This window comes from Citrus clementina, unplaced genomic scaffold (assembly GCF_000493195.1).
Source record: "Citrus clementina cultivar Clemenules unplaced genomic scaffold, Citrus_clementina_v1.0 scaffold_1, whole genome shotgun sequence".
Taxonomy (NCBI): Eukaryota; Viridiplantae; Streptophyta; class Magnoliopsida; order Sapindales; family Rutaceae; genus Citrus; species Citrus x clementina.
In genome coordinates this window covers 27,772,836-27,843,091 of record NW_006263303.1, presented here as the reverse complement: position 1 = coordinate 27,843,091, position 70,256 = coordinate 27,772,836, and the positions used below count along the sequence as shown (strand labels likewise).

The window sequence follows — 70,256 nt, the reverse complement described above, 5'->3', positions numbered from 1 at the left end:
GATTTCTACTAATGCTTTTGATTTTTTTCCCCCTTCTGATTTAATTCAAAGTATGTGCTGTATGGACCACTCGTCGGAAAAGCTTTATACTCATGGGTTTATGAAGATAAACGAATTGAATATTGGTGCCTCCATATTCTGTTCATCTCCGTTCTTAGAGGACTAATTCATATCTTATGGAACTCTTTCAGTAACATGCTTTTCCTTAATCGTACTCGCCAGATTAATCAACGGGGAGTCGATTTCAAGCAGATTGATAATGAATGGAACTGGTACTAATTACTATATCTTTTTTTTTTCTTTTCCTATTGAAAAATCAAAAACATTCATCAGCTTGATCATACTGTATTCTATTTTTGTTTGTTTGTTTGTTTTTTCCCCCTTACAGGGATAATTTCATTCTACTTCAAGCTGCAATTGCATCCATGGGCTATTACATCTTTCCATGCTCTGAAAGCCTTCCTCGATGGAACACAAAAGGATTTATTGCACTACAGATACTTCATGTGGCTGTTTCAGAGCCTTTATATTACGTTTTACACCGACATTTTCACAGAAATAAATACCTTTTCATCCATTACCATTCACTCCACCATTCATCTCCAGTACCACAAATTCCAACAGGTACAATTATATATAATTTTCGTAACTTATTTTGTTTTGAATAAATTAATAGTTTCTGATCAATTGTTTTATATGGATTAATCTGGTGTTATGCAGCTGGGCATGCAACATTATTGGAGCACATTGTATTAAGTGCCATCGTTGCAATTCCAATTCTCGGATCTTCCATCATCGGATATGGATCAATAAGCTTGATTTATGGCTATATATTGATGTTTGATTTTCTAAGATGCTTGGGGCATTGCAATGTTGAAATTATTCCCCATCGGTGGTTTGAAACTTTCCCATTTCTTCGATATCTTCTTTATACGCCCACGTAAGTAATCTCATTCCTTCTCCACACCCCCCCCCCCCCCCCCCCAAAATTGTAGCATGAAAAAACTTCTAAGTTTGATCTTAGGAGAACTGGATCTTATTTTTCTTATAAACGGTAAAAAGGCTTGAACCTAAGTAACAACATGCCTTAAATGTTAATTGATATCATAAATAGTGAAACCTTTACCCAATTGATATCATAATGAGTAAAACCTTACCCAATCATGATATTTATGATCAATCGGTATAAGTAGGTTCTTTTTCCTCCGTGTGAAGTCAATTACTGCAGCTAACCTATTCTTGTTGCTTCTTTGCCCAACTTTTTATGCAGAGTTAAGTGTCATAGACTTTTGGTTACCATTTCTTGATCAACTTAATTAGTTAGTTAGCAAATTGATGGGAAGCTCCAACCAAACAAATTAATTAACCGAAAAATTTATTGTTTATTTTGTTTTGTTGGTGCAATTGATTTACAGGTACCACAGCCTGCACCACACTGAGAAGGACTCCAATTTCTGCCTCTTTATGCCTCTCTTTGATGCCCTGGGAAATACACTTAATAGCAAATCCTGGGAAGATCATAAGAAAATTACTTCAGCTTCTGGTAACTTCGAAAGCATTTAATATCATTCAATAGAACTGTGCACATGTATGTATCGTCCGGCGTACCCATTTATTAATTATATGTATTTTATTTCACATATTAATGCAGGGGAAAATGTGAGGGTCCCGGATTTTGTTTTCCTAGCACATGTGGTCGATGTAACAGCATCAATGCATCCACCGTTTGTTTTCAGATCATTAGCTTCATTGCCATACTCACCAAAGCTCTTTATGCTGCCTTTTTGGCCCCTTGCATTTTCAGCGATGTTCGCTTTATGGGCATGGTCTAAGACTTTTCTAATCAGTTTCTACTGGCTTAGGGGCAGGTTGCACCAGACTTGGGCTGTACCTAGATATGGCTTTCAGGTATATGCCGAAACCCGTCTCTCATTCTCGAATATTACAAAAAGTACGATAAAACATACATGTTTTGTTTTTGCCAACATTCTGCCAGCATTTTATCTCTTTAATTTTTATTTTTTAAAAAAATAAATGTAAATGAAATCTCCTTGTAACTTGAAGTTAACGGAATTTAAATCCTGATATGCAGTACTTCTTGCCATTTGCTCAAACGGGAATCAATAAGCAAATAGAGAATGCCATCCTAAGGGCTGATAGACTTGGGGTTAAGGTCCTTAGCCTTGCTGCATTGAATAAGGTTTGAATTATTTATTCTTGTTTCCCCCCCCCCCCCCACCCTTATCTTGAAAACAGCAAAACAAATTCAGATATTAACAACTAAAATAGATCAATTAAGTTCTGGTAGTTTCTGGCAAAGTAGTTGGAAGAATTAAATTTAGACACCGAAACCATGCTTGCAATGATGTCTCATTATGGGCAGTGGACCTTTCACTTTTAACACATTAATTTCCTTCTGGAATCAATTTGGTCTCTGCCTAAATATTTAGAAATTATAATTTATAATTTCTATCTGTTTCAGTGCTCATTTATATATATTTTAATTAACTTTCCATATCAATATAACATGCATTTTTTATTTTTTTTTGACGTTTAACTAATACGAAAAATTTCTGTTAATCTGTCAAGGTTTTTTCTTATTGTTCATTTTTACTAATTATTAATATTCCTATTATTATTATTCATATTTTATGCAGAACGAATCACTAAATGGCGGTGGCACTCTTTTTGTTGACAATCACCCCAACCTTAAAGTTAGAGTTGTGCATGGAAATACATGTACGGCTGCAGTTATTTTGAATGAGCTTCCAAAGGATGTTAAAGAAGTATTTTTAACGGGAGCTACTTCGAAGCTTGGAAGAGCGATTGCTCTTTATCTCTGCCGAAAAAGAGTTCGAGTACTGGTAATTGCTAACCCCTTGTTTTTGTATTTTCTTTTCAATAAAATTTTCTTAAACTGACGTATGCTTGCAATTAATGATGATCAAGATTTATGTTGATTGTATGGATTGAAAATTACTACTGCAGATGCTGACTCTATCAACAGAAAGATTCCAGAAAATTCAGAAAGAAGCACCTATAGACTGTCAAAACTACCTTGTTCAAGTGACAAAATACCAAGCAGCTCAACATTCCAAGGTACTGCAAATTGGAATTTAATTTTATGAAATTGGATCGCGTATATATAAATTTGGTTAGAAATGTGATTGAATTATTTATTGGTTTCGAAAATAGACATGGATTGTTGGCAAATGGATCACTCCAAGGGAGCAAAATTGGGCGCCACCAGGAACGCATTTTCATCAGTTTGTTGTGCCACCAATATTGCATTTTAGAAGAGATTGCACTTACGGAGACCTTGCCGCCATGAGATTGCCTGACGATGTTGAAGGACTTGGAATTTGTGAGGTAATTAATTATTACCATTAATTAATCCATGATCTTCAATTAGTTTGGTGATTAATTTCTCAAAATTATGGTAATTTGCGCGAGAGTATGTCAAAATAATAACAAAAATAATAGGCAGACGTTAATGTTTTTTACATGCATGTGATTTGTGTGACAAAAGGGTTGTTGGGAGTTTGAGGAAAATGTGCAAAAGGGTAGTTTCATCACACAATATGAAACAAACGAGATTTATGAATTCTAAGAAATTCCACATCTTTACTCACAAATTAATTAAACAATCTTTTATGTGAATTTTACGTATTGACCATTTAGATTTACGGGAAAACCACATTATTGAAAAATTACTTTTAGTATAGTCTGGATTAAAATAAGCTGTTAGCTTTTGCCACTGCCTTATATTATAAGCTGATCATGTAGTATACGTTTTGATGAAACAGTACACCATGGACCGTGGAGTAGTTCATGCATGCCATGCGGGAGGTGTGGTTCATCTTTTGGAAGGATGGACTCACCATGAGGTTGGGGCAATTGATGTTGACAAGATCGATTTAGTGTGGGAAGCTGCACTCAAGCATGGCTTCAAGCCAGTATCAAGCCTCAGGAATCGTCAGATTTCGTCATAAAGTAATTAATGTCTCTGAAATAGAAGAATCAAAACAAAACATCGATCTGGCTACAATTGTAACTAGCCGCTCCTTTTTTTTGTTCTATACCTTGATAACATCAGCAAAAATATATGGTTATTACTTAAGTTGATCATACTCAATCGAATATTAATCGTCTAATTCGTCCTTGCTTCCCTTAATATAGTTTAATGAAACAAGAGTTCCTTCGAAAGAGACAACATTACGATGATAGAGGCAATGTGAATCAAATTATAATGAACGATTGGATTGATTGATAAACAAACTGCTATACTTGAGATATTTTCTTAGTTGCAATGTTCGCCTGTTTATTTTAGATAAAACTTTAAACAATAACATATTTTTTTCTTTTTTTTAATTTCATGAGCCTTACCGATGGTTTAAATGTACATAATTATAGCCTAATCCTAAAATAAACATAATTAGAAAAATTAAAATTAATATATAAGTTCAAATAATGTTGTGCAAGTGCTTGTAGATTTGAAATTATTATACGAAAGAATAAAAATATAGTAAAACTATTTACAAATGCTATATTAGAAGGTAAAATCATGGCAGGTCAGTTGTGCAATTGGAAAGTGCCTGGAACCGACAAGGACCCCCCAACATTAAATTTATTACTTGTACAATTAAAATACTATCACCTTAACATCCGTTGCATTAATCAAACACTTATCACTTTGGACAGTAAAACATTGTTTCTAGTTGGGATACCACCGACCATAACTCTTAACTACCAATAATTAAATCCAGTTGTCACTTGTCACTTGTCAGGTTCTTAAGATCAATTGAAAAAAAAAAAAATAGAACAATTTATTACAAAATCTAGGCAAATAAATTAATAATTCTACGGCCGTTTGGTTCTAGTTCTACCAGCGAACTAAAATGATGAAACATTTTTACAAACACTACCAATATTGTTCATGATTTTAACGAGGCCACTTATAATTTCAACATCACATTAATTATCAATCAGATACAAAGAGTCTGTTTGGAAGTGTGGTGAGGTGGCAGCTCAGCTACTAAAATGTTTGGTAACACTTATAGTTAGATTTTGGCAGCTTAATATATTTTTTTTCCTATCTTCTACTCCATAGTTATATCTTTTACTTTACAGTAGCTACAGCTTAAAAATTACAGCACCTCACTCTTAAATACACTAAAATAAAATTAAAATTGATAAGTAATTGACGCTTGCTCTTCACGAATACAAATTTGTTTCTTTTTTTCTTTTTTTATGCTGTGACTTAAATTTAATCATATTTGCGATTTTATGATCTTATTAGTCCACGTGAACCTTAATGGAAAAAGAATTTATTCGAGTTATTGTAGCTATATGTACGTACAATTATATTCTTATATTATTTCCTTGGTACTAGTGAAATTTTTGCTGATGTGTTTTATCCCATATCGCACAATAATTCAATCTAGACATTGAATGCTATCTAGAATCCAATGGGATTGAAAGAAAACGATGAGACAGATTTTTAAGGAATTTCGCTGAAATATTTTGTCAACAGAAATTAAACACATGAATTAATTATTTTATGTCTATGTGTCACCATGCAACAACAGGAAAAAATTTTGTGGGGCAGGTATACGGCGGTATACCAAATTGGAAACGGATTCGGTGCTCAGCTGAGCTTGTACTGAGCACCAGATCAATAGTCAACAATTTCCTTACGTGGGCTCAAGGCAATTGCTGACCATTGATCTCAGCACAAGTCCTGGTCCTACCAAACTTATCTGTGCCAAAAATCATAAATTTTTTTATTATAGTTCATTAGTTCTATGGACCCTATAGCATTGATTTGATAATTAAATTTATATCGGACAAAATGATAAGGTAATTGTAATTATCTTAATTGAAACAATAACTTTATATCAAATAAGAGTAGCCACTTTAAAAGCTCTTCTCTCCACCTTAGAAAGAATGAATAAACAAAACACGAAAGTATGTTTGCGTACCATCAAATAATGTGTAACTTCTAGACGACCAAAGATCAGGTTCAATTTCTACCTAAATTTAGATTTGTACTCATAAGAAACCGAACGTTAAGAGCTTGTTCGGTATTGTTGCTAAATTTATATTTTTTTAAAATAAAAATGATGTTTTGTAGTTGTTGTATTTCGAATTTAAATATATGCGCATCTGATATAATTTTTTGTATCTTGTATTTTAAAATTAAAAATAGTAATATGTGTTCGGTAGACACAATTAAAAATGATAAAAATAGAGAATATATATTCGGTAGTACCGTTTTCAAAAATATTTTTTAGTAAGCATCGTCATACTTATAGTTAGAAAATAATTGTTTAGCTAATACAAATACATACACAAATATACCATAATAATTTAAACAAAATAATTAAAAAATTACATGATGATAAAGTTTTAATATTAGCATAAATTAAAAAAAAAGTTTTACATTTTATTGCTTTTACACCATAATTAAGACATATTACAATGCATATGATTTAAACAAAATAATTCTAAAAAATTAGATAGTAGACATTATGTAGTGGAGATGAAGTAACAACGGAGATGAAGTACGAACACCCACATGAGCACATTGAGAAAGAGTAGATCGGGAGAGATAAGGACTAAGAGAGCGTTGTCATGAGTAGATCATGAGAGATAAGGAGGGAGAGGGAGAGAGAGAGAGAGCACCGTTGTGAGTAAATCGGGAAAGATAAAGAGGGAGAGAGAGCACTGTTGTGAGCCGTTCGTAAATGATAAAATTGAAGAGATAACTGAAGAGATTTTTTGGATTATTTTTTAACTTGTTTTTGAGTTTGGTTTTGTAAATGTAGAGGACATGTTAAACATGTTTTTACTTTACTAGTTATAAAAAGTGAATTTGAATTTCTTATTTATAATATATTTTTAAATTCATCCCACCAAACATGTATTATATCTTTACCCTGAAAATGAAAATGAAAACAATGGTGCCAAAAACGCTACCGAACGGACCCTAAATCTTCTCCCAGCTTTGTTTTGAAAGTGTGAAGATTAGAGAAACAGAAATGAAATGGGCCAACTTGAACCCAAATGGCCTCAATTGGGTCTGCCAGTAAGCCCAATCCATGCTGAACTTTGAAAGAGCCTTGAAAAACTTTGCAACGGAAGGTCATTCAAATTCGTTCCTTTTTTCAGCTGACTAGGAATGACACGCAACACCTGGTCGTTGTCTTCCCGACACGTGTCATAAACCCAGAATATACCAACCGCCAAACCCCAGCCAAGAACGCCTTTGCGAAGCATTTCCACCGTTTTCTCTGTTTCGAAAAACACAACAAAAACCAAACATGGAAAAAAATCAGAGAGTTCAAAGCATGAAGAAGAAGATCAAACCGCTTAAACCCAGCAAAAGAAACAGGAGGAGATTGCTCAAGAAAGTTGTTGATTATCTCAAATACGATTCTTACATGTTTGCTCCTCTGGTTAATTCTCGTTCTCATCAAAAGATCAAATTTTCGTCTGCTACGGGTACAAGAAAACATTTCTTAAAAGTTACAAGTACTTCCTTTTCATCTTTTTCTTAAATTTTTCCCGCGTTTTTTAAGTTGGATTTTTTTTTTCAGGATTGGAACTAAAAGAACGCATTAAAGCAAATAAAAAGAAATTGCTAGAGGAGATTGTGGATTATATGAAATCAGATTCCTACTTGTATGCATCTATGCTTGATTCTCAGCCAATGGTTTCTTCCTGTAAAGGTAGGCATGGTTATTCTGCAGTAACTATATCTAATATTACAGTGATCTTGATGTTTTGATTGCAAAATATGACCTTATTAGTGGTAACACTAAAATCCATTAGTTTATAAGAAAACCAATTAGTTATAGGCAGTGGGAAATGGATTTGAGATTTGTTAGAAATAGTCCGTGTGTTCATGAATCACAAGCATGTAACTTTTATATGAACATTCAATTGGCTCCTGTAATGTGGTCTATGATTTTCCTTGGGGTGATCTTTATATTTTGGTTATTATTATATTTGAAGATCGAAATGTTTAGTCTTGGTAACTAAATGATTAGGTGTCAGAGATGAGTCTGGTGTAGCTTTAAAGCCAGAAAATAATGGTCTTTACCTTGAGCTGCTACTCTATGATATTACTAAAATTCAGTAGGATTGTCATCTATCGATGTATTTTGGGATGCTGGGCGTAGATATTGATGAAAATGATAAGGCAACTGTGTAAGTGCTTTACAATAAGTGCTATCATGTTGCTTGTGGCATGTTGTTATGTCACCGATATTTTGTAAGATTTATAGGCAATAAGATGGTAGATGCAGATTATACTAAAGGCGTGTATATAATTAATGAGGTTTAAGTTTTTAGCAACCAGCTGTGAGGATTTTACACAGGAAGCGCACAAGTTGAACAAAATTATCAAATCTAGGACTGGCCTAACTAGGAGTATGCATCTGTTCTGATGTTCAGTCAAAATCAATTTGAATATGGCCATCGTGCTTAAAGGCATAAAGAGCATGAAGAGGTGCCGACCAGTTTGACGTAGAAGAAGATTAGATCCTTGCTTACTTGTCTGCGTCTCCTTTTATACTCAAGTTCCCTAGAGTAAATGGAAAATATAAAAGGGAAACATAAAATTACAGAACATGGGGAATATACTAGGTTTTCCAAGAGGAGACAATTTTTCCTAGTTGGAAAATTCCACTTCCTCATTCCATCTCAGAAACTAAGATGTCAAGCACATAGCTGTCCAGCTGTTGAATATTCAAATCTTTCAGTATCATTGCTTGATGCCCTGCCCTCAGAGCTCAGATAACTGCTGATGTCCTGACCTCTTCTGATAACAATCAACTTGAACAAGAAAGCAAGATGGGCTAAGACGACTGAGATATTAAGATAGATTTCTCTCCTGGAATAAGTGAAATGACAATGTATGGATACAATATTGCCGCAAAATATATCTTTTCCTCCTATTTACTGCCATATATCTCGATTCTAACTTGTAAATGGTTCTGTCACAAAATTTGTTGTGGTTGCTTCATCTTTTGTCACCAATTTGCCTGTATTGGTCACTTTAATTTTTGTTTTATTTGCTGTTGTTTCTACTTATTTTCATTTTCTTTTTGCAGGATGTATTCGGTTTGTCAAAAAGGTCAGCATGTAAATCTCAAAAAGAACAGTGACTATGGAGACCAACAAACCGATTATTCAGTCAGCAAATGTGGTGACAGTCTGACAGAGGACAAACTCTTCGATGGCAATATTCCAGGTCCACAAACCTTAGCTCAGAGGGAAATGGTAAAGAATATGATCTATTCAAACTGCCGCTCCTCATCAGTATCAGGTAAGCAATTTCAACTATAAAATGCTAGTTCTGCCCTTTTCTTTCTGATTTCATTACGCGCTTCCTGTTAAATGTCCATAATCTTGGTGAAAACTTGATAACCTCAAGAAGCTTTTTTGAAAGAAATTCTTTTTGTACAGCCTCCATTTTGCTTTAGTGTGATAATATATTTGGATGGAGCATAATGGCATAATAGGTGATCAAGTTTTGTGATAAATTTGATTTCCTTAGGTATGGCAACAACATCTATATACCAAATACAGTGTGTAATGCTTGTTTTCTTCCAATTAAAAGTTTATATTGGAGTATGAATGAAGTTATTTGGTTTCATGCCTTATTTTATGGTGCACATAGAGAATAATGTGCCTGTGTTAAAAGCAACTTTGACTATTAAAGGTTTCTTCTTTTGGAAGAAATATGAGCTAAACCAAATCTTGAGTTTTGGGGTGCTTATTTATTTTTATTTTTTTGGTGGAATAATTATCTTCAAAATTGACCAAGCATCAATGATTTGTTGTGTGACAGGGATGCTCGGCTCACAGCTAGACACTCTCCTTGTGGACTGAAAATCATTGGTGTGTTAAACACACAGACTTATGTGATCGTTAGGAAGTGGGTGTATATATATAAGCAAAGTTTCACCGAACAATTTTCATACTGTAATGAGGAATTTTTAACATTCTTGTTATGGTTTCGAGTTCAAAAGTTTGTTGTGTGTGTAATAATTTTAAATTTCAAACGTCTTTAACTGTAACCATTAAGTTTTGAGTTCTCAATTCTATATAGAATATGAAAACGGGTTTATTGGGAAATCAATTTGTCGTTCAACTTGATATTGAATCCAGACGATGTCCCAACGGGTCGCTCACGGAATTTGCATATTTACAGGCGCGTAATTTGGTTTACTCTGTTCTGACAAGTCAACATTTGCCTGAGGTTGCTTTGATTAGAAGTAAGCGAAGAATGTAAACGGTGGCAGATAATTGAGGTGCTTGTTGATGAATTTTGGGTAATTGGTTCTCATAGTGCTTGGATTATTAAGAGATTCGTTAAGCCCTGTCTAGCAGATTAGCACAGGGTTCATACTATTAATAATGATATGGGAGCTTGTTATAGTATGATCAATATAAGCTTTCGGTTTGATTTTTCTCATGCAAATTTGTAGTTGATCATTGGGCTTAGTCGACTGTTTATGGAAGTGAGCTTTTACCTATTAAAGCTCAAGCGTTTGTGTCACCTAAACGGTTCCGCTAACAAGAGTCAGAACTTTACGAGCTGGTTTTATCCGACGAGTCATATAATATGGTTAACATTATTATTCTTTGCAGCTAACGACCAGGGCGCGATGGGGGGTTGCTATGATTGAAGATACATTTTATGTAACTGAAGATGGGATATATCAAAGGACGTACTGAATAGTTCGACTTTTGTTCCTTTCGTTTTGTGTGGTCTTTTCGAGATTTGACTTCAGTGATGCTCCAATTTCATGTTTCAGTCGTGTTAATCTTTAACACCAAGTTTATAGTGGGGGACACACCATTTAAACTTTCTTTTCCTAATTTTGAAGTTATTCCTTGCAAGTTGTTTCATGTCGTCACGTGGTTCTGATTCACTGGCTCATCTGACTTCACATGGCTTGAGCCCCGATCAGTGAAGTATGTTTCAGAATTTATAGAACATGAAAAATATCGATCATGATTCACCGATGGTAACTATCACGTCAAAGAAAGAACCCATTAGTCTATTTGTTCATTGGTATCCCTACATATCATGTGTTGGTACTGTTAAAAAAAAAAAAAAAAAGTTCTTTCCTTACCTGCTGATACTCGAAAACAGGTTCCGAGTTGGCGAAATTTTGCACTCGTTGGTTTTGATTCGGTTCCGGTATTTAAAATTGAGACCTACGTATATTCTAAAATCAGAAACCTCTCACATCGCAATCAAAGCGTATACGACAGGTATATCACTTATTACACACTAAAATACCTAGTAATTTTTTCCCGTATAAAGGAATTAAGAAACCTCTGTGAAACCTAAAACACCCAGGATCCAGGCATATATGTGTCGTGCAACCATTGGTCCATTCTGACTGATTTAACGACCCTTAATTGTCTTCAAATTAATATCGGAAAATAGTATAACGGCAGCTAAATAGGGGCAGATAACTCAGTCATCGACGCTTTGAGTGCTCGATTATACTGTTCTAACTTATAATATTGCAAAGCATTGTAGACATATACACGAAAATAATGCTTGAGCATTGTGAGAGCCTATGGCGTAGGGTTGGCTCATGGCTAGGGCCTAAAAGGAAGGAAAACAGTGTCCACTAGTTCTGTAGAAAGTTAAAATGAAAAATGCTTTAGCCATACATTTGCACGTGTGTGGCATTAAATTTTGATTTAGACCTTCTTCATGACAGAAAGAGAGAGAGGGGATTTGATAATTCACTCATGTGTCAATCTTTATCGAGGCTAGGCTGTTTTATTGGATTCTTTTGAGCACCATCCATGTTAGAAAAAGACTTCATGTGTCCATATACAACAAACATATACACCGTCGAGCGCTTGGCTATCTTGCTGACAATCGTAATTAATATAAGAGCTACCAGTCAAAGAAGTACGTGCCAAACCGTATATCTCACTAGCTCTTGCAAAACTATCAAATGATTGCATTGGCTAAGAGAATTAATTATTGGGGAGGGCTACCTTACCGCTACCGTAAGGCACAGCCCTCTCATGCGAACAGTATCAGTTGTGGGTCTAAGTATTGTTTATGTGAGAGGCTGTACTTTATTGCAGCTGAGCAGTCTCTTTAATTATTAGATTCGTTCACTTTGAAATAATTTTTAAAATATAAAAATTAATAAATATTTAATTTAAAATATAAAGAGTAAGTAAATATTTACCTCTCTTAATTATTAGTAGACTTTTAATTAATAATATTTTCCAATTATTCTTAGTTATCTTTGTCATATATTTAAAAAAAATTTCTTTTACTGACAACTATCTTTTCCGTAAATTCAAAATGTTTGCTATAATAAAATTTAGTATTATTTCTGCATTGCGTAACATACTCATGAGTAGATTCATATTATCTTTCTAATTAAGGACCAAACAAAAACATAAATTACACTTAATGATTACATAAAGTTTGGACAATCCTCAAATCATTTTACAAAATGAGAAAGTAATGAAGTTAAAAAATAGCATTGATTACGTACTTCAAATAACAATACTTTTAGTTTTTTAGCATGATAATATATTGATGAAGCGCTATATGACAAGCAATTATTATACAACAAATTGACATCCAATATTTGCCAAACGTATCACTGCACAAGATCTATAATTGGATTAGAAAATTTCGTGGTAAGTGTAACATTCTTTATTCAATCTTTTAGTACAAAGCAAGACTTAGTATGTCATGTCGGCAAGGTGACGGTGGAAATAAAATCAGAGATATGAATGAAACCCTAAAGAAACCTCCCTGATCAGTCATCTATCTGAAGCTGTGATTGGATTTTATCCAAAAGAAATTGATTAGGGCATACCCGGCTCTCCTTTTTTGAGGGTGAGAGTGAGACTATGGCTTAAATGGTTTGATCGTGAGAGTTCATAAAAACTAAAAAGTGGTGTGGTCGAATGATTAATTGGTTGATTGATTGATTGATTGTCTGTTTGAACAAAATTTGCCTCTATCTTTATTCGTTTGGTTTACCAATAGATTGAGTTTTCAATGATAAATCCATTTCCACTTTACGCATGCGCGCACACGTGTGGGAACTTTGTGCCTGATTTAATTTGCCTATAAAAAAAATCATCTAGTCTAACCCTTGATCCATGTACCCATCTCTCTGCTTCTCTAATTTGTTGCGTCATTCTGAGAATGTTATCAAGGTTTTCTAAAAGGGGAGCGAGGAATATGAGAAGGAAAAGAAGAGTGAAACTATCTTTAACTGGAAGGAGGCTTAAGCAGCTCAAGAGGATGATTCCTTCAGGTTGCTCAGAAATGAACATGGAGACCTTGTATCAGATGACTGCAAATTACATTTCTTTACTGCAAGCCAAAGTCAGTTTGCTTCAGAGCTTATCCACATTCTATGGAGTCTGATATTCGAGTACCCCAAAAAAAAAAATATCTCAGCAGACTATATTGCAGATTATTTGAGATGTAAAAGTATGTTCTAGTACTAAATGCATGTATGATAAATTTCAATTTGTAAAAAAGTTCTAAAGTTTGTTCGCTTCAAAATTTGCTTTTCGAACTTTGTTTGCTTTGAAGTATTTATGTCAGCCAATTAATGAGCAGATGGGCAACCAACTGATGAGTTTAAGAGTTCATTTTATTATTATTATGATTATTTTTTGTTCTTTTAATTCTTGCAGAACTGTCATGAGTTGTCACTGTAATAGATATATAGTGTGGTTCCTCTAGGTGAAGGACAACAGAACATTAAAACGATTCATGAACAGAAAATAATAATAAGTGCATGCAACAAAAGACTGCTGATTGCGAAATAGGCCTCAATTATTGATTTAAATAGAGAGGACAATGTCTGCCCTTCATTTTGTTATGCGATAAACAACAACTGCTAATCTGTTTTGTGGGATAAGAACCAGCCACCAAACAAATGTAATGAAAAGGAATCGTATTCAACTTCGCTGGCTAGCTAGCTAGGGTTTTCTAAGAGAGGACTGACAATGTTAACAAATTGTAATGAAATTTTTGGTACTTTGAAATGAGTCTATTATTGATCCTTCGATCAGTCTTTCTTTCTTTCCTTTCCTTTTCCTTTTTTTTTTTTTTTTTTTTTTGGCGCCCCCCATTAACGAACATCTACGGTACATTTTATTTAAATATAGCGTCCGCCCAAACGCTCTCATAATACTATGATTTTATAATATGAATGTTTAGATTTATTTCTCAATTGCAAATTTATTCATTTCGTATCAATCATGAAGGAAGCATGATCGGAAGTCAACACTAACATGTTATTGTATTTATGATAATTTTGAATTTAGTAATAAGTATTGGGGGTATATAATTAAACAAAGTTTTGAGGTTATGGTGGCGTTTGCACCGTCAAATAAGTCTTTCTTTTTATGACAAAATATTGTAATAAATATAAATTACATGATTTTATGCCTGCGTACAGATAAATCATTTCATGAAATTAACTCTTGATTTGAAGTCTCTCCTCAAAAGGAAAAATGTGTTCTTTTAAGGATAATTAAAATTTTCAGACTTATGCTCTAGTGGGTTTGTTGCAATGCTACTGCATGCCTCTGGGGATTGCTTTTTCTTCTTCTTCTGCATGGCTATAAAAACTATAAATAAATAAATAAATAAAGCAGAGGAATTTTTTAAAAACCTGATTTTTTTCTTTTTTTCTTTTTTTTGAAGAAAAGAAAATAAACTAGCCTCATTAGCTTAAAAAACGTGATCATTGTCATCATTACTGTTAAGAGGATATTACTGATTTTTTTTTTGGGGGGGAAGGACTGTTGTTATAAACTATTTTGTCGAGACGATATCAGAAACGGGAAAAAAAAATGTTCGATTTTGGGCAGAAGTGACAGCAACATTATCAAAATCCACTATTTTTAGAAAAAAAAATTCTATTATGTAACTAAAAAGATGTGAGAAAATGAAAGCTTTGATTTTCAAAACCACCATTTAAGTCCAAGGAAGTAAACTTCAACTACTGAATTAATTACAAATTGTGGTAGGCCAACTCTAACACATGATATTGTAAAATTTGCTTGCTAGCTAAGCTGCATGATCGATCTATCCATTCTCCAATTATTCAGCATGCAAATGCATAGATTGTACTGAGAATGACAACCCTAAAGTGTTTTTTGGTTTTTTCTATTCAAAGTCAATGACACTTATAGAATATATATTTTTGCATGCTCAATGAACTCCCATGCACATGTCATACACAAGGAATTTTGCAAACATAATCCCAATTAATTATTGAATCGAACCTATGTGACTGGTTTGCTAGTCATGCGTGACCACCACTGCACCACATTAACATCATTTCCTGTAACTAATTAATTTTGAACAGTTTTGAATTATTAAATGTCCAATGTGAAACATTGAAGTGGACAAGCTATGAAACTGTTAATCAGGAATCTACGCATAAATACATCAAAATGAAAAAGGAAAAGAAAGCAGAAACAAAGCAATGCAAAATCCATAAATGCCTTCGTTACTTTTGCTTCTATGGCTTCCTCACATTTTTTTCCCTTTACCTACTCAGTCCTTAAATTTTAAATCCACAAGAAATAGATTTTTATTTTTTATCGAGAGACCTAATATTACAAGCAAACAATCAAATTGAGGTTACTTATATTGATTGAACTACAACTTCTCTCAGTTGTTATTACTATTTTTTTGATGTTACATTCCTAAATCTATTGGTATAACAAATCAAAATCTGTCTAGATCTCTTACATTATATCTGGTATGATATAATGCAACTTGGATAAATATCTGAACTCATAATGGACTAGTCTACTTTTCAATACAAGGAAGACAATTGTCAATGACTAATACATACTAAAGGCTCAATTTTTTTACCATGTACGAGAGAAATGAGATGATTTATCATCTAGCTAGTGGATTCTTGATTGATCTCAAAATTGTTGCATAAATTAGGCTAGGATATATAGTACGCATATGACTAATTGTTTAAGGTTGTTAATTCCTATATCTTAAGTGAGGTTCCGTGACTTTGCTTAAAATATAAGGGGTGCGTGCATGTGTGTTCCCTATAAAGTGTACGACAGAAGCGACCGATCCCCTCACTCAAGGGAATCATATCGCCGAAACAACATTATATTGTTACTTAAGGCCTTATTTAACAGCATGACATTTTATTTTCTAAACCTTTTGCAGGATAAGGTTTATTATATCTGTTCCACGTTGTTATGATTTAGTAATAAATCGCCTCTGTATTCAGGTTTGTTCAAGAAAAAACAAAGTATTGCCTTAATGGACTTCGGGCTGTAAAGTTTACATGATACATAATAAACTAAAATACCTCTTTAAATATTAAATGCCCTAAAACTTGTGACAATCGGCTAATTGATACACATTTATATATAATAATGATTCATTATTTGAATTGATAATTATGGTAATAATTAACGACGTTGGGTTCATTTTCTAAACACATGTATAGCTTATTGACTTTCTAGCTCAAATTTTCGATATGATGTGAGTTGTATGCTAATACTAATTAACAACTATTATTATAATAAAAATCAATGAAGATTATTTAACAAATCTCTAGATAATGCTATTTAAATTAATTTCTTTCTACTAATGAAATATCTCGCTAGGTCGAGGTTCATGAAAAAAAATATATATATCATAAAAAGGACATATAAAAAGGGGGCTCGAAAATATACATAAAATTAACAATGAAAACTAAGAACCCAATCAATTGGTGTACAATAAATTTAATAATAAAAAAATAAAAAAAAGGAATCAGTGGGAAGAATCGGAAGATTTTTATGAATGACAAGAGGCTAGCGGTCTACTTTTGGGGCATATTATATAAATAAAAATAGAAAAATAAGAGAGTGATTTGGTTGGTGATGACCCGCAATCCTCAAATCCCATGATTGAAGGTTGTATGGCTGTAAGGCTTTTATAGGACATTGATGGGTCCCATCCATGTGTGCACATGTGTGTGTTACCGTGTATGCGTGCGTGCACGAGCATGTCCCCCCAGTCTTAATTAATTAATCTCACCGTTGCACTCAATCTCATGAGTCTTCCTATTTCACCTTCCTCTTATGGCGCGTGACTATACGCTCCTCCCAGACACTAAGTTGCCCCATTCCCCTCTTTAAAGCCGAGAATGGGTCCAATTTGATTCTAAATAATCAAAAGAAAATCTTAGACGATGTGAATCATTTTTCACGGGAGAAGGTTTATCGCACTATGTATTATATGCTTTTTTTTTCCTCAATTAATAAATAGTCTTGACTATACAAGTGAATTCATTAAATGAAAGAGTTAATTACAAGAGAGGAAAAACTCGTAGAAAAATATAAAAACATAACTTGAAGAATTTATAACATAATGATGAAACCCTATAACAATCTTTAAGTTATGTATTCTGAGTATTAGTATACATGAAAAAAAAAATTGAACAAAGTAAAGCAAGCAGAAGACAAACACTAATTAGTTAAGAAATCAAAATTCACATCCATCAAATAACTCTATTTAGAAAAAAATATTAAAGTCTCCTTTCACCTGACTATCAATACTTTTTGTAATTGAGCATGTATACTAGTGATTAAACCACGTTCTCAAATTAAATACCTTTTGCTTTAACACAACAAAAAATATTTATTGAACTAGTTGGTAGCTACAATTATTTTAATTTTTTTATATTGTAATATATTGAGTTGAGGAGGCATTAATGGTGCATTTACTTCTCATATTGGAAAATTAGAACACAAATCGGAATCATTAACTGTATTTACTTTGTAAAATGGAGGTAGGAATCAGAATTAGAATCGTAGAGCCCACCTGAATTGGGAATAAGGAATGAGAGATTGATTCCCAAGGGGGTGGTGGGATCAATCTCTCATTCCCAAGATTGATCATTTTGCCCCCAACAAAATAAAAAATACACATTTTCTCCTAGTTAAAAATATTATTATAATTAATTAATGTATTTTGAATTTATTATATTATTATAGTTATTATCATTGTTATTAATGATAAAAATAATAATAATTAATATAGTAATGTTAGTAGTAGTTGTTATTATTATTATTATTATTATTATCATTAATGATAAAAAAATTTACAATTAATTAATATATTATTATTAAAAATTATTATTATTAATAGTATTTGAATAAATAATCACAATAATTAAAATATAAAATAATAACTATGATAATAGTTCATTAAGTACTTTTAAATAATTTGTTACAATTTAATTCATTTCAATTCCAATTCTAAGACAATATAAACACAATAAGAACAATTCAACTCATTTCGATTCTCATTTATATAATTCAAGTAAACAAATTATTATAATTTTTATTCACCATTCCTATTTCAATCTGTTCCCATTCCAATCTTAATTGAGTATGGTAAACATACTGTATCAGTCTTGGTCTCTTTTGCTTGTTAAAATTTATCAAAATATTTGTAGGCGCGTGTAATAAGTATAGATAGCAGCTGGCGCATGGTACGTGGGTGTGATGAAGTGAGCGTAAAGATTACAATCCTACAAGAATTATTTTTAGAAAGAAGAGGGGAAATGTTGATGTTATTCATGTAGAATGTGTATTGTGTAGTCGCAGCTGACAGAGTAGTAGACTGACAAGTGAAGTGAGTCAATTAATTGGATGCAAGGCTAGCCGTAAATCACGGGGGCCAACCCATTGGCTCACTTGTTTTCGCTTTGCTTCGACCCCTCTTTCCCTGTCCTTTTGTGGTTTATCCAATTTCTCTCCCTCCCTCTCTCTCTCTCTCTCTCTCTCTCTCTCTATTACATATATACATATATACTTGATAGTATTTTCCTTTGACACTTCCTATATTTTGATTAGTAACCTTTCTGTCACAGGAAAAATGAGGAATACCTACCTCATGTTATTTAGAGAAATTGTGTAAAATTTTCCTTGTATTTTAAAGTATTTTCAAACCACCTATACTTATAACCGTATTAATGCTTTTTATCATTTTATTATTCTATCTCTGATCTTGATATTAGTCATAAAATTTAGATATTCTAGATAATATGAATTAAGTAAAATAACTTATATACCCTTGATGATTAAATTAATTTAATAATAAATAGTAAGTTTTAGAGAAATATTAATTAATTTGTCAATATAAGTTCTTTTTTATTTTATAATCATTTATAATATTAAAATATGAGCCTATTTATTAAATTTACTAAAACAAATTGGGTTGAGTCTGTTATGTTTTTGACACATGGGTTTATGAGTATTAAAAGTTTGAACCTTTTGTTGTTATTTCTGATTTTTTGTTAATCACATATCTAAAAGGTTGCTAAATAGGATCTGATTTTGTTGGAATAATGATTTTGAACAAAAGAAAATTTTCAAACTTCTGTTCAAGGTTACTTTATTTGAGATATTCTTAAAATAATGATGCTATTGATTCCATTATTCCTATGCTCAGACGCGTAACGAAGATGTTTTTGTTAATTTTTGGTGGGAAGAAAATTGATTTAGGGGCATGGGATGTCGATTGTCTGAGTTTAGTTGGTATTATTTCTCCATAATTTATAATTTATTATTAAATTAATGTAATCATTAAGGGTATATAAGTTATTTTGCTTGATTTATATTTTCAAAATATTTAAATTGTATGACAAATATCAAGACTAAGGTTAGAATAATAAACTAACATATAAAGTTAACACTGTTATAATTACAAAAAGAAAAATTAGACCTATTTTAAAAATGAAGAAAATTTCACTTTTTTTCTCCAAATAATAGGAGGGCAATCCTCTTTTTCCCTACTGTCATAAATATTTAAAAGCTAAGCGTATCTAGTGAAGTGTTTGAAAATTGAAAATCTGTTTTTTTTTTTTTAACAAATTAATCAAACACCAGTCTAGGAATGATGATTTTGAAGAATAAGACTTCACAAGGGAGATAATTATAATAAATCGTCAAGACTCAATGATCATTGAATTATATAAAGTTATTATCGAGTTCGTTACTAACATTTGTACTGAAGAAAATAAAAAATAAAGTAAGGGGCATGAACAGATATAAATGTAAGCCCGGAAAAAATAAATAAAGGGATCCAAATTCAATTGGAATTGACATCATCATAGGGACAACGGTTTCTTACCGTTTATATTTGAGGCCCCATTGTTTCAAATGATAGAACAACAATGCCACTAATTAAGCTAAGCTAGATGCTTAAAAGAATGGTAATAAAAAAAGGAGAGATAGATTTGAAAGGCAAAGTAGGGACTTAAGAAATTAGTTATTAATTAAAGATACATGGTAAAAAGTAAGGAGGCGCATGCCCTCAAGAGTCTCCTGATTTTTCCTCTAATCAAACACCGTAAAAAATGTAACCACTCTAATACTTCCACAATAAAGTTAATTAACTTTTTTATTGAAGTTTTATAAATTTATAATTTTAATCTCTGGTTTTGTTTGCTCACTCGTCCACAGTAAAAGAAATTTAATTTATGTGTTATAAAAGAAAAAAAAAGATTTTATATGGATATTTCTTTTACGTGGGGCGCTATTTGAACCCATCAATTTTCTCTCTAAAGCCTATTTTTAAATTAAATTTTTATTTTTCAAAATAATTTTGAATAAAATTACTTAATTAACCATTCATGTCTTTCTCTCCCAGTTCCTCATTTTCACTATAGATAATTTAAATTTTTTCTTTCAATTTCAAATAAACATTGATGCTTGGTCTTCAACTTCTCAAAATGAGTTTCATAATGGCTATTACAAATTGGAAGATAAAGAATATATATATATATATATATGTGTGTGTGTGTGTGTGTGTGTGTGTGTGTGTGTGTGTGTGTGTGTGTGTGTGTTTGTGTGTGTGTGTGTATGTATGTATCAATGATTTTTTTTAACAGCCATGAAAATCATAAAATTCTAAGATAAACAAAAGGAAAAGAATGGTAATAGCAAAAAAAAAAGAATTTTATTAAAAGCTTGGGTTGTTTAATAGCTTTCATGTTTATTACATTATTAAACCACAATTTTATAGTTTTTTCTGAATTTTAACAAATTAATCCAGGATCTTGGATTGATATATACGGTTCAACAAAAAAATGATCAAAATGACTCTTAATTTTTTTCATTTTATTCTTATTGGTCTAGTAGTCCTAACTCTATACACACACACTCTTATATAAAGTTCGTTTATTTTAGGGATATATAAAAATTATATCATAACCTTGTCCAATGTTAAATTTAAAGAGAGAATTGACAAATCAATCCCACCAAATTATTTAAAATGAGTTATGTATATGTATCTAGTCTTTCCTTCAATCGTTTGAAGTATAATAGTTGGACGACCCCATCCCCCCTTTTTTGGCTCATATTTTGAACCCTCATACAAACTGCAAACAAATAGATTATGCCAAGTTCAAAAGAGAAAGAGTGAATGATGATGTACAAGTATATATGAAAAGTAAAATCTCTATCTAAGCAAAATTGTATTGAACAAAATCTGTACTTTGAGAGAGGCCTCACAAAGGCAAAGTTTTAAAATCCCCATGTGGAGACCATGTGGGGGACTTCTTTTTCTTCCAAAACCCATGCCCTAGAATTTCTCTTCTTGTGGGACCTCTTATTGCCCTCTCGGCATCACCATGTTTTCCGGATCCTGCCAATTCTCTTTTACTCTCTCTCCTCTCAATTTCAACATCTTCAACTTAGCATCACACTCAAAACCCTCGACCCCATTACTAATTTATTTTCTTCACATAAATAACAAAACATGGCTCGAACATCATGATAATAAAAACTTTATTTTGCGTATTATTGGAAGATTGTAACCACTTAATGTTTTACAGATTTCACAGTACTTCATTACCCACTTTGACATCAAGCTTTTGGTAGAAAAACTCGTCTTCATTACGCCTTGAGATATATTTAAATATCATGCATTTATTGAGAAAAAATCCATAAATTAGAAAGACTTGGAGAATAAATTGAACAATAACTGTAGCTAATTTGACTGGCTAGATATTGCTGTTAACTAAAAAAATAGTGTTATGGTATTTATTTTTCTTTCGAATATAAACTGCTGCTATTTCGTTCTCAAGAAAATTGTTCAAACTCTTCAAACGGTCGCCGAAAAGTAAAGTGTTGGTGATTATAAAACGAATGAAATAGTCATAGTTAATTAGTCAATTAATTTTGAGGGTCAATTTATTGTTGTCTCACTTAAAAATAAAGGCCTCAAAAGGCAGCTCATTCTTTAATGCTTTGCCCAAGATTTACGGCTTCTTTCAATCTATATCTTTCCTCCACTCGAGTACCTAGCTCGCTTGTATTTAAATAACCGGAAATACAAGGTGTAATAACAATAGAAATAAATGCCGAAGCTTTATGAAGAGAGAATAAAATTACAAATCGAAAAGGATTCAGGGCCAATTAAGAAAATCAGTACTTAAGCAACTTCCCAACACCCAAGGATGATGCATTTGAAATTGATAGAGCATAATTAAATAATTTTATGCCAATGAAAAAAAAAATACCTAATCAGGGGAGGAGGAATATTAAGAAGAATGTGTTATTGCACATGGAGGATTTGAAAAACTTTTGAAATTTTTATAGAAAATATAAAAAAGTTAGTGTGAAAATTTTAAATTGACCATTGCACACAAACGGGTCCTTAATCTACAGCTTTATATATTAAATGAAAATGTAATTTATTAATTCCCACTAATATCAAAATAATAAAGATAAATTTAAAAAAAAAAAAGCTTGGGAACTTTGTATGGGTGAATGCTCTTTTGCTTTGTAATTATTTTTCTTTATAAATTATAAGTATGGATTTTTTTCTTATATTGTATTGATATTAAATAATAGTCTAGTAACAATTTTTTCGTAAATATTTGTTTGTTAATAATTTATTATTCTTAAGAACTTCAAAATTTGAAGTTTGAATTTGGGCCCGTAGAAATTTTAATTTACTTCGAGCTCCAACCTTAACCTAATTATGATTCTTAAATTTACAAATTTTAAAAAAAAAAAAAAAACAGAAGTCTGTCTCCTCGAATATATTGCTACAGTAGTCTTTAACGTTTTGTAATCAATTTTAAAGTAATTTCTATTTTCTCATGTGTATATACAACTATTTCCGGATACTGCAACACTGCATGCATTGTAGCAAGCAATCTTTCATAACACATATTTGGAAAATGGATACCAAAGTTTCTTCAATCTCTTCCCTTTTGTAAATAATTAAGAAATTTTGATTTGCAGCAATCTTGTGCATTGTCTACTACAGCAACAGTTACGACAGCGCCACATGAACAATATTCATGATTTAAATTAATCGCCATTTACCTGAATTTTGTTTGTATTCACAACAAAGTTACAAATTGTTAGGTTTCCATTACATTACCCCTTAATTCGTTCTATAAATCCCACAACAATAATAATAAAATATAAAATTAAAAAAAAATTATATTCTCTAGGGTTTGTGTAGTGGGCCATAAACACCATGTGCCCGCATGTGCTGTGTCTTTCTCCCACAGGCCCACCATTTTCTCTTCCTTTGAGAACATAAATTGTGTTTCGGCACATTCTTCTTTTTCTCATTCTTGTTTATTTCTTTTCTTCTTCTTTTTTCCTTTTTTTTTTCCCTTCTCTCTTGGATTCTGATCACACTACTTTTCTTGGATCTGCAAATCGCTGCAAACACTCTCTGCAATTTAATTTTGTTTCACACTCTTCTCATGATTTTATCTCTTCTTATTTTAATACACAAGAACAAGGTATGTACGTACATATATTCAATTTATTTACATACGCATCAAAGCAAATCTTATTTTTCACCTTTCAAATAATAATCTTTACTAAAACCCTAGCTCTCAACATTTCGCAACATGGTAGCTGTTTTATTTTCGTGCAACATTTTTAATAGGCACCATATTGAGCCTTGTAAACCCTAATTATTTATTTTCATTCGAATAATTCATAATTTAATTCGCTTGTTTTTTCTTTCTTCAGGATGCGTGCTCCAAGCTCACTGAAGCAAGAATTTCTCAGGAAATGGATATTGGGCTTACAAATATGCAGTTCTTCAGCAAAAAGCATGTCTATTTCAGAGAGAAAGAAGGCGATAAAGCTATCGGCAGACATAGCCATGGCTTCCGCAAGAAATGGTAGAACAAGCTGGAGCCGTGCTCTCATTGCTAGTGCTTCGAAAGATGATAATCATGGCAAACTCTTTGTTCAGCAAATTTTGGGTTCTGACTGTGAGAGGCTTACAAAGATTTCAACGAGCATCAAAAGGCTGAGATGCAAGAAGATATTGAAGAAGAGCTCTGGAACTATTATTAGACGACGAATGAAAAGGATTCCTGACAAAGCTGTGGCAAGTTCTATTGCAAAGCAAATGGTGAATAAAAGAACACAAATATTGAAGAGTCTAGTCCCCGGCGGGGTGTTCATGGATGAAGTGTCTTTGATTGAAGAAACCCTAGATTATATATTGTCTCTTCGAGCTCAAATTGATGTAATGAGGAGTCTTGCTGATGCTACTGAGATGATGATGAGCTGTTAAGAAGATCAATGGTGAACCATTTGTTTTTATTTAATTTTCTGTTACTTTTTATTATTACCTTCCTTTAAATGTCTCCTTTTTGCAAGAATATATATATATATATATATGGGGCGAAAGAAGCTGGTAAGTTACTTAAGCTTAAGGCATATGTACAGAATTATGAACTATATGTAATGTAATAAGTTAATACTATGCTTTTTATTTCACTCTTCTTGTACTTGATGACTTGCGTTAAGCTTGCAAGTACTAATTTTCATTTTTTGGGGAACATTGATTATTCTTCTGTCTGCAATTTCAAGACAAAAATGACAAAGAGATATTGATTTTTTTCCCCAACTAGGATACAATCAAATAATGAAATTCTATTAAGAACATGGAAGCAATTATGGTAAAATAATAATGACAATCCTTATGTGAATATAAAGCTGTTGTTATTGCTTTAGAAATACAAGAGTTTATTTATGATTGAATAGGGCATTGAGGGGAATAATAATGACAATCCTTATGTGAATATAAAGCTGTTGTTATTGCTTTAGAAATACAAGAGTTTATTTATGATTGAATAGGGCATTGAGGGGAATAATAAATCGGTGCTTGTATGAACGCATGCAATTTAATGTTTTAACATTTCAAGTATTGATTTCCCAGCTGTGTTCATTGTTTCTCTCTGCTAATTTTGGTTAAGAAACGATATGAGTTTTCGTATAAAACTGAACTGCATTGGACACCAGTGCACAATCCTCTGAGCAGTGTACTCATTTATATGACGGCGACAAGAGCAAAGTTTGAAGTTTACTTGAATATGGCCTTGTAATAGTCAGCATTTAAATGTATGCTTATAGACAATGGTTTATGTATGTATGTATGTATACAAGCATATATACATACATATATACGTATGTGAAAGAGATCTCTGGGGAGAGTTACATTTCTTTTTTAATGTTTTAATTTAAAAGAAAGTAGAGATGAGCAAATCTAAATTAATTTTCAGTATCTCTCCAAGATTCAAATTAAGTTAATAGCGTGTGTGTGTATATATAACTACTTAGTTAAGTTCGACATTGAATTGTCTTAATCGATGTACTTTTAACTATAGGTATATACATTCTCAGTTCATATTTCAAATCTTCAAAATTCTTTAGCCTTTCATCGTTAAATGGCAAATGATTTGTTTTGTCTTCATTCATTTTTCTTAAATTCTGGTTGTCATCTTAATTTACATCAATTTGTTTGTATTCAACCATTAAAGTGTAAGGTAGTATTTATTTTTTTGTCTAAAATTTAAATGGGTCTGAATTTTTCTAAAGTCTGAATGATTCTGAATACAAATAACTTAATGACATTTTTTTTAATATCTAGATATAAATTGCATCTTGTTTGTTTTCATAAATTAAAAAAAAATCTTAAATATGGTTATTTAACATCCTTATAAATAAATAAAAAATTATAGTTGAAGAAATAAATAATTTTATAGTGATATTTGTAATATAATATTTACTTCTCATTTAAATCTTTTCACATTCTGATAAAAGTTACAAAATTTTATTTTTTTAATTCAGATGTAAATGTTTAAAAATCATACATAAGTAACAAAAAAAGAGAGTAAATTTTAGAAAAAAAAATATAAAACTAATAAAATTTCAGACTTCAAATGATTAACAAACAATCCCTAAATCTATTCCACCATTTTTATTAAAGATGAGTTGGACCAAGTCTATATTAATTTCATTCATTTACTATCTTCCCATAACTAAATTCATGAGCTAAGTCAAAGAAAACTGGTTGAAATCAATCCGGCCCGTAAATTTCAAGAGTCCGTACATTTGCATGAATTTTAAATACTATCGAAATTTAGCATGAAGCGTAACTAGTAGCACAATAGGATTCACAAGGTTTTATTTACCCAGCTGTCGAGTCACTACAATTGCCCAAACACTATTGAGATAAGTTTCAATTTGATTAGATCGAATCAGCGTCATTTTGAATCGATCAAAACAAAACTTTTCTTTCAAAAAATTAAAAAGAATATGTACCAATAATCATTTCGTGAAATGCACTTTCTTATCTTAATAATAATCCAAGCATATGAATACACAAAACCCATCTCATTTTCTCATCACTCGTTGGCTGAGCTTTCACATCACATTATCATAACTACTCTTATCTCTAGTTTCTTGAAACATGATCAACCGAAAATCGGAGTGTTGATGTTTGCCGATTTATACATAAGATGACAGCAAATCCCCTTCGAAAATTTTAGTTGGGTAGTTTTCAACTCTGTTTATTAATTCATATAGACTTTTTAGAACCATAAATATACATGACAAGGAAACAATTAATGTTTCAAAATGAATGATATGAAAAGACACAAGCTGTTATATGGAATTCTTCATAAACTAGTTTCTTCATATAATCTTGAAAACAGTCCAAAATAAGCTGAGGAAAATCATTTTTGTTGTTTTCAATGAAATTTTAACAGGAAACTTATGCAACATTTTTTCTTCTTTTTTATGCAAAATATTAGGGATATACATTACTGTATACAAACTAAAAATGATAAGTACAATTCCAGAATTTTTACATGACACATTTTTTTTTAAATTTTCATAGAAATAATTAATGTCGGAGACACAAAATTTATTTTGTAAAAATTATTTTATACAAATTGATTATGGCATAACAATATATTAATGGATTAAAATGTCAAATGTTATGCATGATTTTTTTTATTTCATTAAACCAATATTATTAAGTCACGTAAGTTATACAGTATAATTTGTGACTTTGACATTACTCTTATGCACACCTCCCCCCATCCTACCCCACAATTAATGTATTTTCTTAGAATCGACACTTTGCCTCTTACTACCACAATAAAATATCAACCAACTGAACTGTTTTTTGAGGATGACATATCATGATTTATACTTATAACAAAGTTTCTCATTAGATTTTTTAGTAAATATCAAAACCACAAGAATATTGAGTACAAGGAAAACTATCTTCTACATGCATACGTAATTGTCCAGACCTCCCAAATTGGGCCTGCATTTCAAATTTAAGTATGCTTGGAGGTAATATATTTTTTGATCTTCAACGGCGTGATAGCGTCTACTTCAGGTTTGAAAAAGAACCATTCTCTTGTAAATATGTGTTAGGCCAGGGAATGTTCGATGAAAATGAGTAGCGTTAAAACGATACAGACAAAAACTTTGCTCAATTAGTCAATTGGGCAGTCTTTTGCCACTGTCAATGGAGTCCAGCGCTAGCCCAAAAGTTGCTATCTTTTTGTTCCGATACCCAAAGGAGACCGACCATGGGCAGAAACTTCAAGGGCACGTTGGGTTTGTATTGGGCCCTGAGAGAGAATGTGAAATTAATGTATATATCGAATAATATAACAAGACACGCCAAAAAAAAAATTTTATTTTACTATTTTTTTCTTATGTGTAATATAAGGCCATGACTATTTTAGAGTTAATCAGCACGAATCACAACAACACACGCAAAGTGAAAAATAATAAAAAAATATATTATAATTTTGATCGTATAATATAATTATGAAAAAGTGCTCCACCGTAAAACGGTTCTAATATAGTTGGACCCATAATATAAATGTGCTGCCAAGCTCCTGAAATATAACACTAAAAGATAGTTGGGTCAACTCCATATGAATTAGGGACCTTTTCATAACAGCTGAAAGTTTATATCCTCGATTGAAAAACCGTTTAAAATTAAAGAAGGTAGATGTTATTATCCTAAGAGTGGAAGTGTGGAACTACTAGCAACCCTTTAAAGAACTATTAGAACCCCTTTTCTCATTTCACCACTTTATAATATTAAAAAGAAACTGAACAATATCATAACACCCCATTTATTCCCAAATAACCCTAATTAGTTAAAAAAAGAAAAAAGAAAAAAGAAGCTATTGTTAAACCGTAGTAATGGTGGTGAAATTCTCACACTGCTGGTGCTCATTCTTCTTAGATACCAAAATTTGATATATTTTTTCAACCTCTAATTAAGAAAATCAAGAAGCCTATGTAGTTACAATTTTTTTGGTAATCTGGTATGTAATGTGGGTGCTTTTCCATATTTCTGTAATAATACTCTCTATAAATTGTAGAACCAGAGGTTTTATATTTATAATTAGCCTCCTAACCCATGTTCAGTCAAGTATCAAGCTTTAAAGAGTTTTATGCCCTACCCTAAAGGCTCAGTGACTGTGGGTTCAGGCTCATGATCATGAAATCTGACTTTATTATTATAAAATTTAATTGTGGAAGCTTTCAAGCGGAATTACTCGTAATGAAGGCAGACATTAATGTTACTATTTGAAATTGTATCTTATTCCTTAACGTGGTTGTAAGCAGTTTTTAATAAAAGTCGTAAAGGGTTGTGTTTTGGATTTGAGTTCGAAGAACAAGTTTCTTTCAATGCATGAAGTGAATTCTGAACAGAAATAACAGTTAGTTTTCAGGAAAATGTCCACAAAATTCTTGCAAAATCTTAAAGAGAGCTGTATTGAGGTTGTGAGACTGACTACAGCTACACATGAATTGACGAGTTGTGAAACACAAAGCAAGGTTTGACGGTGAGATTCAGAAACATCTCAGGTCTCGCAAGTACATCTCAGGAAAATGTCTTTTCAGGTAATTTTAATTGTGGGACACAATGTGGATGTGCAAGAGGAGGTTTTTAATAGACTTTTGACTAGATGCTAATAGTCCGACTCTTATCCTAAATGAAAAGAACTTGCCAGCGACGCCTAAGGCCCAACTACAGCAAGGTGGCCAAACTTTTGTACTAAATGGTTGGGCCTCGTCTCGTGTTAAGTTGCAAGTCGGCAAGTCACCAAATCAGTTGCTGCTGAAACCTTCCCATTTTACAAAATTTGAACTTGATAAAGAGAGGTGATATACGAACCCCTCTATTTACCTTTTAATTTACTTCATCAATTTCTAAAAAAACCCTCTTTAAAATTTAAAAAATTAATTAATTTTCAACTTTTTCTTTTTCTCTTTCATCTGCATTATTTCTTCCTTTTTCGACAATCACAGTTGTTCCCATTTTCATCACCAATAAATCAATCACTAAATATTGAATAACATTTATGAGAGTATGAATTTGAATGAAGCCTTTATGCAACCAAATTCAAGATTAAAACTCAGTGCTGAATCCCAATCTCCTTGTATGCCAGCTAAAATCCTTGTTTTATATTTGGATCGTGAATGGAAGAAGCGAAAGTTTTACACATGTTCTTGCTATAAGCATAACTATAGTTTAAAGGTGACTGATGAATCAAACTTTACTTTGTCCTAAACGCGACTAAAAAATGAACCATAAGGTGTCATTATGTTCCTCTGATAGTTGGAAACAATTAGACCGTAGTTGATGGTAGAGGCTTTGCTAAAGGGATGGTAACTTTTATGATTGAGGAAAAATAATTTCAATGCATGATTAAAATAATCACAATAGCGATTTACTTGGGTTCTCTTTGTTTTTCATTAGGCATAGTCGATTTGAGGATTTGCTCTTCTTTTTTTTTTTAATTCATTAAACCATTTGTTCCCTATTTTTTACAAAGAAAAATATTCAAAATAACTAACAATAAGTGTTGCTCAATATTGATAATGACTTTGGTCGTATTGAAGGTGGGTATGGCGGTGATTTATGAAAGAGAGTTCATAAGATAGAGAAAAGAAAAAGTTTTAAAAAATTACATCTTTTATTTTTAATGAGGGTAATTTTAAAAATAGATGAAATGATTTCAAAAATAAGGACTGCTGAAATAAATAGTTTAAATAGAGGGATCAAATATCACCATTCACTAATAAATAATTACGTTATCATAAATAAATTGTACTAATCAATAAATTAAATATTACTTGTAATGAGAATTATAGAAGTATGCCACAAATCTAGTTGTTTACCATAAAATGAGTGAAGTTAACATAACACTGAATGATTTATGCTTTTTGAAACTTAATTAAAGCAAGTTCATTTCCCTGAGACTCATATTCGATAGTTCGGTCGATCACAATCACCATTAAAGAAAGTATAAGCATCTATGGTCACATGATTCTAATGATGAGCTCACCTTCAATTAAATTTCCAAAGCTCAGAAATTCTCAAATTAATCTGACCCCATAAGGCCATCTAGAAAGATTACAACTAAGTTAATTAGATTTTGATCATAAAAGCTACTCAACCAACTTCCATTTGCTCAATTTAATACAAAAAGTTAAGCTTTAGCATGATCATCAAAAGGGTTTGTTCATAACACAAATTTTTTATTCTAATTAAAGAATGTTTAGCTTCAATGATACATGCCTGCTTCCTTTTTCTAAATGTTAGCCCCAACTGCAAGCTTTGGCTATAATGCTGCAGCACATAGAGGGGGCTAATGTGGTGGCCCTTGACAGCTCTAGAAAATAAATCTCTCTCTTATTCATCTAAAATTTTCCATACTTAGCTTCAAGTTATGGTTTTGATTTAAAGATACAAAAGGAAATTTGGACCTTTTCATTGCCTTTATTATCATTTTATCCTACAACTCTTAATGCTTCTATAATGGTTAGCACGTGTTATCTCTCATTGCAATCTTGAGGGGCTCCCTCCAATCAAAATCTGTCTATCTACGGACACTTATATTTCCCAGTAGGTCCATTTTTGTTCAATTGTTTTGTGCAGCTCCACTTTATATATATATTAAACTCCCTCTTGATTGGTAAAATTAATCATTTCTCTTCTCATATTTTACAACTCATTACGACTCTCTTAACGTTAATAATATTCGTTAATTATTAAATTTTTTACTTCAATTTTAGTGCAAAGTCCATCCATTTTTCATTGTCTGATTTGTTTATTTCAAAAAGATCAAATTATCCTCCAAAAAGTATATCCCACTGTTTAATATTACAATATTGTCACTATGCCAGTGACAGTTTTGGTGGATTTTAAACCATGGGTGCAAAAATGATTAATTGTCAAATAAGAAGGAAGTTTTGGTTATTTTTCCATTTATAAACATTTGATTTCATTTTCCAACTGTAACATCTCATCTGTCTAATTTCTCTGTGGAGAAAAACTTTATGTATATGCCTGGAAGGACATACACAACCTGTAACTTAAATTTGTAATCACTTATTTGATTGCAATCTCTTATCTTGATCAAACCCAACTAACGGTAATGATGCAAAGAGGGACATAAAGCTCTATGCTGAACTTTTTTAATGGACCATATTTAAAGTTGCAACATTATAACATTGACATGATGGTGATTTAGAATGTTTACTCAAGTGTACATGCATGTTTAGAGTTATATATATGTCAAACTAGGTACAATTTTCTCACTCTGTTTTTGACTTTATATCACATAGTTCAAGCTAGCTCTCTCAATACATGGATACCAATTTCAACCCGACGCCTTCCGAGGCACATCCTGAGACAATGGATTTTCTTTCGCGTGCATGGTGCAACTTTGCAGTTCAAGCTCTGCAACCTGCAGAGCTTCAAGACAGATCAATTGTTCCACTTGATAACTCGATTAAGAAGTTTGATCAGGCTGACACCAAGGTGCCATTTACGGTAAGTTCAATTGCTAAGCATATAGATATACTTAATTTATTGAATGAACAAGAGAAATTTAATAAGATTTTGTAACATGTAGAAGATGGACAATAGCGTAAAAATGGATGATACAGATTTCAAGTCTCTACCGCCATGGAAATCCAATGATGTGAAGGTAACGGCAAATCATTTCAAGCTGCATAGCTAATATGATCATTGTTTTCGTGTTTTGGTTGAACAGAAGACTTATTCATGAATAATATTTCCTTGATTGTTTTCAGTCCTGGATATGGATGCAACAAGCTATGCATCCTGAGTTGAACTACGGCAGCTGTCTCCGAAAGAAATGGGTATGGAATCCACATATGCTACCTATATTTTACAACCATAAGAAAAGTCCATATGAATGCTGATAATTTTTGCTCATGCTTCAAACTAGAAGTCTGATCACTATTCTTAATGCAGCTACCATGGAAGATAAAGCCGTTTAAGATTGTTTCAATCAAGAAATGGTTGAGAGAGTTCAAGCAAAAGCGAAAAGAAGAAGACAGGTTACAAAGAGCTGAAGTGCATGCAGCAATATCAGTGGCAGGGATAGCAACTGCACTAGCTGCAATTGCAGCGGAAAATGCAAGAAGGGACGATTCTAGCACATCCAAGGAGGCTGCAGTGGCCTCTGCAGCTGCTTTGGTTGCGGCACAATGTGCAAAAGTTGCTGAAGGAATGGGTGCTAAGAAAGAGCAGCTTAGTAGTGTCATAAGCTCAGCCATGAGTGGTACAAGTGCAAGTGACATCTTAACATTCACGGCTGCAGCTACAACATGTAAATCATCATTCTGCACTTACACACATGAACTAATAATGCATGTTACTTCTCGTACAAATAATTGATGTTTTTGCTTTTTTTTTTTAATTTTTTCAGCACTGAAAGGAGCCGAAACACTTAAGGCAAGATCAAGATGCAAGAACATATTAAATGGTAGCACTCCCGTGCTGCCTATTGAAGACAACGTTAATGATCTTGATTTCGACTTTGAGAAGTGTAGATTATTACTTGCCAAAGGCATTGAGCTTGGCATTGAAACATCAGATGGTAGATGGATTCGTAATCTTCATTCAAGTTCTATGTATCACTCACTTGGCAACTACACATTTTCTGGACTCTCGTAGTTTGTTTCATGATTCTCATCTCCATTAGACTGTGTCTCAAATTTTCTTTTTCTGTTTTTGAATTTTACGCAAACAGGGGATTACATTATGAGATCAGTGTCCATCATCTTAAACAGCAACTCTAAGGTCTGAGTTATCTAACAATAAGTTTTCCTATCTATTTACAATTTTCCTAGCAACCAAACAGAGTGTAAATTGAACCTTAGAGATAAAATGTTAAGGGAAAATAGAAAAGGCAGATGATTCCTATGTGAACTTTTGCTGCAGCTTTAGCCTAATCTATGATTATAATTCCAACTTTACAGGTTGTGCTGATACTAAAGAAGCTTAATCTGTTGAAAAGCAAGAAAGAAAGTATGTTTCACTCTTCTTCTTTTCCCCTTTTCCCTCTATTTAATGCTAATCTTGTACAAATAAGTGTATTAAGACTCCAGTAATCATGTCTATTGTTTTAAGAAAAGTATGTCCATGTGCAAATGAGAATTAACTATATTAACAAGTCTTGATTCAAATGTTAGGTGTCATACTAGATTTGCACGCTGAGTTGTACAAAGATTCAGATGCTGATGTTCGAGAGACTGATACATGCTATCTTCTCGTGTTGACTACAAACCTGGGGACGATTAAGCTGGACATGGGAGATGATTATCAGCGGTACAAGATGTGGGCAACAACCATTAATCACATGCTTATGCTTTCTGCTTCTTTCACAAAATATGAGCTTCACTACTACAAAAAGTGAAGTAATGTTGTGCTTTTATGAGCAATAGTAATTTGCGTATCTGTACTTCATATATTGTGTAATTATGATCAAACTATAGTATTACAACTATGAGCTTGATTATAACTGCTTTCTCTTCAATTTCACTCTTCTATTTCAGTATGTCACAAAATGTGAATTCGTAGCTAAAGATGTGTGCATACACAAGAAGAGATCAAATACATTGGCGACAAAATGCTTAATCAAAACAACAGAAGGATGAAATGATAGAAAAGATATATGATATCGACTCATTGAGCAGTCAAATCAGAATTATGAACCATAGTTATTAAATTATTGTTTGTCTAAAACACAAAGTAGATGCACAATACACATAGGAAACTTAATCTTACAAGTGAATGAAACTTACATTTGATACAACATTTGAGTTGCTCTGAATAACCCTTTCATATTATATCCCAAAGTAATTTGAGAGGCTTTTGAGAACAGAAACTTGTAACTGTAGTTTTAACATTTGCTCAATAGACTTCAGAATCAAGGTATCAACATCAGCCCGATCACAGCCAGGAATGATCCTTCGCAGAGTAGAAAGATTTCTTTGAACTGAAAAGTTGACAAGCTTCACCTTCTTTCTCACTCCCAAACTGCCCATCTTCGTCTTTTTGTTTCTTCTATTCATGATCAACAAGCTAGCTCTTCTCATGTAGCCCCAATCCCAAAATTCAATGAAATTTTAAGGCTTCAAGTTTCAAGTCAGCCAAGGTGTTTTTATATGTAATGGGTTACAACAAGTGGAGACACTATTGGAATTTAAAGCAAAAGATGGGGTAGATATGGAGCAATATGGCTGTGGTAGTCATTTTCAGCTGTCATTATGTTCTTGTTGTCATGCACATCAGCTAAATGATAAGCTCTAGCCTTTGCTTTTCAGAAAACTATGACATAACACTTGTAATTAAATGGATAAAATAAGATACAGCTTCCTGAAGACCCAATTTTATTATGGAACTAAAGTGCTTACAAAACAAAGGGATTCATTTAGTAGAAATATTCTGCTTAACAATAGAATCATCTCAGTAAGCTGTTATTTTTATATCGGTTACTGGTTGATGCCTGGGGGAAGTATTGTGTGGAGAGATAGATAGCAAAGCAGTGGAAAGTTGATAATGCAAGCTTTTCAGAAGCATGGATGGTGACAGCGGGTTGAGTTGGTGGGGCTCTTTCTTCTAGTTCTTTGTCTCCTGATCATGTCATTTCTCATTCTGTAGTGTTCTTCGTTTTTCCTTTCTCAGAAAAAGACTGGCTTAGCCCATTTCTGATATTGATCAATCAACCAACCTACTGATAATCAAGCTTTTGTTCTACTTCTATGGACTCATCTATCCATGCGCAAGCAAGAAGCCTGAATCTTGACATGTCAAGTCTCTTTCTTATGTGACAAATGTCAGCCTCACTCTGAAAAGAAAATGAACGAGTGTCAACCTAGTAAGTTAGTCTTTGAACCGATCACAAACGCCCGGCCCAAAACATACCCTAGAATGTCAACAGATTAACTTGTCCACACACATCTTTTTTTTTTTCCAACTTTTTTTCTCCCCTTAGATACCTAATTAATTTGGCTTTGGCTGCATGTGGGTCTTACTTATCCCGGGAAACAAGTGTAGATATTAGGCTGCGTTATTGGACAATAGTTTTCCAGGATGAAAGGATAAGCCATGAGTCCTTTCATTATGGGCAAGGCAAAGTGTAACTGAACTTTATGTCAATAGGGCCAGAATTCAAAGAATGTGGCTACCGACCCAAAGTACGCCAACTTGCAAGAGCAACTGCAGGTACTTCATGCACTGCATCTAGGATGAAAGTTGAAATACTACTACTCGGCCAGTACCACATCGTAGCCAGTATGAAATACAAATATTGAGCCAGCATGCAAAGTAGCCAGTACTATTAGCCAAAATCCCTGACAGAATGCTCAGTCTTAAGGAATATGCATTTTCTATGATATTTATTGCATGTAATAATTCCTTCTTAAATAAGGAGCTTGAATAAATACGGAAAGTCCAGTTTATATACCATTAGTAGCCTCTGTAATGCCCTAGTAATCCTGCTCTCACTTCATATTTTACGTCAGAGTTTATACACATTGTTGATGACTTGGTCTAGGCAACAATATTTCTAACAGAATGCTCAGCTACTTTTCCTTATGTTATTGTAACTTTAAAACTACAGCTGTTATGAAAAAAAATAAATAAATAAAGTTATGGAATAAAAGTTGATAATGTATAGTAAATATAACATTTAAATAATGATTTTGATAAAATTAAAAGTAATAAAAATATTATAAATTTTTCATCATAAAAACATGGTTCAAATCATCTTGACTTCCAAACCACAACAGCAAGTGTCCACCAAACATTTTTAAAAAGAAAATACCATAAAATGGGACCTAAGTCTTATAAATTAACAGCATATTTCTGGATATATGCCATTAATCACATTTTAGAATGGCAGAGTAAGAACAATATCATCCTTTCTATAATGCTCATTGAGTTCAAAATGGAAGAGAAAAGAGAACATAGGCTTATTAGTACTTCTACTCTGGACAAATTTAGAAAAGAAAATATTTTTAACATTGAAATTAATTATCATCTTATTACATTCAACCAGTAGAATATTCTCTAAGGCTTTCACATGTTATACTATCGCGTGCATAGTCAAAGACATCCATTTAGTTCAAGTTACAGCAAATTAGCTGGTGACAGGGACATTCATAATTTCATCTCGGATGACACTCGAATTGTGTTTTCATAAACAAATGGCTAACTCTTCATGAGGGCAGAATACAGAAGAGTTTAAGAAAGCGAGGGAAAGATTAGATTACAAAAACAGGTTTGCAAATAGCAGAACTGTCACTTGCTAGTCAAAGCATATACAACAACTGATGCTTGAAGATCACGGTCCACCTTGAAGTGAGCATGGAAAAACCTACGTATCTGGCATGATGATGAGATTTCATTCAGAAAGTAGAATGAGCTACAGTTGAAAATGAAATAAACAAAATAAAGTATAATGAAACTATTCTTAGAAGGTAAGTTTTAGCACGTACCTCTCTGAAGGAATATGATTTAAGTAAGTCCCTCAATAATATTTCCTCTGAACCAAATAATACAACATGACTAGGTAGAGAACCATTTTTTGTAATTTCTGATGTAAATGCAACAGGGTCCTTCATGAAACGGTCTGACTCATCTAGGATTCCTTTCTCTTCTCTGGTGAGCAAAAACCAGAACAAAAATATTAAGAGGGTAATTGCATATCAAGCGGCATTTAAAGATTAACCCAACTGAAAACCCAAAGATCAGACCTAGGTGAGCAGTCCAGAAAACGCATGGGCAGATTGCGATGCAGAGCGGAGTAGTAAGGTGTGGAATGACAGGGCATCAAGAAAAGGATACTTTTCACTTTCTCATTCAGGGCTTCTTTAGATAGATAGTTCATTACATCTTCAGTTCCTCTCTGTCAAGCAGGATTGAAGGTAAGTAGTAGCCAAAAGAGAATTAGAACACATCACAATAACCTTTACTTAACTACAGTTATACAAAACAAAGAAAATGAGAAGAATAATAGAGAAATTTTATTTTAATCACTTTTGAAAAGGAACTGAAACATCATGCGCGCGAGTAATAGAGCTTGTTAGTTGTTACGCAGTTGTGTCTATTGAGGAAATGTAAGAAGTAGCTTCTAGACAAGGAAGTTAATTTACCTGATGAACCAAACTCATGTATAATGCCATTGGAATGTTGGTAACAAGCAAGAAGAAGATGGCAAATCGAGTTTTAGAAAGCCATTTGGAACGAGTGTTTAAAGAACCTTTCCTTTTATTTTCTAAATAATCAGCTTTTTCCATCACCGCTAATGAATATCCAGAGAACATCAAAGCTATCGGAAGCACAGGAAGGACAAACCTGTAGGTGATGGAATAATTAAAGGGCAGCCTTTATGAACTAAGACCAAAGGTCCAAAATTGAATTTTCTATTGCAAATCCTCACAAAATGATTCCAATAGAGATTGAGTTTACCTGAATTCCTTATGGCCTAATACACTGTAAAGTCCTAAAACCCATGCAATTAGACCACTGAGCTTCCAATGTTTAGACTTGATGATGCCAGCTATTGAAAATGGCAAGAAAGTGAAGACCATGACTGTGAATCCCTGAGTGAAGTACCAGTGCCACTTGTGAGTTCCATAATAATCTCCACCAGAAGAAAGAAAATTGAACTTCAGAAAATTAAGAGGTACTAAAACCCACGAGCCATACATCAAACGATCCAACAAACACGTAAGTCCAAGCACCAGGACCCTGATACCATAAGTAAAAGTGTAAGGAATCAAGAAGAGATAAACGCCTAAAATTATTTTAGCATGCTCGCATACGTTTGGTCTGTTAAATGGTTTCTGCAGTTAACCCAGCAGTACAGGTGGCAAATGCAATGACATAAATAACTGGTGTGGCTGTCTAAAACTCCATTTTCAAGGAATGATCACTTTTCACAGAAGGACAATGCCCGAAACCATGTGAATATCTGACAGGCCAAGGCCATATAATTTAGCAAGAGTGTACATTGTGTGTGTTAGTTGCAATTTGAGTTAGTTTCAATGTGACTATGAGTTGTTTAAGCGATCTGTGAAAAATTACAAAGATGAATGAGATTGTTTCAACCTTACTTTTCTAAAGAATTGAAATCCAGAAATTATCACAGACTACAATCCCCTCAGATCGCCTATAATCCCCATCATTAAGAAGAATAAAAGAACAAACATGTATAGAAAGAAAACGGATTTGCATCATTTTCTAAATAGATCAGTAAGGAAGAACATTCAGCATATAAGGATCATTAGAAATGTTGACACAATGGATTTAAAGATGCCACTGTGCATAATAGTCGTCCTTTTAAAATACCAATATCTCCAGATTGTCTTTTAGCACATGAATATCAAAATATCCGGCTTGAATACATTTTTATCAAATTCACCAGGCTGTTAATGATTCCATTTATATACAGGAGAATGAGGTATGGATAAGAAAATCAATGAATTGAAAACCATTAATAAGCAAAGGAACAAAAAAGGCAGATACATGCATTACTACCTACCCAACAGGGGCTGCCTCTAGAAATATAAATTGCAATCTATCACGTGCAAAAATTAGCTCAAGAAGGCCAACATACAACCACGTAATAGCACTTGTTGGTCGAATAGCACAAGCTAATGCTGCCAAAGCCAAACCCAATTTCCTTGAAACAGAGGGAAATTTGCTCGAAGAAACTCTCAAAGTAGGCCAATAGTATAGACCCACAAGGGTAAGAACAGTCTCCAAACTATTTGAAAATGTACGATTGAAACAGAAAAACATGAACCAATTTGCCAATTGAGAAAACAACTGCAGTACAGTTAAGGACATCAACTATCATCAATGTCAGGATGAAAATTACAGTGTCTTGCATTTCAATAAAAAGAAATGATAATCTCTGATATGAAGTGGAAAAATAGCAGTAAAATCGATAAATAATATTAGAATAATCCGGTAAAAACTCGTAACAGAAGGATACTGCCCACTTTGCGACATGATCACCAAAGAGGACACGAGAAAACTTGTACAAGTATAAATCACCAACCGCAGAAAATAAGGACTGCAGCAGCCGTGGAGCCTTTATCTATGAAGCATAAAATAGGGTATATAAGTGCGTCTTAAAATAAACAAAAAAGACAAGCTATATAATCCCTCTATCAGTATTTAATTGTTACTAATTCTATATACATCTAACCCAAACCCAAACACACATTACTATATTTACCATGAAAAAGGGAGTATCAAGATGCAAAAAAACAAGAATTTTGTAAAGGAGAGCAAACAGCATTGGATGCAAGTAGCTTCGGATTCCCTTCTTCCATTCCCATGTCAAATGACCATACCTACCAATTTGATAAATAAAAAAAAAGTATGATTAGCACAACTCAACCATGCACCATTAACTCACATTAAAAAAACTTCCACCGCTTTCAAAATCAGAAACCGCCATGACTTTAATTCCCATTTACGTTAACCGATACCTCACACCCATTACCCCAAGGAACAAGTGCTTCAGCACAGCTAAATGAAATAAAACAAAAGAGAGATAAAAACACACTTACAAAGCAATTCAGTGCTTCCAAAAATCAAACTTTTCCACCATTTTTGTCAAACGAGAGATGATTAACAAGAAACAGAAATGACAAACACTCATTATATCCACTTTTACAAAAATCCAAATAAGCAATTCGGAAACGCTAAGCTACATAAAACACAGACACAGTTGCAGTTTCCTATTGACAATGAATGTGGAAGCACTTTCAGTGTTTCCTAAACCAAACAAGCCTCTACTTTGCTCAAAATAAATAATAAAAACCCATATGTGTGTGTGTGTGTGTGTGTCGGCATAATGGGTGTTTGTTATTACCCAAAAACGATGCGATGGGCAACTTCAAGGGTTTGCCAGTGCTCATCTGGGTTGAAATAAGTTTGTATAAGCAAAGCATTGACGATTCTTATAGCCAAACAAATCCCAAAGATTCTTTTTTCCGACGAGAAAAAAAGAGATTTCGAGTGTTTGTTTTGTTCTTCCTCAGATATGTTACTGTTTGTGTTAACAGCTCTGTGTCTTTGTCTCATTGTGTTGTGTCTTCTGTGTCCGTGGATACTAAAGTCTGAACTGAACAACCGAACGTCAGTTCAGTTTATTGAAATTGTCAAAAACATCTCACTGACCATTTCCTCAAAACAAAGTCCTAAGCTCTATACTTTCTTGTGATTCGCTCAGGATCCATATATGTGATTAGTCTAATAAAAATTAATACGAATAACTGGCCCAAAGATGAAATGATTAACAAAAAGCAAGCCCAGTGGACCTAGACGATGGAGAAGCCCTCGGGCCCAAATGAAGAAATCTTCTACTCTTGTTTTGCATTGTTGTACCCCTAATTTGTACTTAATCCTCGGACCTCAAACAAAAACATTTTCGCCAAAATCATTCTTAATGATCGTGTTTTCACTGGTTGTTTTTCGGAATTCGTTGTACGGCAGCACAATACAAACGTTCACTTTTATATAGCAACTAATTTTATTGATCATGTACCCATTTCTATTTAACATACAATAGTTGTTATTAGAAGCCAATAAAAGAATTTTACTATTATTCTTTGAGGTTAGCTACATAATCAAACTACATCCGAAAAGGTCATGAAAGTATCGCTATTGGTAATTAACATTAATGAGATTATATAAATTTTTTAAAAAAAAAATCAAACTCCTTTCCGAATTTTAATGTGAGCATGATTTGAACTCCAAGTATTTTTAACTAGGCAAAAAAGAATATTATCAATTAAATCAATTAATAGTTCAAGTAGGGACAATCACATGACAAAGGATGGATGGTCGTTGGGTGTCTGAAATAACACCAGAAAACGGCACCTCAACCATTCCCTTGGCCCTTATTAACATCTACCATTAATGTTTAGCATCCCTCAAAAATCAAACGTCTTCTGTAGTTCACTTAAAAGTTTGCCTATATTTATTGCAACAGCCTGTGACCATACTGACCTCAATTGGCAGCTTCTGCTAAAATTGAAATGATAATTAATGTGCACTTGTCAGCATTTCAAATTCCCAATTCAATTTGGATTCCCCTTTCCGTTTCCCTTTTCTATTATTTTTTTAATGAGATTATTGTTCAAAATATTTACAACCATATAATTATTGAGAGCAAAATTTTAATCATCGAAAACTGTATTTACTCAAGCTTTATAAATAAATTTAAATAAAACTCCTACAATGTATCTATATGGGCTTGAACCACTTCCCTCACTTGTGAGAGAGTGGCTCTAACTACTGGACCAAATCTTAATGGTTCTTTTCTCTATTACTCAAATGTATTATTCAACTTGCTATGGGAAATTCAACCACTAGGGCCAAGCTCAGTGGCTAGAGTCATTCCCTACTTGTGAGGAAAGTGGTTTGAATCCCTCTAGATGCATTGTGAGGGTTTAATTTAAATTTTTTTTCTCAAAACTTAAATGAAGACAGTTTTATCTCATAAGTGAAGTAAAGTCTTATTCCAGAAGTAGAGTTGATTTGATTGTAAATATCATGAGCAATAGTCTCATAAAAAAAAAAACACTCACTATAGAAAATTCAATCATTTGTTTATAATTATATATGGTTATTTAAATTCATTCACTTTCTCTCACACTCGAATTGGTTCAGTAATTTGTATGATTGTAAATATCACGAGCAATAGTCTCATAAAAAAATAAAAAACTCGCTATGGGGAATTCGATCATTTGTTTATAATTATATATGGTTATTTGAATTCATTTACTTTTTCTCACAGATCATACTACAGTTTATAGAAGAGAAATGGAAAGAATCATTATCATCTTCTTGTAGTTGTTAGATGATTTTACTTTAAAATAGTGAAAGAAAAATGCAGCAAAATTAGATTAAAAATGAAGGAAGTAAAGTTATTGAAATAAATCATTGAGATGATAAAAGCAAGTAGTTGAAAGAATTTGCCACACAATGTATTTGGGAGTTGGGACCTCCATACAGGGACTCAAGTCTCCATCTCACACTAATGGTTTCAATCTACTTGTTACCTAACAACAGCATATTGTCATATCCATGATTATGAAAGCATAAACTAGAAATTCTTACAAATAAATTAAAAATTCTTTCAGATCAATAGTCACATTTAACATAAAAAGCCAATGAACCAAGAAAATGAAATGTGTAGACCTAACTTATTTTGACATTGAATTTGAAGACACTAATAAGAAAGATCAATAACTATGCCTGATTTCAAATGTTGAAACTGCTCCTAGCTAGCAAAGTCCAAGAATGTAAAAATAAGATAGACAAAACAAACCTATACAATTAAAAAAAAAAAAAAAGCAAGATAGACATAACAAATTATAGAGCAATCTTGAACACCTAATAGGCTGTGAAAATATGAGCATTTTTATATGGAGAATGCAACAATTCTGTATTTAGCTTTCCCTTTCGTTTTCCTGCTACATATCATCCAAATCTTTCTTCCATAATGGAGACATTATAAGAAAACATTCCTGGAGAAGAATCCAAGGTAAAAAAAAATATTCTAGACATTGGGTGTAAAGGACGAATGAACAACCTTGTTCTGTCTCCCCATAAGCCAATGGAGAGTCCTCCTCGCAAAGGATGGTGTCTTTGTTTGTAAATCCGATCTGCTACAGCTTTGGTTTTCTTCATCACAACCCAATTCACTCCTTCCATATTCCCACCTGCTAATGCCAATCTCTGATATAGTCCTCCTAGTACCAACATTGCCATTCTTCGATTTCAAATCCCGGTCATCGCCAACCGCAGCAGCATTTCTATTGACTGGAAATCGGAAGGAAAAAGCTCTCCTCGATGGATCTTCCGGCAAATTATGCTTCTCCTTCTTACCTTGAAGCCAAATTTTTGATATGGAGAAGCTATCTGTTTTGCTTCTACCAATATCATTGCCCTTGCCCGCACTAATATTAGAACCAAAACTACTTCCAATACCTTTAATTGTGTCAAAGCCATTGAATTCTCTTCTTGATTCACAATCACATTCAGACATTGCTAGCCTGTGACCAGGAGTCAATGGCAAAGAGGGCTTCTTGCTGGACTGTTTCTTCACTGGTGTTCTAATTGTTACTTGCAACAAAGAATTTTCATCCATTACATACTCAAAAGACCCCATAGAGAAACATCTCCTAGCATCAATATTGTTGTTACTGCTACTTTCACCTCCATCCACAGTTCTATACTTGCCTAGCTTAACAGGCACAACTTTTTCCCCTGAATCTAACACTGCTGTCGGTGAGGTAACTGCATCTTCTTTTGGTAGAATCTCACAAGACTTGTGTGTATAATCAATGTGGGATGAACCAAATTCACTGCTTCCACGACACCCAAGATGGGTACTTGTTCTCAGAACTGAATTGGTTCTGCCTAGATTGTCTCTATCCCCACCAATCTCCCTTGAGCTCTCACTCCCAGATTCAAGGACTAGAACAACGGGTGAGCAGCTATTGCTTGAAGAGAAATCAGGAAGCAAGCTAGCTCTACATAAAGGGCAAGTAGAGTGAGACAAGAGCCATGTGTCTATACACTCCATGTGAAACGCATGGCTACATTTCGGTAACAATCTGAGCTCATCCTCAGGCTCAAACTCACACAAACAAACAGCACAATCAAAAGGGTTCTTGAGTCCTATAATGGCTTTGTAGTAGAACACAGGTAAAGTGTCAATAAATGATTGGTCAACACCAGCATCATGAAGATGGAAGAGTTGCTGCAACTGCCCTTGAAGTGCAGTCACATTATCTAAATCTTCTGGGTCTCTATTTGTTGGCCTCAAAAGAAACCTTACTAAAAGATGAAGCAAACCGGAAACAAAGAAAATGATAGCAAGAATTATAATGATAAGAAGTATACTAGGGCTGACCTTATTGTCCAAATTAAACCCATCATTAACGTTTTGTGGAGATGGAGGCGGCTGTGGGAGAAAATTTGGCTGTGATGAAGGAGAAACGATGGTACTTTCCTTAATTTCAAGGAAAAACCAAGCCATTTGTTTTTTCCCTTTTCTTTTGCCAAAGAAGATTTAAGAAAAACTCACCAAGATTGCAACTTTATCACGCATCCCATTTGATATGCAACAAGCAAAAACAAAGATACCCAGAAGCTGTTTCAAGATTTAATATCATGTGAATGGGATAAAAATTGAATTTTTATCACTGCAATAGGAAACTGCAAGTCAAATGACCAAAGAAAGAGAGAGAGAATTGAATGCGAATTTAAGGAGTTCGATATAAATGGTGACAGAAGTTGAGCTTTCAAAAAAAACAAAATTGATGACTACCAGCAACCAATAAATAAATCTACCAACAATACAGAAAAATAAATGTGTTTTTAAAATGATCACAACAATCTCATTTGCTGTAAAAACCTTCGCAGAATCACAGTCAAATTCTCATTTATATACACACCGGTTAAAACTAGAAAGATGACTTGTTTTGCTTCATTTTCCATCAAACACAAGGCTCTTTCTCATTTGGGTTGACTTTAAAGAAACCATTAGCTGATCTACATCAACCCCAATGCCCATTTAATTCCCCAGACTAAACTATTCAGTGCAAATAAAAAGATTATAAAAAAAAGATAATAAAATCTTCAAATGGGGTTTTTCGTTTTGTTTATTTTTACTGATTTTTCTGTTTCTGTTTTCTTATTTACTACTTTTGCATTTGTTCTGATCACTTTCTTTTTCATGTTTAATAGTTCTGTTACACTTGTAACATTGTAGACAAGGTACCAGAGATCGCTCTTTCTTGTGGTGAGCAAGGACAGGAGAAGACACACAGCACTAGTGAAAGTTACAAAGTCTACGGAGAGAGATATAAGAGTATTTGGAAAGGAATTTTGAGAAAGCATCGGATACGGAGCTTTCTCTGGCGATTCAAAAGACAATCAGTTTTTCCTCGTTTTTTTCTCTTTTTCTTTTTCTTTTTCTTTTTCTTTGACGCCCCCATCTCTTGGCCAACTTTGTCATAGACTTTGGTATTCGAGCAAATAACATTTGCGCGTCCCTATTTTGTGAGTTTCAAAAAACAATGCATAGTTTTTTTATTTGTATCAAAGAGGTCCCGAACCCCGTTGAAATGAGTCTTTTGAGCTCGGTATGTCTGAGTAGTAAATAACATTTGGATCCCTGGATTCTTATGTTTTCTCATATAAAGGTACAGTTTACCCATAATGTCAAATAGGTCCTCAACCCGGCAACCCCTAGGGAAATTACCAAATACCATTGTACAATGATTTTGACCATCAAAATGTGGAAGTATGTAACTTCACACTTAAGGGTATTTCAATCATCTTACGGGAGCTTTTGATAACTTTTCCTTTTTGAGCCAGCTTTTTCATAGATTTTGGGATTTTCTTTTCGGAAGTTTGAACTTTGATGGAACCAAACACCTAAATGGGGACAAAACTACGTTACAGACTCTGTATGTAACAGCTCAATAGAAATTAGTCTTGTATCAGCTAAGTTCCAACAACTTTTCCTCTCTCCTGCAACGCGTGGATGCTCCTCATTTGCTGCGTTACATACAGAATCTGTAACGTAGCAAGGTCCCCTAAATGGAAGAAGCACTTTTCTTGATATTCCCTGCTTTATGTCTCCTCGGGATGGATTGAGAATTTAGATTCGAGTGCTTTTCGAAAAAGGTGAATTTTAAGCATGTGTGCAAGATTTTGAAAGTGCTTGGCACTCAAAATTGCTTCTTCCTTCTTTTGCCCTTCCCTTTCTAGGGAAAACCAGTAATTTTTTTATAAGAGTGATATGGGATGAGTCTGTTCTAAATAACTGGCTCTAATTTAAGGAAGATTTAACCGTAAGTGACTTGCCATAGCTTTTGGGAACTGGAAAGTAATTGATTCAAAGATAAGAAATATAACTTAAAATGCAAATAAGAGGCAAAAATTGTGGAATTTACACTAGAAGAAATTGCAAAAGACTCAATGTTAGAAAAATTTATTGAAGGGTTTATTTGTTCATTGTGCCAATAAAATTAAATTAAGAACAACGAGCACGCCATCCCAGTCATAATGTCTGAATATTTGTCACTTCTTTTTGTGTGTGTGTGTGTGTGTGTGTGTGGCACGCATGCATTGAGTAACACAATCAACTGAAGCAATTTCTTCAACTTAAAAAAATGAACAACAACCTTTCATAAAAAAAAAATTAAAAAAAAAAGGAACAGCAAAAAAGATGGTGACAACAGCATCAAAGCTTGTAAAGATGTGAGCTGAAATATTGCCACCAATCTTCAAAACTAAGGAGATATTTTTCTCGCTATGGTCACCAAGAAATTGTGAGTCTCTTTTATCAAGGATAATGCCATGTTAGTATTAGTCCAAAATGGTGGAGATTAATTAGTGGATTAATTAGAACTTGATTATCAACATTTAAGCATCGCAACTTAATTTAAAAGTAAGGATTATTTAATATACTCAAATGTATAATATCTCACAAATAGAATTGAACCATTGATTAATTGAGCGATGTTGCTCATCATGACAAGAACAATGTCACTTATTAGGTCAAAATTAGAAGAATTAATTTTGAAAAGATTAAATTTAATAGATTAAAAAAAAAAGGAAAAACTCTATGATCTTGTATGGAAATTAGGGATGGCAATGGGGAGGGGAGGGGAGGGGACCGATCTCCCCGTACTCATCCCCGATATTTTGCGTATGTCTCCGTCCCCTCCCCGAATAATAACATGGGATCCCCGAGAGTTCCCGATTCCCGAATAACTAATACATTTTTTTTTTCGATTTTGAGTTAATTATATTAAAATAAAAAATTCAAATAAAAGTAAAGTTCGAAATATATCTTACATTAATATTTATTACAAAAGTCACATACATTAAATTAGTAAGTAACGCAACATACAAGGGATACAAACTTCTTTTACAAACTATCATGAACAAATTAATAGTCTAATACAAAATTGTTACAAATAAAATCGAATTTAGATTCAAAATTAACTTTTTCAATGGTGGCGTGGGCACTTTATAAATGTGGATTATTCCTTTTACAACACAATAGTTAAATCGAAGCAAATCAAAAGCAAATATTAGATTAGATTAGATTAGATATTAAAATTGTGATTCATTGTGGGCAATTATAACATCTAAAAATAAATAAAAATAGATTTAAGTTTAAAATATTTAAAGAATATTAAAATTAAAAAAAATGTTTGGCTATTAAAATCTACTCGGTCTTTTTAATGTCCTAAATAAAAATTTAGGACTTCAATTAGTTAATTAGGCCTAAAAGTTTAATAATATAAATATTTTGATATTTTTTATTTTTACCAATATTTATAATTTTATAATTTAAATTTTATTATTTATTTACTAGTAATTTTAAAAAATTAAAATGGGAAAATGGGTAGGGGATGGGGATTCCACCTCATCCCCGTCCTCCCCCACCCCGAATAAAAAATTGGGTAAAAAAATTTCTCCGTTCTCTCCCCGAATAAGAAATTGGGTATGAAATTATTCCTATACCCTCTCCGAATGGGAAAAATCCCTGAGGGTACCCGTCCCCGTGGAGATTTTTACCATCCCTAATGGAAATGCATTAGTCAACGGTGTAATTTTTTCCCACACTGGATCGATCCGGGATACCTGCAAGTAGCCGTTTCTTTGTCTCCTAAAAAGTCAAAACTCTATAGCTACTCCATAGATTTTACTAAAAATTGATTCTTCGTCAAAACGGAAAAGCATTCAAGGAAATGGATACCTACGACCTATATAAAACTTACGTTATTGAAATAAGAGACGGCCCCAAATTTGCAATTGTTAGAATTTGGTGTCAGGAACAATTTTCTATTTCAGAGAAAGCAGCAAGAGCTTATAAGGTTTTTGTTATTTCTACCCAATCACACCCACTGTTGACTTGGTGTGTTTGGCTAGTTTTTCCCGAGAAAAAACGTGAACGTCTTACACGCAGAGGACTGTGTTTAGCCCTTTAGACAATTTCTGCAACCTAGGATTCTAGAAAATCAACAAAACAGTTGCATGCATGAATGCTCGTACAAAAATATGATATATGAAATGTTGGTGTATGCGTCACCCAAGTCTCAAAAAATAGAAAAATGTTGTCTTTGAATAGGTTGATGTCACTCCCCATGTGTGCTTAAATAAATTCCAGCCGTGCATACCATGATCTGGACTTTACCGATGTAGTTTCAGATAATATAACTCTTTAATGGATGATCTGCAAAAAAATGTTTGAGCAAAACTGTTATTACAAGTTATCTCAACCAAGCTTTAACTTATTAGAGTCTAATTCCATCACGCAATATGACTATGATCAATATTAATGTATCCATGTTGTATTAGAAAATTCAAAGGAAGCGTATCTAATTAAAAGATGAAAATGATAGCTGGGTTTTATTATATTTATTCCATCTTAAACGGCAGAATAATTGCAAATCCGGCACAATGAAAACAAAAAAAACATCTCAACCTACCCCAAAAAAGTAAATTAGAGTTAGGTGTAACCGTGTAAATTGAAGGGCAATAATTCGTTGCATGGCCTTAATTTGTAAATAGAGAGGACAATCATGCTTGCATGGCCTTAGTTGATTTTATCAGCTATTACTACTACTTTTTATTTATTTATTTATTTTTTTTAGAGGAATTAATTAACAAGGTGAACCAAAAAAAATCTTTAGAGATAGATCCCTAGACTCCATAGATTGTGACTGTTCATAGCAAATAGCAACTTTGTATGATTCTAAGGGAGGAAAAAGAAGGGTGATAAAATTATCCGAGTCAATAAATCTGTGTGAATGATAAATATCCAAACCAAAATAGTAATATGAAAGAACTTACTCACTTTTATTTCATTTTATTCATTCGTTTATTTATTTTACTTAAAACATCATCATTAAAATGTCAAAATTAGTTTTGGATTAGGTAAAAGATAAAGGGAGAGAGAGATTTAATTTTTTTTTTTATAATTTTTCCTTGTTCTAGGCGTTGAAAATAGAAGATTATGCATAACTAATCCAATCTATTTGCCTCATGATCGTGTAGTCCTTTTTGTCTTAAGTGGTTTTATGTCAAACGTTAGCGCTTTCGTCTTATAACATATTCAGTATGAAAATTAAAATGTCAAAGATTTGAGAAAGAAATTGTCGCAGCCATGGGGTTTCGTATCAATTTGTTATTATCTCTTTTTTTTTTTCTTTTTATTTAACAAAAAAAACTTTGACCCGAATTTATATATAAAAAGTATTGAGAGATCCCAATTTCAAACCAAAAAGACTATGATTAGGTTCTTGAAATTAATCATCATGCACATGGGGTTTCTCAATCCCTCTCCCATATATATATATATATATATATATATACACTCACACGCACGATTCCAAGAAGTGACAAGCAAAATCTTTTAGAATAAAAAAAAAATTAAGACCATTTCAAAAGTTTCCACATTCGTAGGATCTCAACAGTAATTTTTATTATTATTTTCTGTTTAAACAGCCTTAGAATTATCTGATTCTCAACTCTCGACCCACATGACTTTACACCGTGCGTGCGTGTATACCTTTTGATGAATTCAACAGTGTGCTACAGTTCCTTGTTATTGGTTATAATTTAATGATGACTTAAACTTTATTAAATTACCCGAAACCGGTTTGATGGATTTCATCAATATAAAAAGTTTTACTTTTTCTAAAATTAATGAGTCCAAGGACCAAATGGGATGGGCCCAGCCCGAGGTTTTACAACCCAATGGCCACTACTTTTGGTTGAGCTTTTAGCACCCCTCAATTTTCCTGATAAAAGCCCTCTCCCAAAGATAGCCTATAAAAGAAATTTAAAAAAAATTTCCTCATAAAAGCCTTATATTACTTGCTTTCCCTTCTTGCGTAAGAAATTGAAATAAAAATGAAGAGCAGAGTATTCGTCAATTACTCAATTATTTGCACAATTGGTAGACAGCATGGCATAGCATAGCATAGCGTCGTCGTCGTGTAAAGAAGATATGGTTTGTGAAAAAGTTTCATAATTAACAAGAAATTATGCCTTTGCCTTTGTCTTTTATTGTAATTTCCATTCAGGTTAAAATTGTAAACTCTGAAGAGGGCTTTTGTGGTGTGTGAGAACCCAAATGTTGTACTTCTCATTTTTTGGGTAGCTTCCAGGCTGGGCTACGCTCTTGGGTTACTCTTATGAACCCAAATTTGTCTCGCTGTATATGTATTTCTAAGTGGACCGCTGCACACCCATTTCTCAGCTACATTATGATTTAGGAAAGTGTAATAATAATAATAATAATAATAATAATAATAATAAGAAGTCAATAAATTGGTATTTACGATCATAAATATGCCAAGATCTTATATATCTTCCTGCATGCGGTTGTGGGAGTGGATTTTTCATTAACTTAAAAAAAAAAAAAAAAGCACACTCCCCTGAGAGTCTGTATGTCAAGTGGGTATTTTATTGATTTTCGTTTTTCCAGAAAATTTTTAAAAAGTGTAAAAAAGGTGGGGATTATTGAAGTGGTCAAATGCTCATATGCAGGGGTGAGTAAATGACCTGAACCGAATTGATCTGAAAAATTTGAGTTCGGATTGGATTTTGATAAATGATATAATCCGATTGGGTTGGATTTTGGCCAACCCGATCAGATCGAATCATGATCGGATCGAACTTGACCCAATTCGATCCGAAAATCCAAAAAAAAATTTAAGCTAAAACAAACACAAATCTTCAATTCGATCCGAATATGTTCGGATCAGATCTCATGTTTGGAATTAAGTTGGGATTATATTTTTTCCAATTCAATTGACCCAAAATGCGATTGAGTTTATCCGAATCTGATTCAAACCCGAATTACCCACCCCTAATTAAATGGGCTCGGTTACGTCACATAAAATTTGGGTGTTTCAACTGTACATGGTTTAAATTTGATGTGCAAATCCACTGACAGCTCCACACAAAATCTATTTATTTCTAGAGAGCAAGTACCAATTATATTTTATGGTCTTTGCTGGCCAAGTCTCGAACTCCAATTAATACACTAACAAAATATAATGAAGAAATAATTCAACCAAGGACAACTCTTATTTATTATTTTATACTTCAATTATTATTATTATTATTATTATTATTATTATTATTATTATTATTATTATTATTATTATTATTCGCTGTGAAATCGTATAGATTGAAGCAAGCATTGATAATTTGTATAATTTATACAAGAGAAGAATAATTCAACTATTTATAAACGAATCACGAATGCACCGATTTTATTATCTTCTGCTGGTTTGTCGAGTAAAATAAGTTGTATAAAGACGTAGGCTCAATTAAATTATTTAGTTTTCATTTTTTAAAAGTACATTTAATAAATGATTTTGAGTTCAGGATTTAAAATTGTTATAATATACAATAATTTTAGAGATCACAATAATTGAGTCTGAATTATTACGTGTCATTCATTTATTTTACAGTGAATTTTATTATTAGTAAAATCAGTATTCTGTCATCTACAATTTTAAGATCGTATAATTAAGATTTAAGTGCATGTTTGGTTGGAAGAAATGGAAGGAAAGAGAGGAAAAAAAATAGAGGTCAATCTCAATTTCATTGTTTAGTTTGATATAAAATCATCTTTTCTTTCTTTATTTAATTCTTGTTTATTTCTTGTCCTTTCCTTTCATTTATTTAAACCCAACATTACTCAATTATTGAGACCCACTTAATAGTATGATATAGGAGCGAGTTTAGACATCAAATAAGTACATCTTAAAAAGAATTTATAAGCTCTGTATCTTGAAAGAATCTATAAACACGATTGAGTAGTATAAATAAGTTATAAGTCACAATCAACATTAGACTAAAAAAGTGCTTCCAATTGAAACAAATCAGAAACATGTAATTAACTTTCTTGGAATAGTGTTAAAAGTAGTTAGCAGACTTTAACCAATCTTTAGTGCTTAGTACAACATTACATGAAATAAATACACAGTATATAAAAAGTAAAAGAAAGAATACATAGAAATGGAATTAGATTCCAAGAGGCCCACTTACAGAACCAAACAACACATCTTGTAAGCTAATTATTCTACATTAACATGCAGTATTAATAACATAATTCAGCAGGCATGATTCCTACTTTAATCGTGGGCGGCCATTTATTTGCTTATTTTTAATTATATATGCTTTGTTGTTGGTGTTACGTATTGCCAACACAAATGCACTCTTCTTGACTTTTCTCTATTATTACAAATGCACTCAGGTGGTTTGGAAAATGCATTACCAAACGAAGGTAGAAAAATATTAATTTAACTTCTTTTACTATTAAGAAAAAAAAATGCATCAACATGTCCTATTTATGAAAAAAAAAATAAATTGAAATTTTTATAATTTTTAAAAAATAAATTAAAAATTATCATTCTATCTTGAGGATTAATTAAAATTTATCCCCATACAAAATATATCTGTGAGTTATACAAAATATATAAAAGAACAAAAGTCTTTCAATCTCATAATTTACAACCAGTGAGAACACACATTACGAACATTGCAACAAGGGCTGACTATTAGTTATGATTACCAGTGTGAGGCTTATTATGATTTATGATTGATGAATTTCCATCTTAAGAGGGACAGAGACACAAAGGCAACTAGCAAGAAGTTGACTAGACAAAATGCTAAATGCTCACAGAAATAATAATGTCCAACGATGAAGACGCAAGCTTTATTTGTTGGTTGAGGTTTTACAGGAAAAGACTAAAAGGTCGCTGTCTTAAATTAATTAGTCACTTTCCACTTTTTACCTTCTCTTATATTTTATTTATTTGTTTGTTTACTTTTTCATTTCACCTTATCTTTCTCGTTTATATTTGGCAAATTTCAGTTACACGATACTTCTATTTTTAGCCAGTGCTAATATATTGTGTCGTGCATTATTTTGTCATTTTTTTCTTGGTCAATATCTTTGTGAAAATCCTGATCGAAGGTTTCAATCATGGAGATAGTTGACCCATATCCTATTGAACTTACCGCCGTCTGAGGTATGTATTAATTTGGCCATTGCAAGATTAGAATTTTTCTTTTTTTGATGTGGGTAGTGGAGTTTTTTATTCTTGAAATGTTATTTTGCAGTTGGGGATCGATCAGTTTGATTCTTCAATGAAAGATATGAACAGGGTGTTGGTGTTTTGAGAGTTTTTGATTTGATGAAAACTTGTGATTGGTTGGTGAAAGAACTGAATTTGATCTTTTATGGAGAGAGATTTTGAGTTGTTTTTTAATTCGTGTGTTTGTTGAGCTTCCTCGAAGTTCACGAGATTTTGAAGTAATCTGTATAAGTGTCACATCAAGGTCAAATTGTTAATGCATAGTTAAAGAGGGAGTGGTTCATTTTCTTGTTTATTCGTGAGTGAGCCTCTCCCTCTTTTGATTTCAATAAGCAACAAAGCAAGTGAGAGATTTCATCAATTGCAAGTTTGGTGGATATGAGGAGCTTTATGTACCAAAAAAGTTTACTTTTTGGATTGTTTCAAGATTGAGGATCAAAAGTCCTTTGAACTGCTCAAACTATTAGTAATTCAGAGGATTTTCCGAAACCAGAAAATGAAATTTCTGAGCATTGTGGGTAATTCTTTTGGTTGTTCGGCTTCTGGGGAGCGATTAGTTTCAGCTGCAAGAGATGGTGATCTTCAAGAGGCCAGGGCTTTATTGGAATACAACCCAAGACTGGTGAGATATTCTACTTTTGGTGTTCGAAATTCACCTCTTCATTATTCTGCTGCTCAGGGCCACCATGAGGTATTCTATACAATTTTCAATTTGAGCTGAAAAATGTTGTATTAAATGATTAATTGCATTTTCTGAATTATCACTTTTATAACTATTGATTTACTTTTCTTTCTTGTTTTTAGATAGTTTCTCTCTTGATCGAGTCTGGTGTTGATATTAATCTCAGGAATTATCGTGGTCAGGTACAATTTAATTTATGTCTCATTGAAATTTTGGTTTATTTTGATCAAATTTTGGTTGTGATGCTACTATTTTAAACCTTGTTTTACTTAGAATCTTGAAATCAATATATCATTTCTATGATAGTTGAAAACTTTGTTTATCTTATTGGTGAACAGACTGCGTTGATGCAAGCTTGTCAGCATGGTCACTGGGAGGTTGTTCTAACCTTAATTCTTTATAAAGCCAATGTAAGGCATTTACTATGACCTAGTTACTTTAGATCATTAACCATCAGTGTTACAAAGACTAGTAGCTAACATTGTATGACGAGCGTCTGGGAATTTTTATTTTTTCTTAGATTCACAGAGCAGATTATCTGAACGGGGGTACTGCACTCCACTTGGCTGCTTTAAATGGCCATTCTCGATGTATCAGGTTACTTCTTGCAGATTATATTCCTAGTGTGCCCAACGCGTGGAACAGGTTAAGGAAAAAGTCAAATAAAACTGGGTCGATCTTAGAATTTGATGAAAGGTATTTTCATCTTGAAGTCCTCTTACACTTAAGTGAGCTTGAGTTTTTTCGTTCTGATTTACTTTTTCTGCCATTTTGCATGCACCAGTACTCTTCGTGAGGTAATTAACAGACCGGCTGATGGAGGAGTTACTGCTTTACATATGGCAGCACTAAACGGACATGTTGAAAGCGTGCAATTACTCCTGGACTTAGGAGCTTCTGTTTCTGAGGTCACCATAGAAGATGGAACAACAATTGATCTAATAGGTTATCCCTTATGCTTGTGCTTTTTATGAGTGATGATATTTGTCCTATAATCTGTTAGCAAAGGCTCTACATTTATTTGTCAGTGTTAGAATTTGCCCTAATCTTGATATTTTGTTCTGAATCTGTTCTTGATCCTCCTGCCCTCTCCTCTCTCTTCCCTTCATTTCACTTTGATAAATAAAGATTCAATTTCTGAACTCTTATCATTGCTCATTCTTCTCTTCAATTTTTCTGTATCGTGTCTTTTCTATACAATAAGCAGATACGTTACACAGATATACTTCTTTTAGATGATACCCATTTTAATGAAGGCCCAAGCAAATAAAAAAAAGAAAAAGAAGCAACTCTATTTGGTGCTCTTGCACATTTTTACCTTTTCTGCTTTTTTTTTTTTTAATACTGATTAATCATCAGATTACTGCATTACACAGATATTTACAACAACTGCTTATTGTAGTAGAGATATTACACTGATATTTACAATCAGATATACATGACTGGGACTTACATTATTACAATGAATTCTATGAAGTACATGCCCAGACAAATAACCCCTCACAGGAGAGGGATGTCCATTCTCCACTTGCATTTCGCAAGGGAGAAGGATTTTTAAATATAAAGAACATTTAGCCCCCACAATGCTTTTGTGGGGGCTAGAACCGCTGCCCTCACAATGCTTGTGAGGGCAGCAGCCCACCACTTCGGCCAAGGCCGAAGTGGCACCTTTTCTGCTTCTTCTGCCATATTAGCATGAATTTGATTCTGTACAAGTAATTTCACTGTTCACTGTTAATTCTTTATTAATTGATCACGGATATCATATCAGTTAGGTTTATTTCAGCTGGAAATGCATGAATTTGGCAGCATATAATTGAAGGATAGTATGATTATGAACATTTGATGGGTTCACCAGACCGATATTCCATTCATGGAAACTTTTCAGTTTAAGCCTTTTTGCGATTCAGAAACAATAGCACATTTATGGTTGGTGTGATTTCATCTTTTAAGTCAATTGACCTCATTTTAACTAGAAAACGAGATACCCACTTGTTCTAAAAGATATGTTCAGATGATCAATACTTTCTAAACCTTTTCAATTGTCGGAATGTTTTATTTGCTTCTGTGTTCCATTCTCTGTAATAGTACTTGTCTGTTTCAGGCGCTGGAAGCACATCCCTTCATTATGCTGCATGTGGTGGAAATGCGCAATGTTGTCAAGTATGTTTATTTGACTAATATCTGCATTTTGATTTTGTTGTATCTATGCTGAAGTTTACAATTTCTAAATGAACTGTGGTCCAGATTTTGATTGCCATGGGTGCTAGTCTGACTGCTGAAAATGCAAATGGGTATGACTTTTATGTATCCTCTGTTCTTGTAATATTCAAAATTTATATTGTTGTAGATTTTCACTTGGGTGTGTTATGTTTTCCATTTAACTGTGACTTTTATTTGTTTCATATTCAAGTAAGCTTCGGGAAATGTTATCATTTGATGCTGTTGCACCACTTGGTTTCTGTTCTTATTGTTTCTTTTTCTTAGTTTTATGTGTTTGTGTGAATATGTCAGGAAAAGGGGGAAGAGGTGAGGTTTCTAACTTCTAGAAACTATTGACCAGTTGAGGATTGACTGCTTCAGTAGTCTACACAGTAGAAGGAAGCCCTCTATCCCTTCCCTACTCCCCCTTGGAACTACAGAGCTCTAACAGTAAAAACTGTATTAGTGATCCAATTAAAGTGGACAAAATAGGAGGCACAATGAAGCTTTTTCAAGGTGCAGTGAGCTAGACAGCTAGTCCTTGATATGATCGCTGAGTCAAAAAATGTATGAAATCAACTGTGAACTTGATCAAGTGAGAACCAAGGTTCTTCAATTCCTTATGTGAAAACAAAAGGATTGAGGTTCTGAGGTATTAATTATATATGATATTCTAAATGGGGAATAATACAATGATCACATAGTCCTTTGTCTTACACTGGGGCCTTAGATTGACACTAATCTTATGAAATGGAAACAGAGAAGCTGGTGATGCTTCGTGAATTTCCAAACCTCTAATTTCATTGAGAGGATGGTCCCTGATTTGAGTACTTTTAACTCCTTGAAAGATCAATTTGATGCTCTGATTTCAGCCATTTAATCTATAGGATTTTAACCCGCTGTTTGGATGGTTACACAAGTATTTGCTCTTAGCTTTTCTTTCCAAGAACTCATGGAGCTTGCTGCGTAGTGGGTTCTGGATGCTTTGTGATTTTGATAATGTTTCAATATATCCCTGAGGCATATGGAGGAATGGGATTTAAGAGGCAGAGGATCTGCATTCTTAAGTCTGATATTGCATGTGCATAGAGTCTCTTAAGAAGTTTTTCCTAAGATGTCAATAGTTCCCAAAGTTTTTCATTCTAGTTAGTCTACTTTTCTGAAAAAATTCTTATTTGAAAAATTGGAACTATGCTTTCCTACAGATGATATAGATTACAGATGCAAGACATTGTTGGGTCAAGATCTATTAGTTTTATGATCTTCAGGGAGACTCTTTGGAGATATGCCTTTCTTTTTCTCTTAGAAAGCTAAAGGCGTTGACTCCTTGTAATGTTTCAATTTGCTGCAGATGGACTCCTTTGATGGTTGCTCGTTCATGGCATAGAACAGGTCTTGAGGACATTCTTAGCACGCAGCCAGAAGGCCGACTTGAGGTTCTTCCTTCACCGTATCTTGCTCTCCCCCTCATGAGCATTGTCAAAATTGCTAGGTGATTAAATTTTGCCTTACTCCATATTACTGCACTAGCATATGTTGTTCTCATGGCAGTAACTTTGAATTATAATTTTGTTCTGATCAAACTACAGTATGTATTTTCAGTTGCCCAATGAATGTTACACTCTCAACAAAAGGTTTTTCATATGTCTAAGATACTTTTTATCATCTGAATGGAATATCTGTGAGAAATGACTAAACATGGAAGATCCACTTCGTGTCATTCAAGAGTTTTTTTCATTCATTTCCAAATAATCTCATATGATTGGTAACTACTAGAGGGTGGTCTTAGGTATCTCAGCTTGAAATTTTGAACAACTGATATTGGATGTACTATGGTATTCATGTTAACAACTTTTGGGTAGTCTAGGTTTTGCTTCTGGTGGATTTCTGGTCGTCTGTTTTGTAGTGGTGTTAAATCCTTCTATGTCTCTCTTTCTCACATAAAGGCATAGGGCCATCACATGTTAGATAAATCTAGTTGTTTACCTTTTTTTTTGTCTTCTGCAGAGAATGTGGATGGCGGAATAGTGATTCTTTATCCACATGCCCTGATCCTTGTGTTGTTTGTTTGGAAAGAAAGTGCACAGTGGCTGCAAAAGGTAATTACGATTGACCTATAATCATTATAAGCAGTTCTCTATCTCTCTTTATAAAGTTAAGATCCATTACAACTAAACTGGAAAGAGGAGTTGGTGATGCAAAGAGATTCTCTTTGACATCTTGGATCCTTTTTGTTGCTGTAATGTTTCTATTACAATTTTCATCTATATTATAGTGGAAATTTTAGTGCAGTGTAATAGAAATTTACAGGATCCTCCTCAAAAAATGGGTAAAGGACTGATGTGCATTCATCCATACATACAAATATGTGTATGTTTATTGAGGCAGTACTTTATTTACATTTATCTCATTACCAAGCTGAATTTTGTGTTAAAAACTCTATGAACTGGAGGTGACACTGACCTGGATTTTTCATTTTTTAAGTTTGAACAATCTAGTTTTAGGCTTGATTGGTAGTTTGCATCTCTATTGTGTTTAATTTACTCTTTATGTCACCATCAATTGTTCTAATGTAGGTATAATAGCCATCGCTTTACAAATCCTTGCATGGCCAAGACAATGATCCATAATATCTTGTGGTGCAGGCTGTGATCACGAGTTCTGTACACAATGTGCCTTATACCTCTGCTCTACAAACAGTTCCTGTGCTGTTGCCAAAGGGCCTATTGGCTCAATTCCTTGTCCACTCTGCCGTCATGGCATAGTCTCATTCGATAAACTACCAGGGACGAGACCTATCAAGGAAATTACAAGAACAAGTAGTTTGTCCCTGACATTTTGCACCTGTTCTGTTGATCATCAAGTACAAGAGTCCACTTCACTAACAACAGGACTTTGCAAGCCTGGTTTCCATTGCACCCGAATTTCCCCACTGGGATCTTCTTTCCGTAGCTTAAGCTGCCAGAAGTTCCCATCAATAAAACTCAACTCCAGCTTCTGCTTGGGAGATCCAGAAACTAGCTCTTCTTTAGTTCCATGCAACCGGAATCTCCGAGACAAGCTCGTTGGATGTTCAAGAATGAACTTTAGACGGTCGGTTTCCAACACTGACCGTAGAAGGTCGTGGTTCTCAGCACTCAATCAATATGTAACTACGGGCAGTGGGTGCTAACAGTTTTGGTTTTCTTTTCCTTATTCATATATCAAAATACATATTTTTTCCCACCTCCTTTTTGGTTCATGTAATATTATTCATAGAGAATTCTATTGTTCATGACTCTGATCAATGATCCTATTTGGGTTTGTAAATATTAATTATTTATGCTGTTGCCAGGAATGAATCCATTGGGTTTCAGCCTCCCCAACATCTGTATGTAATGAACTGGACATTGAATTGTATCAGATTATACTGTCGTTTTTTCAAGTTCACCCATAATTTCTTTCGGCATAAATTGTCCAAATGCTTTTGGAGGAAGCACTTTCATTAAAGATACGTTTATACAGAAAAATTGTGTATACCTTAATCAATTGAATGATCAATATTCAAACGGATCTGCATGGCAATTGTGGATCTAGTATCACCGTACCATTTTCAGAGAAAATGATTTTATGACCCCTCATGTTTCCAGTTATTGTTTTATGACCCTTAAAGTTTGACGTTTCTATAATATGGCCCAGCGAACCAAAAGCCTAAATCTACCGCTACTCACCCACACATTCACAGTTGAAACACCAAAATGGGCAATAATTCATTGATTCCTTAATGTCTCAATAGGCCAGCGCCAGTGCGAACTTAAGCTTAAATCAAGAAGAAGAAAAAGATAGCATTAATTAGCAAGATGGGGTAATTAGCTGTCCCTCAGGCTCAGAAATTAATTGTCATGATGTATCATGGATGTAGAGCTGTAGTGGCATGCACGTTCATATTTTAGTCTTTTGTAGCAATTTTATTACAATAAAAAAGAAAGAAAGAGAGAGAGACTTTGGTTAACGATGTATAGTCACATCATCACAAAGCTTGAGTGTTATGGAGATTGTAAGTAGAACTGGAATTAGTTGCCCCATTTTTCATCTCTCTGTGCCAAAAAAGAAAAAAGAAAAAATCAAACAAGGAAAAACCCTAGCTCGTAGCTGCTGCTCTCAGCACAATAGAAAAGAGGATAAAATCTTAAATTTGTCAAATATATGAGACATGTTTCTGGTACATCATTTCTTGTTAAATTCATTCGTTGAACGACAGTCAATTATCATGAAAAATTTGTGGGAGAAGAATAGGATTGTATAAATATTCAATTTCATACTTCTCCAAGACATTAATTGTACGATGAATTGTCAGTCAAGGCATGCAAAAGCTTTTCATTCAAGCACAATTATAGATCTGAAAGCCATCACTTCATTGTCAATGGAATCTTGCTTTGCCAATTTGAGGGAGCTTTCCCCAATTCTAATCAGAGCCTAAAAGACATTCAAATGCTAGGAGAAGAAAACGATTTATTATCAGAATGGAAAATACAATGTTGCTACAGCACAACAATTTAGAATTCAATTACGTCAACAGAGATTCTTTATCATGGTTCATTGAGAATCGGTGCAGTTGGTACTTTGCTATACAAAATTCTGTCTTGTAATTCAACCTCTACTCCGTGTGTTTCCTTGCACTGATAGTAAAAAACTGTGTATGCCATCCACCAAAACATTTTAACCAGGCAGATAGAATTTACAACAAGCAATCCAATGACTATAGGAAGCACCATAGATTGTTTAATAGTCATCAACCTCAAAGCCTGGAATAAAATGGAACTTGATACTGTAAACACGATATTCAGCCCAAAACCAAGAAGCTGCATGCCCTTAACAATTTGTGCTGCCTTCCCAAGAGCCTCAATTCCACATTTTTCTTCCAGAACTGAAATTACAAATGCCAAAGCCCATATAACAGCCAAGTAATTGTAGAGAATAGAAGCTAAGATTCCAATTGTGATCAATAACGCTTTCAAGGCGATTGGTTGTTGAATGATGAGCATCATAGGAAGTAAATTTTCCAAGACAAGGAAACTATAACCCAAAACCAGCAGGGTTATGTAAAACCAAGTAAAGAATGGCCTTTTTAATGATTTAAGAGTTGACAGCAAGAGCTCCTTGAAGAACAAGCTTTCTCCACCATGCATTGCAGCTGATGCAATTATCGTAGCTGTTGAAAGGAATAAGGAGGTAGCAGTGATGACGATAGCATATGTCCATTCCAATCCAATAAAGACTCGAAGATCTTGCATCAAACCGATGAGAAGATAGGCGAATTCTGTGCTTTTGGGGTCTGTGACAGGAATAAGAAATGCCTTGGTAACCAAGTCAGGGATGAACGGTTTGGTGGAGAAGACATTGGACAAGAAGAGTAAGGAGAAAAGCAAGAGGTTTAGCAAGGTGAGAGAGGCCATAAGCCGCACATTTTTGCTGAAGATTTTGGGGGTTTCTCTTAGAATCCCCACAAAACCTAACATCATATCAGATTCCATAAGCATAAACATGATGTGTTGATATGCTGCACATGAATTATTAAAAATGAAATTAAATGCATGTATAAATCATCAAAATTAACTAGGATTGCTCCATTAAACTTAATAAATACATCAAAGATTCACTTTACTACAAAGAAAATAATGCACTTGCAGCAACAAAACCGTGATGAGACATCACCCTGTCATAAACAAACAAAAAGCACTCATGGAATTTAATCATTGAAAATAGAGGTTTCAAGTTTGTAAGCTCTTCTTTTCTTTTTCTTTTTAACAATTTGAAGTTTGTAAATTCAAGGCTAATTGATAATCGTACTTAATTTTAACGTAACATTTAAGGAACTCTAAGCTACCTTTTTCTTCTCTACAAATTAAGTAATATCAAGACATACTTTGCAACAATAATATAACCAGCAAACCCAACAATGAAACTGGTAAGCTAATAGTGTGTGCAGCGATGATTGGTACTACTTTTCAATTTGGTAACTAGTAGTTTATTTTCAACAAGGAAATTCTAATGTGTTACCTATTACGAAGCAAGTAAAGTAGTAACCTAGTGAGGGTTATTCACCCAGCTAAACAAACAGAATTTTTTTGACAAGCTATGCACAGATGCACCAGAACAAACAGAATTTTGCACACCATTTATTATAATAATTGAGCAGCTTATTTTGCTTTATTATTATTATTTTTTCATAGAGCCGAACACTTCTCAATCAAATTCATACCCTTTTAGTCAATGAGAATACAAGTAAGAGAACTAAACAAAGTTGTCTGCAATTCATATAGGAAATAAGAATTAGGATCCATAGACTCTTGAGTCAAAAAAATAAAAAACGCTAAGAAAAAAAGTTATTTCCTCTGTCGCACAATTCCCATTAAAGGCTTTCCTATCAAATTTCAATTTGAACTACTTTTATGGAGCCACCAAGCACAGAATTTTGTAACTCATTCGACAAGTATCCAAATTTCTTTCCTTGTCATATTTCTCATAGGGGCATCTAAATAGATATGTATTTCTTTTCTCACAAATCGGGCCAATAGCAAATCATTCCTTTCTCTAACAGTCCTCAATAAGATACAAATGCAGAGCTCAAGAAACAACCATCCTATTTGTCTAACATGATTTGGATCTAAAATAAACTAAAAGAACCACACTCACAATTTACTCAAATCGAAAAATTGAAGACTAGTACCAGCGAGCAGAGATGGTAGCAGAGACGAAGCAAAGAGCAGCAGGAGCAGTAGCCAGATTGAGCAGAGACGGAGCAACAGTAGTAACGGAGATGGAGCAGCAGTCAATGTTGGGCACGGAGAGCGAGAGTGGTGACAGTGGATTGCTGTTGACGAACGAGTAACAACCACCGAGAGGGAGAGAGCTATGAAGTAGACCTGGATAAAGAGGAAGAAGAGAGAGAGATATGTGCAAAGTTCAGGTGGGTTGTGGTTGAAGGAGAAGTATTAACCACGAAGAAGGGAGAGCTGTGAAGAGATAACGAGAGGGAGGGGATAAGATTTTGGGGGGAGAAAGATAACGTTTAGATTTTGTTTTGAGGTTTATTATTGGAAAATACGAATTCTTTGTTTTATAATTTATTTTTGGGTTCATCTCACCGAACATGTATTATGTTTGTACTCTTAAAACAAAAATGAAAACAAAGCCTTAAAAACGACGGTACCGAACAGGCCCGAAGGGTTTTCTGTTTCTTCGTAAACCAAAAGAGGCAGCAAATTAATACATGATATTAATTTTGGGGTGTGTGTACTCACTATCTTAATTCTCTCTCGTGAATTATGAGATACGTGTGTGGATTAATTGATCATTATAATTGCGTTTTGCATGTAATTAGAACACAATTGTACTATCATAGCTTATAGTGAAACCCGGAAAAAGGATACCTCACTCCCCTAAGTCTAGCACGATGTAGTTAATCATCTCTAATGTTTTTAATTAAGAATGGCCATACCTCATTTTGTTAGTATTTTTCATTTATTTAGAATATTGAACGTATTATATTTTGGTACTTTTTCCCCCCAAGATCTACATTGTGTGATCAATTTTATGAGAAGATACAATACAAGAATCTGTTTCTATTTCTAAAATGTCGGCGCTTCATATTCATGGTAAAACAAATACATCAAGTGTGGGTGTCCTTTTTCTATTTTATAAGTAATGGAAAAATTTATCTCAATAGGATTTAGACGGAGTAGTGCTTATATGAATATTTTTTAATAAAAATTATAAGTAGGATAATAGAGATTTTTTTTTAACAAAGACGTTTTTATTTTAGTAAGGTACAAATATTGTTAACAAATAAAAAAAAACACAAATTTTAATATATTAATAAATAAAAAAAATTAATGCATCAAAAAATTTAAGGATCCATTTGGTAACATTTTTCATTCCGTGTTTTTTATTTTTCAAAAACAAAAATTAAGAAAATATGCTTGGCAACCCTTATTCATGCGCTATTACAATTTTTGATGAGAACGAGATGTTCTCATTCTTCACTTTTTGTGAAGAAAAGCAGAAAGTGACTTTATAATATTTTTCAGGATCTCCTTAAGTTATATTTTATATACCTTACACCCACTCACATGAATAATATATTTTAAAATAACTTAATTTTATATAATTAATATAACTTTTATTTTGTGTTTTAAAATAAATTAATGATTTTAATTTTTTGATGGCAAGTTATGATTAAGAATTATCATGAGATGATAAAACTCTTTTATCTTACACTCTTTTGTATAAATAGATATACATAGGTAGATATATATATTTGTATGTTTATAAGACAATAATATCGTATTTTTATATGTTTTTTTTTTAAATATCAACATGAACAACAGAAATATATATATGACGGATCGCAAATTTTGATAATTGTAGCATAAACTCACTAAATATAATGTTATTATTCAAAAAACCTTAATTAATAAAATATTTCTTTAAACATCATTTTTTTAAAAATAGTTTAAAAACACTAGTTGAAAAACAACACTAAACGCACTTTTAATTTTTTAATATTTTAATAACATTTTCGCTCGAACAAAGTGAAAATTTATTAATTAAAGATGAGTAAGTCAACGAATTAAAGCCTTCTACTAGCAAGGAAATTGAGAAGAAGACAAAGCCAGACTGCATGTTACCATTTTCTTCATTTGTATTCATTGCAGCCCATGCTACTCTTGGATTGAAGTCGGCCCTCTCTTTCTAAAGCACTTGAAAAATCCATGTCGCCATGCTTAGTTACAATGCTTCCATATTTACGTAAATGAGGGGGTAAAAGATGTGAGACAGACGATAGAGACCCAGCAATGACACTTTGCTTTCGGGATTGACCCTCATGTCAATTGTTGTACTCTCTCGCCCTATCTCCTCTAAAACCCTACACTCATTGTATAGTGGCAGGCGGAGTCTACACTTCTTATTCCCTCGATATTTTCAAGGCTTTTTTTTTTTTTTTGGGTCCACAAATCTCATACATTTATTTAGTTCTTCTCTGTAACCAAGCATATTTTGGAAAGTGCTGACTTTCTGTATCTCATTTACTGTCCTTTCTTTAATTTGATGTAGAAGAGTCGTATGTATCTTTAAATTTTTCCAATATTCATAATTATAATCAAATGTGTTCTTCTCAACTTCTCGGAGAAATTCTATTACGTAGCATGTACCAGAGCCATTTTTAATGATTTTTGTTAGACAATTTTTATATCACCCCTCACATAAACAGTATATGTGTAGGATCTACATATTATTCATGTGAGAGATGTCTCTTACATTATATATAAGATATAAGATTTTTTTGTTATCCTAACCTCCAAATTATATCTCTCTTGTATATTATTCCCTATGGCTCATGCAGTTATCCAGTACTTATCTACACGTAACATATTCCTGTTCCAAGAAACACGATCAATTACAGAATGCGAAAATAACAGGAGCTCCACAGGTGACAGACGGGCCTGCATTTCAAATTATGCGTGTTGAAAAAAATTCAGTTTGTTTGTTTTGTATGCCTGTCCTCTTCTACAATCAATAAATATGAACAGTTCGATCTTCATCTCCCAACTGAAAAACCATTAAATAATTCTGCAGCCATCCATTTTACACAGAAGCTGGACCAGCAGCTTGCAGCTAGCTCGGTATCCTGATATCATGGTACACACCCATGGCTTGTAGCGGCATGTTCACAATCTTAGTCTTACGTAGGCAAATTTTCAACTTTAAAGAAGAAAGAGGGGTGATAGATAGCAATAGCATTATTTTAGCAGCTAGCTAGCTAGACTAGTAGACTTGACCATGTATTGTCAAATCACTCAGCCATGTGATTGATGATTACCAAGATTAAAAGCTCTTGCCAGCAGTAAAAGATCCTAACTTTGTTGCCTTGCCCACTCTCAATTCTTACCATTTCTCACCACTCTCTATAATATCTGAAGTGATTGTTCATTTTTTTAGTGCACTTTCTTCCGTCGAGAGTGAAACCAAATGTTTCCCCACTTATAGTGATTTCTGTCAAAATGGAATGATTGCTTTTTCTTATCTCCTTGCCTCAAAAAAGTTGTAAGCAACAGGCCAACCCTAGCCACTACTCTAGGGGAAGTGTTTTCTCACAAAGCTGTTTAGTGTTTTTCTCAGTTCTCAAAAGAAAATGCATCAATGGATTTTCTTTGGCAGTATATATCTAACTTTGGTCTTTGTGTGCTCAGTTGTCATTCCTAAGCTGATGTTTGAGAAATTCAATTACTTGTTGTCTGGTCATGCACGCATTCCGGATACATGCACGAGCCCTTATTCACTCAGCTTTTTGTATGTAGAATAATCACATCCCAAATCATTTAGGGTTATTTTTCGCCAACCCCATAAGAATCGATAAATTTTATTGTGCACCTACTTCTTTCAACAACTATCCCTGCACACCCCTTTCGTTAAACAGTGCCGTTAACTTAATAGTTGCAAGGGTAGAATAATAAATATAATTTATGGATGATTAAAAGTGGTATAAGTTTTTTTTCTTCTCATTTTCCTTTTCATTTATAGATAATAAAAAATGGTATTTTTTTTCTCATTTTCCTTCCTTCAACCTCATTTTCTTCATTCTCCATTCATGCCCTCTCCATTCCCAACAGAAGAATCATAAAGCCAGTGGCCCAGTTCCCACAAACAAAAACACCGAGAATTCAATTTTGCACTGCAACAAGAAGCACAAGCAAGACACTGGTTTGGGCTGTTGCCGGCAGGCGCGGCGTCTGAGATTGGCAGCAGTAAAATCAAAGTCCTAATATTTTTGGTTTTGCATATTATTCTTTATTGTGTTTTTGGGTTCAGGAGATTTATTTGAAATAATTTTTTTTTTTTGTGCATAAAATTGAAGCTCTTGTTGTTGTTATTGTTGTGCTTTCTGATCAAATTTTCTTTTGTTCTGTTGCTATGGTGGATACCGGGAAATGAGATTTGATGCTCTCGTGTGTTTTTTTTTTCCTTTTATTTTATTTTACTTTTCTGAAGAAGAAGATGAAGTTCTGGGTTTACTTTATTATTTGATTTTTGTTGTTATTGTCCTATTATACAAACTTATTCATTTCATTATATTAATAAATTTTGCATGAAAATAAAATAAATCCTATTTATTAAAAGGATATATTTCATTTATTATAATAAACTTTCATTTTTTAAGTTCGTTTGAGTTATGATGGGTAATTTAGTACTTAAAGCAAATTTAATTTAAACGATAACTGAAATTGTTAAAGTTAACCAAGATTTTAATGGAATGGATGTAAGCATACTTAAGTATGATTTTCAAATAGAAACATATCATGCACAAAAAAATTAAAAGCGGAAGTTTAGAATCAAATCTCCAGTCATTGAAGTGTTTTATAGTTAATTTTAATATTTTTGAAGTCTTTATAATCAATAGTAATGGTGTAGCATAAATATTTTTTTGGGCCAAAATCATTTCCACTATCTCTTTTTGACATGTCATCTTTCCGTAAAAAATGAAGTGTTGAAACAAAGTTTGTTTTGAAGCCATCATTACAACTATTAGATAGCATTTATTTCTTTAAACGTGACAAATTAAATTGAATGAAATGTCGGTTCACATACTGAAAATTACCCTTATCTTCTATATTAATCATTAATTGTTTATCATACATACATAGGACACCTAGAATGAACTGGATCATCATGGTGTTAACCAGTCAAAATGAATAACTTGTATCCATTATTATTGCTTAATGCTTAAATGCCTATTTCACAAAATGCGAAAGAAAATTTCACATTTCACAAGATCACACTGTTTACACACACACATGTTCTCTATTATGACCTTATACATTTATCTCACATATGTAGATTTACGTATTTGAACCTTTTATCACATATGTGGAAATAAATATAAGTTTTAATCTCACTAATTAGTGGTTCCTATAAAATATATTGTTAATTAAAGAAGTAATGGTAAAACTCTATAAATATCCAATAAGAATTAGCAAAGTGAAAAACTTTTGTTCATACTTCATAGCGTCATAGTTATAACTGTGTAATGGTTATGAAGATTTTATATAAGACAAATGTTGTAAGTCAAAGAAGAAGGTAGTCTTGCACAAAACAGGAAACTGAGAGAAAAACATACAGTGTCAGACTCTGCAATGTTACTATTTAAATTCAAAAGTATTCATTACAACGTGCTACTAATTAATTAAACTGTTGAATATTTTGAATCCCCTTCATTTTCTCTCTCGTTAGAGTCCCCATGCATCTTATTCTTCCGAATTTACGTAACTGAGAAGGCAAAAGATGTGAGACAGATGAGAGATATGTTTTGATAATGATGACGGCTACAGTAAATATGATCAGTGATTCAGTACTAATTGTTACGTCGAATTACTTGCTCTCTTATCTCTATATATGCTGCTATTCTTGTACTCATTTGCTGATTAATAATCCTAGACTTAATTAATATTTTCAGAATTGTTTTTCATTTCTTGTCATCGGGGCCACAATTCTGATGCTTTCTTTAACTCTTTTCTGAAACTAAACATACTTTTGGAATGTCAGCATTCTCTCCTTCTCATTAATTTCCCTTCCTTCTTTCACTATATAAACCCCATCAGCAGTCTCCTTATAACGCAAAGCATCTCTAGTTTCCTCTTTGGATAACTCCTCACACACAGCTATCAAAAACCCTAATGCAACAAAACGAAAATGCCCTCATCAGCTCGCTCCATGCCTCCCTTTCTTCCTATTGCTTTTGGTTATGCTGGTTCAAAAGAAATCTGCTTATCCTTGCCGAGGGAAAATGTGAATCTTGGGATCCATGACGAATGGAGAAAGATCAAAACGTGTAGCCTTTGAAGATGGTGTTATCCTGACTGAGCTTTGTTTGTTTTATTTTTTTTTCTTTTTTCTCTTTCAGTTCGCATATCCATTTCATTTTCCTCTCCTCTTTTTTTTTTTTTAATTTTTTTCTTGACCTTGCAAGACTTTTTATGTTTGCCATTGTTTTTGTGGCCGTCCTCTACTCCGTATTAGTTAATAATTATTCTCTTTGTTTTGATCAACTCTCCCATCGTGACTTTCCTCTTTGATTTCCCCTCCCTTACTCTTTCCTTCTTCTTATTCTTCGTCTATTCCTCCTGAGCTTTATGTAATGACACCAAATATTGTATTTGGTGTACTGAAGATGAATATGTAATGTGATGCCCTGAAATGCTATATGATCTTTCGATATTATTGTTGTGTAGTTTGTGCGTCTTTCTTTCTGTTAACTGCGAATTTAAAGACTCATAGTTTCTGCTTCCTTCGGTTTGATTCGTTTAGTGCCGTGTGCAACATATATCACGGTGATCTGTCACCCAAAATAATAATAATAATAATAATAATAATAAATAAATTAGTTTTTTTTTTTTCCCACTTTTTCAAATATTGGCTTGTGTTGTCTTTTCTGGGAATATATTGTAATCGAGAAATTACTTCATAA

General features: G+C 33.1%; 9 protein-coding genes across 12 annotated transcripts in view; 5 read left to right on the top strand and 4 right to left on the bottom strand.

Annotated features, from left to right (window-relative positions):
* The window catches only part of LOC18055362 (protein ECERIFERUM 3), a 4,988-nt gene extending 714 nt beyond the window's left edge, over positions 1–4,274 (top strand). The window contains exons 2-11 of one of the 2 annotated variants that reach the window (XM_006453429.2): positions 52–272; positions 389–624; positions 721–940; positions 1,416–1,543; positions 1,652–1,908; positions 2,093–2,200; positions 2,658–2,864; positions 2,989–3,099; positions 3,196–3,369; positions 3,807–4,274. In XM_006453429.2, coding sequence (XP_006453492.1) covers positions 52–272; positions 389–624; positions 721–940; positions 1,416–1,543; positions 1,652–1,908; positions 2,093–2,200; positions 2,658–2,864; positions 2,989–3,099; positions 3,196–3,369; positions 3,807–3,992 — 1,848 coding nt within the window. In that variant the 3' untranslated portion in view covers positions 3,993–4,274. The remainder of the gene's footprint in view (positions 1–51; positions 273–388; positions 625–720; positions 941–1,415; positions 1,544–1,651; positions 1,909–2,092; positions 2,201–2,657; positions 2,865–2,988; positions 3,100–3,195; positions 3,370–3,806) is intronic. The other variant, XM_024177544.1, reaches the window with a different exon arrangement.
* A 3,017-nt stretch (positions 4,275–7,291) lies between these two features.
* LOC18055361 lies at positions 7,292–10,061 on the top strand. The gene is made up of 4 exons (XM_024178434.1): positions 7,292–7,503; positions 7,599–7,730; positions 9,117–9,331; positions 9,857–10,061. Exons 1-3 carry the CDS (start codon positions 7,323–7,325, stop codon positions 9,149–9,151), a joined length of 348 nt encoding a protein of 115 aa, XP_024034202.1. The 5' UTR covers positions 7,292–7,322; the 3' UTR covers positions 9,152–9,331; positions 9,857–10,061.
* A 13,623-nt stretch (positions 10,062–23,684) lies between these two features.
* LOC18055360 (transcription factor IBH1-like 1) lies at positions 23,685–24,831 on the top strand. Of its 2 annotated transcripts, none has more exons than XM_006453427.2 (2): positions 23,685–23,834; positions 24,070–24,831. In XM_006453427.2, the coding sequence occupies exon 2, from the start codon at positions 24,071–24,073 to the stop codon at positions 24,623–24,625; it is 555 nt and encodes a 184-aa protein (XP_006453490.1). In that variant the 5' UTR covers positions 23,685–23,834; position 24,070; the 3' UTR covers positions 24,626–24,831. The 2 variants fall into 2 exon arrangements, with proteins under 2 accessions (XP_006453490.1, XP_024034062.1); XM_024178294.1 differs by lacking the exon at positions 23,685–23,834 and adding an exon at positions 23,927–23,948.
* Positions 24,832–32,029: 7,198 nt separating this feature from the next.
* Positions 32,030–34,109, top strand: LOC18055359 (VAN3-binding protein). Its single transcript, XM_006453426.1, has 8 exons — positions 32,030–32,215; positions 32,298–32,372; positions 32,479–32,547; positions 32,663–33,020; positions 33,120–33,290; positions 33,444–33,493; positions 33,673–33,721; positions 33,886–34,109. Exons 1-8 carry the CDS (start codon positions 32,030–32,032, stop codon positions 34,107–34,109), a joined length of 1,182 nt encoding a protein of 393 aa, XP_006453489.1.
* Positions 34,110–34,408: 299 nt separating this feature from the next.
* Positions 34,409–35,753, bottom strand: LOC112095833. Its single transcript, XM_024178286.1, has one exon. It carries the CDS (start codon positions 34,789–34,791, stop codon positions 34,540–34,542), a length of 252 nt encoding a protein of 83 aa, XP_024034054.1. The 5' UTR covers positions 34,792–35,753; the 3' UTR covers positions 34,409–34,539.
* A 999-nt stretch (positions 35,754–36,752) lies between these two features.
* On the bottom strand, positions 36,753–40,946 carry LOC18055358 (GPI mannosyltransferase 3). Its single transcript, XM_006453425.2, has 9 exons — positions 40,587–40,946; positions 39,945–40,062; positions 39,699–39,803; positions 39,243–39,529; positions 38,168–38,449; positions 37,852–38,053; positions 37,453–37,604; positions 37,195–37,357; positions 36,753–37,081 (listed from the first exon to the last, which is right to left on the bottom strand). The coding sequence occupies exons 1-9, from the start codon at positions 40,796–40,798 to the stop codon at positions 36,998–37,000; spliced, it is 1,605 nt and encodes a 534-aa protein (XP_006453488.1). The 5' UTR covers positions 40,799–40,946; the 3' UTR covers positions 36,753–36,997.
* Positions 40,947–43,126: 2,180 nt separating this feature from the next.
* Positions 43,127–44,951, bottom strand: LOC18055357 (RING-H2 finger protein ATL13). The gene has a single exon (XM_006453424.2). It carries the CDS (start codon positions 44,763–44,765, stop codon positions 43,281–43,283), a length of 1,485 nt encoding a protein of 494 aa, XP_006453487.1. The 5' UTR covers positions 44,766–44,951; the 3' UTR covers positions 43,127–43,280.
* An 8,675-nt stretch (positions 44,952–53,626) lies between these two features.
* On the top strand, positions 53,627–60,154 carry LOC18055356 (probable E3 ubiquitin-protein ligase XBOS32). Its single transcript, XM_006453423.2, has 11 exons — positions 53,627–53,802; positions 53,894–54,559; positions 54,673–54,732; positions 54,889–54,960; positions 55,071–55,246; positions 55,335–55,495; positions 56,655–56,713; positions 56,798–56,844; positions 58,104–58,244; positions 58,760–58,851; positions 59,398–60,154. The coding sequence occupies exons 2-11, from the start codon at positions 54,365–54,367 to the stop codon at positions 59,922–59,924; spliced, it is 1,530 nt and encodes a 509-aa protein (XP_006453486.1). The 5' UTR covers positions 53,627–53,802; positions 53,894–54,364; the 3' UTR covers positions 59,925–60,154.
* Positions 60,155–61,125: 971 nt separating this feature from the next.
* LOC18055355 lies at positions 61,126–63,848 on the bottom strand. 2 transcript variants are annotated; one of them, XM_006453422.2, is made up of 2 exons: positions 63,428–63,848; positions 61,126–62,291 (listed from the first exon to the last, which is right to left on the bottom strand). In XM_006453422.2, exon 2 carries the CDS (start codon positions 62,275–62,277, stop codon positions 61,321–61,323), a length of 957 nt encoding a protein of 318 aa, XP_006453485.1. In that variant the 5' UTR covers positions 62,278–62,291; positions 63,428–63,848; the 3' UTR covers positions 61,126–61,320. The 2 variants fall into 2 exon arrangements, with proteins under 2 accessions (XP_006453485.1, XP_006453484.1); XM_006453421.2 differs by having other exon boundaries at positions 63,462–63,848.
* Positions 63,849–70,256: the final 6,408 nt, after the last annotated feature.

Excerpts from the sequence above, each read along its gene's own strand:
- LOC18055360 (XM_006453427.2), top strand. The coding sequence starts at position 24,071 with ATGCGTGCTCCAAGCTCACTGAAGCAAGAATTTCTCAGGAAATGGATA.
- LOC18055361 (XM_024178434.1), top strand. The coding sequence starts at position 7,323 with ATGGAAAAAAATCAGAGAGTTCAAAGCATGAAGAAGAAGATCAAACCG. Across the intron at positions 7,504-7,598 it reads CAAATTTTCGTCTGCTACGG|GATTGGAACTAAAAGAACGC; the intron begins GTACAAGAAAAC and ends TTTTTTTTTCAG. Across the intron at positions 7,731-9,116 it reads AATGGTTTCTTCCTGTAAAG|GATGTATTCGGTTTGTCAAA; the intron begins GTAGGCATGGTT and ends TTCTTTTTGCAG.
- LOC18055357 (XM_006453424.2), bottom strand. The coding sequence starts at position 44,765 with ATGGCTTGGTTTTTCCTTGAAATTAAGGAAAGTACCATCGTTTCTCCT.
- LOC18055356 (XM_006453423.2), top strand. The coding sequence starts at position 54,365 with ATGAAATTTCTGAGCATTGTGGGTAATTCTTTTGGTTGTTCGGCTTCT. Across the intron at positions 54,560-54,672 it reads CTGCTCAGGGCCACCATGAG|ATAGTTTCTCTCTTGATCGA; the intron begins GTATTCTATACA and ends TCTTGTTTTTAG. Across the intron at positions 58,852-59,397 it reads GTGCACAGTGGCTGCAAAAG|GCTGTGATCACGAGTTCTGT; the intron begins GTAATTACGATT and ends CTTGTGGTGCAG.
- LOC18055358 (XM_006453425.2), bottom strand. The coding sequence starts at position 40,798 with ATGAGACAAAGACACAGAGCTGTTAACACAAACAGTAACATATCTGAG. Across the intron at positions 37,605-37,851 it reads ACATGAGTTTGGTTCATCAG|AGAGGAACTGAAGATGTAAT; the intron begins GTAAATTAACTT and ends CCTGCTTGACAG. Across the intron at positions 37,082-37,194 it reads AATCATATTCCTTCAGAGAG|ATACGTAGGTTTTTCCATGC; the intron begins GTACGTGCTAAA and ends TCATCATGCCAG.
- LOC18055359 (XM_006453426.1), top strand. The coding sequence starts at position 32,030 with ATGGATACCAATTTCAACCCGACGCCTTCCGAGGCACATCCTGAGACA. Across the intron at positions 32,548-32,662 it reads GCTGTCTCCGAAAGAAATGG|CTACCATGGAAGATAAAGCC; the intron begins GTATGGAATCCA and ends TTCTTAATGCAG. Across the intron at positions 33,494-33,672 it reads TCTTAAACAGCAACTCTAAG|GTTGTGCTGATACTAAAGAA; the intron begins GTCTGAGTTATC and ends CCAACTTTACAG.
- LOC18055355 (XM_006453422.2), bottom strand. The coding sequence starts at position 62,277 with ATGTTTATGCTTATGGAATCTGATATGATGTTAGGTTTTGTGGGGATT.
- LOC112095833 (XM_024178286.1), bottom strand. The coding sequence starts at position 34,791 with ATGAGAAGAGCTAGCTTGTTGATCATGAATAGAAGAAACAAAAAGACG.